Source organism: Lygodium microphyllum, chromosome 30 (genome assembly GCF_053477565.2).
Source record: "Lygodium microphyllum isolate KBCC chromosome 30, Lygodium_microphyllum_v1.1.10, whole genome shotgun sequence".
NCBI lineage: Eukaryota > Viridiplantae > Streptophyta > Polypodiopsida > Schizaeales > Lygodiaceae > Lygodium > Lygodium microphyllum.
In genome coordinates, this window is record NC_141164.1 from 29,115,244 (window position 1) to 29,187,332 (window position 72,089).

The 72,089-nt window shown below is 37.6% G+C and overlaps 1 long non-coding RNA gene and 1 pseudogene across 4 annotated transcripts; both read right to left on the reverse strand.

The window, feature by feature from the left end:
• Positions 1 to 25,771: 25,771 nt before the first annotated feature.
• Positions 25,772 to 28,160, reverse strand: LOC148009661 (ribonuclease TUDOR 1 pseudogene; annotated as a pseudogene).
• Positions 28,161 to 53,043: 24,883 nt separating this feature from the next.
• On the reverse strand, positions 53,044 to 70,318 carry LOC148009662 (uncharacterized). Of its 4 annotated transcripts, none has more exons than XR_015689698.1 (2): positions 69,816 to 70,318; positions 53,044 to 53,458 (listed from the first exon to the last, which is right to left on the reverse strand). It is a non-coding gene; the product is annotated as an uncharacterized LOC148009662 (long non-coding RNA). The 4 variants fall into 4 exon arrangements; XR_015689699.1 differs by lacking the exon at positions 53,044 to 53,458 and adding an exon at positions 62,846 to 62,860; XR_015689702.1 differs by lacking the exon at positions 53,044 to 53,458 and adding an exon at positions 63,555 to 63,569.
• Positions 70,319 to 72,089: the final 1,771 nt, after the last annotated feature.

Consider the following 72,089-nt stretch of genomic DNA (forward strand, 5'->3'; position numbering starts at 1 on the left):
CTATCTCAACAATATGCCTTTCACTCTCGTACTAGCACGGAGAGAGAACGAGAGATCTTCCTTTTAATAATACGAAAAATGTTTGTCATAAAATATGTCAACATTTGTTAATGTTCTCAAATGTTAATAAAGCCACAATGGTAGAGAGAATTTCAAGTATCTTCTAGGATCTACCATATTATAATATGTCAACATTTGCACTTATTGTTAATGTTCTCAAAGGTTAATAAAGGCACAATGGTAGAGGAAGTTTCCAGTATATTCTAGCATCTATTATGTTATAACAGCTTCAACCTTATGGAAACATTAGCTTTTGGGATTAGTGCATTGAGGAATCTATTACTTGTAGAAATTGCAATTACGTATACAAGGGCAAAGATTGAAATGGGTCTAAAGGGGTCCTAGAGGGCTGTCACATAGGGATGCCATTTTGCTGTGATTTTAGAAACCAAGATTCAAAGATCGAACCATACATCTTTTGGAGCAGTTTGATAAACTGTGGCGTTCTAGCTCATGAGAATGGAAGAATACACAGACTTGTCTTTTGGCGGCTTGCCTAGCTTTCGAGGGCAAGGTTCACGAAAGGCGGGGCTCACTTTAACCTAGAACTTGTTCACCTTGAGAGAAATCCTTCTCAAAATTTTCGGAGAAGGAAATAAGTCCTCTTCAAATTTGCCAAAATATGGTTATATTTTTTAAACTTAGATATAAAATACCGTGTTGTGAATAGAGGATATTTTCCTTTCGAGATGATGATGAAAAAGATGTACTTCCTCTACCTAAATATTTTTTTAAAGGAAGCGTGGTCGAGGGGGAAGGTAAGTACTTAGAACATTTACACGAATGCCTCATTGATTTGTCAAAATGCTTACTTTTCAAACCTTGAGTTGGGAGGAAAATGTCAAAGGCTTCCCAAGCGACAGACCTTAGGCCCTACACGCCACGTACCGGAACTTTTGGTAAAGTGTCCCGTGAGGGATTGACTTGGTTGGAAAGGGTGGCGTGCAAGGCAAGCAAAGGACTTGTGGAGGTATTTGTAAATTGTAAGTGTCGGGATCAGAAGAGAGAGACCATTGCTTCGATCTTCTTCTCGCCTACTCCTTCGCCTTGACAGAGAGAGAGAGAGATCGATCGATCTAGCTGCTTCTCAAGTACATACAGCTTCTTTTCCTTTTCCTGCTCCGTCTTCATCAGCTTCTTCTTCCTCCGCCATTTTAGTACCGACTTTTACCTTCTTCTTCTTTCTTGTGTGACATACGAGCTGCTAGCCTGGTCGCCATGTCTTATCCCACCGTCCTCATAGCCGAGGCTTACCTCAGAGGCAAAATGGCTGCCGCCTCTTCTTCCTCCTCCTCTAAACCGCAAGATAAGAAGAAGCCTTCATCGTCACCATCACCAGCTTCTCCTTCGTCTGAGAAAGCCTCCTCTTCCTCCTCCTCCTCCTCCTCCTCCTGGCGCTGGCTCAAGAAGAAGCTCACCGGCAGACCCGCCACCAACTCCACCAAAGCGCAAACCGCCGTCTGGCCTTCGTCGACATGATAACACCCGTGTTGGCTCCTGATCTTCTATCTTCCATGATCCCCTATACATCCTTTACCGTTCACACCACACAATCCTGTGGCTCAGAAATTGTAACACATGATCTCAAGAAATTATCGCAATTTGTCAAAAATTGTCAAGCTGGTGAGTTTCTCTACGCCTCAGGATAATTCCCCGTTGCTGTGCGCTCGGCTCGATGGTACCTGCCATCTCTGATCAAGATCGTTCCCTTCGGGCGACGTCTCAAGTAAAAAGTCGAAATAATAGCTCGCATTACATAAAAACGTTAGTGGCGCTCTTGTTCGTTTCAACTCTCTCTCTCTCCCTCCCTACCCCCCCGTTTTGCCTCTATAATTTGTTCCAACAAGCACTCTGATCTTCTAAAGACACATTAGAATTCTAAAACTACTTGGATAACCATACACACTACTATACATAGATTCAGAAGTGTACTTGGATGACCGTACACACTATGATACATAGATATAGAAGTGGACTTGTATAACCTTACACAATATTTCCTTTCAACTCATGCTTCGTGCTTACCTTCACCGATGTGCCTTCTTTTGGGAGTTTATCAAGGCAAATAAATTGACTTCCTTTCAAAACTAGTGTCAATTTGCCATTAGCACCCTTGGGAAGAATGCAACCTTGTATATATAGTTGCCACGTTTATGAATGATCATGGATTGATTTCCTTAGAAGGCTCACTGCACAATGTGCACACCATAGCCTCAACACACAAACAAGTCTTTAATGGTGCACATTCTTGATATGTGGATGGTGGATTCATGGTGACATACATGCACATTTGGATACAGTTTTGCTTAATGGAAGTATGAATAACTTAGCTTGGTTATGTTTACATTGACTTGTCAATGTCTAACATGCAAAGTTCCTTGAAGCTACCAACTTTACACTAATTAGATGGACAATGAAAAGTGGCTTGTGGGGTAAATAAAGCTATATTGCTTGTGCCAACCTTTTGTCTACCCTTCAAAAATGGCATGTGCACATATAATTTAAGGTATGTTGTATTAAACTTTAAGCATGGTGACTGATACTAGCCTCAAGAGGTGTGTGCTAGTGGTCAGTTGGGTTAGGCCTTTTTGAGGAGAGGGGACATAGGGGGCCATGAGGGTTCTTAGGTAGGGGGTTAGTCTCCATGTGTGTGTGGATAATTGGAAGGGTGGGGTCAGACTTTTAGGGGTGAGGTTAAAATTTTGGGGATTATGAACTTATGATTAAGGTGTTTTGGGATGAAATATTATTTTTTGACTCTCTCTCTCTCTCTCTCTCTCTCTCTCTCTCTCTCTCTTTAGACTTGAGGTTAGGGTTTTTGAGGGCCTATGTGTGTGTGCACACGTATGTGTCCGCCTAGCATTATAAAATGTTTGTGGAGGAGAGAACTAGGATTTATAGGGAGTTTTGGGAGGGGAGGGCTCTAGGTGGATAGGGTTTAGGTTTTAGGACAGAATATGAGGGTTTAGGACAGATTCAAGTTTTTGAATCGTCAAGTCAGTTAGTTTAATGAGAGTGGGTGAGGGTTTAAGAGGGATTCTAATTCTTCGGTTGTTAAAGGGACCATAGCTTTTCAAGGCTAGCTTAGGGTTTAGGTTTTAGGATAGAATATGAGGGTTTAGGACAGATTCAAGTTTTTTGAATTGTCAAATTAGTTAGTTTAATGAGAGTGGGTGAGGGTTTAAGAGGGATTCTAATTCTTGGGTTGTTAAGGGACCATAGTTTTTCAATGCTAGCTTAGAGTTTTGAGGTACCAAATGGGGATTTAGGGCCTTTGTGTGTGTGTGATTTGTTTCTTCTTCCTAGTGGGAAGGAGGGGAGAGTGTTACAACCTTGGAGGATTAGGGTTAGGTTTTTTGGGGTTGCAAGGGGGTATAGATCTCAAGGACAAGATTTTCAATTTTTGGGTTGGCAAGCTCTCTTTCTGTGTGTGTGTGTGGGCACTAGAGCATAAATCCCAACTAACAAAAAAACCATGGATTGACATAGGAGAGTAACTTATGATAGGTTTCTTTGTACTTGCACACTTTGAGCCACCAAATGTGAAACAAACTCATCAAAATGTCTATTCCATCAAATGTAGCTACATCATGATTGATTGATTGATTGATTAAGAGAGAGAGAGAGAGAGAGAGAGAGAGAGAGAGAGAGAGAGAGAGAGAGAGAGAGAGAGAGAGAGAGAGAGAGAGAGAGAGAGAGAGAGAGAGAGAGAGAGAGAGAGAGAGAGAGAGGGAGGGAGGGAGGGAGGGAGGGAGGGAGGGAGGGAGGGAGGGAGGGAGGGAACACAACCAAAAAGTGTTTTGGCTTCTTACTATTGGAGAAGTAATAGGAAGCCATAATTAGCTCAAACCTAACATGAACTATTATAACATACCAAAATAACTTGGACACAATTTATTATGGAGAAAATTATGATAACACAAAAATAATAGTTTGTAAAGAATATTCCAAATAGAATTTATAATTAGGTAAGACTAGTGAAGAAAGGCTAGGTGTTTGTTGAGATGGGGTCGCCAATGCATAGAGCAACAATAGTCAAAGGAAACTATGCAGTGGTTGGAGAGGAATGCTTTAAGGAGATAATCATTGTGAAGAAAGGGTAGGGGTCAAAGAGATATGCTTGCAAGAGGAGATACTTAATTGTAGTTTGAATAAGACAATGTTGACAAAGTACCCATCAATAAATTGTTTTAATGTTGGGAGCATTTATTGTAGAAAATTTAACATTCCTATTTTAAAAATACCAAAAAACCAAACTTTTTCTTGTTTTTTGCAACTCACCCATTTTTTGGATGCTAGACCCTTGCTAATGTTTAATGCTAAGAAGTTGCTCAACTTAATGCTAGTAGTTGTTGCAATAGTAAGCTCACATGGCTTACCCTACAACTAATAGCATGTGTAATCATCCACATTCTGACGTCACAACCTCTCGGTATACAACTATGCGTAACACCCCATGTTCTCCACACCACACCTCATGGCTGCCTCGTACAACTTCTTTGATTATCCATAGTCAACTTGCATATAAATGTCATTAAAAAAAAAAACAAAACCCTAGTCTCTTTTGTATGAAAAATAAGGATAGAAATTTCTCCTTTCCTATATTTACAAAGGGTCTTCTAGCCCACTAAGCAAACTCAAGTACAAGTCGAAAATAACACACGAATCTAGAAGGCTACAAAAATACAAGGCTATAATGATGGGAGAAGTGAATCAAGAAGTGGACACAAATAGGGTGGCATAGATTATTTCCATCCATGGAGCAACTACCACTTTGAAAAACAAACCAAAAGAAATCATGGAACTAACTTGCTAACTATTGATTCTCAAGTTGGATAAACAATGAATGCATTTTGTGTCTTCCAAATGTTTCAAAGACTAGTCCAATGCAAAAAATAAATGAGAATGTAGAAAATAAAAAGATAGATATAGTTTGGATGTAAAGTAGTCATAGACAACTTCGTGCCTAAAACCCAAGAATGGATAATGGAATGTTGATGTGTAACTAAAGTTCATCCTTGAGAAAGGAAGCCCCAAACTTGTCTAGAAATGAAGCAAGAACTAAATACATAAGCAAGAATTGCATCACATGTGACACAAAGGACATCTTTAAAATTGCATAGGCAATGTGTCCCTCCACTCTACACTTTCAAGCGCAATCTAAACTTGGGCCTTATTTGCCACTTCGTCTCACATGGCTACCAATATGTATGTGTGTGTGTGTGTGTGTGTGTGTGTGTGTGTGTGTGTGTGTGTGTGTGTGTGTGTGTGTGTGTGTGTGTGTGTGTGTGTGTGTGTGTGTGTGTGTGTGTGTGTGTGTGTGTGTGTGTGTGTGTGTGTGTGTGTGTGTGTGTGTGTGTGTGTGTGTGTGTGTGTGTGTGTGTGTGTGTGTGTGTGTGTGTGTGTGTGTGTGTGTGTGTGTGTGTGTGTGTGTGTGTGTGTGTGTGTGTGTGTGTGTGTGTGTGTGTGTGTGTGTGTGTGTGTGTGTGTGTGTGTGTGTGTGTGTGTGTGTGTGTGTGTGTGTGTGTGTGTGTGTGTGTGTGTGTGTGTGTGTGTGTGTGTGTGTGTGTGTGTGTGTGTGTGTGTGTGTGTGTGTGTGTGTGTGTGTGTGTGTGTGTGTGTGTGTCTCTCTCTCTCTCTCTCTCTTTCTCTTCACGAGCACAATTTGAAATGTTACTTATGATGGTCCAACCCACATAACATAGAGAATGTGAGAATGTCCATAGAAGCTTATAATTGGTAGTTGGGATAGATATTAGAATGGGCCCTCTCATCACATATATGGTCCACTAGTGTGAGCACATTACCTATTGACTAGCACATGCCATCATGTATGGATTCCACCATTGAGAAAGTTACTTTTTGACATGCGATAGATTACACACTCAAGGGGAAAACAAGGCATGAGTTGGCACATTTACATAATATTCTATGTTTTTTAAAATAAAATAATCCATGAATCAGTAGAAGTAGCCTCTTAAGAGATCATGAACATCACTAAGTTTAGTCTAACAAGGAACTTTGAGGCTTTTGATTTAGGAGAAAAAGATACGCAGCCATGGTTACAAAGCTAACATGTATGACATGTATGCATCCCATAACTGTTTTGATTATGAGTTACTGCATTTTCTCTTCATGATACTAGATGAATCAACATGTCATGTGCTAGCATATGAGTAGGTTATTAGTTGACCCATGAGCAAGTTATCTATTGATCTACAATCAGCAAATTCCTAAATGGGTATAGAGATACGTGTTTTAAAGGACTCAAACCTAGAACCCAAGTCCCACGTGTTAGCTCAACTTACATCCATTACACCAATGCATGCACGCTTGGAACTAATCATTTCCATGAACATATTATTTAAGAATTAATAGAAAAAGGGTGCTTTGATGAACTATTGGCTCTACCAATCAGAATGCCTATCATGCACATGCCCATGTTAATATCTATCCTCACTTTCTCGCCAACCCTAGCATTCATCCCCACCGTTCTATTTTGTCCAAAGCTATGGTCATTGTGAGGCATACAAGGTTGTTGACACACACCTTGTTGTTGATCACTAGTGAGCTAGGTTCACATTGTTTAAAGCATTGGTGTGTCATGGGAATATTCACTTGTGTTAGCTTGATTTGCAATGTGGAACTAAAGGAACACTAGTATATGCATTGATATAGTCAATGATATTAAAGCAATGTTGACAATATTTCCTATGTCAAGTTATACATTGCATAAAGGGAAATAACTAGCCATGTTGAAGTAGTTGTTAGTGGGATAGATACTATAGGAAGAAGTAAGATACAAAGTAGCCAAGGATTATTTCCTCATTGCAACACCCTTGACTAATCTCTTGAAGAAGAGCACTATGACCATATAGGTAATTGAACATCAAGAGAGCTTCGATAAGCTCAAGGAAGTAGTGACTATTACCCCAAGACTAAAACTCCTTGACTTCACCCAACCATTTGAAGTAATCAATGATGCAAGTGTGCTAGCAATCAGCAGAGTATTAGCACAAGAAGGGAGACTTATAGCCTATACTTCAAGGAAAATAAAGTCCTATTCGTCAAATAATGCTACTTATGACCTTGAGTTATAGTGATCCATGCCTCAAAACTATGTAGACACTATCTATTGGGAAGAGAGTTCACCTCAGTGGATAAATCATAAGAGTCTTAAGCAAAATCTCACCCAATCTTATCTAAACATGAGGCATGGAAGGTGGATAGAAACAATGTAAGAGTTCAAAATATGACTTTGCAAGATTTTGAAGTTAGAACTCAAATATTGCTAAAAGTAACATGGGAAAAAACTTCCATATATGTATATAGCAATGTGCACTTTGCACGTTTACCCAAGTAGCTTTATAATTATCCTCATAAGGTGCTAGATGAAAGCTTGACATGCCTCAAAAATCTTGAAATGGTGATGTGTTTGTGGAGGAAGAAAGAGGACTTGTGAATGGTTGTTAGAATATGCATACTATAGAGTCTAAACTTGGATTAAGATTTCTTTTTCGGAGCCAAGAATTACAAGCTAAAGTGGTAGGAAAATCTTCTACTCTTATTAATAAGAGGTTTTGGGTGTTTGCCACATGGCACACCCAAAGCAAGCAAGATATGCCACATGGCGCTCACCCACCCTCTCCCTTTCTTGCATGACAGTTAATTTAACCCCTCTTGATCTGCAGCTTGATTTTCTCCTCATTCTCAATATGTGGTTTTTTTGATCCTTCTCCTCATGATGAAATGATGGGGAGAGAAGGAAGATGAAGGTTACTCATTCTTTCTCTCAACTCTAATCTCTCTCACTTGTGGTGGCCAAGGTAGTGTGTGTAGTAGGTGAAAGGAAGGGGGCAAAGCTTCAATGGGATTACAATCAATCTCTCTCTCTCTCTCTCTCTCTCTCTCTCTCTCTCTCTCTCTCTCTCTCTCTCTCTCTCTCTCTCTCTCTCTCTCTCTCTCTATCTATCTATCTCTCTCTCTCTTTCTCTCATGAGTTGACGACTTGAAGGGGACAAAGAGACGTCACCTTAAGTTCTTCCTCCTCACCTTACTCCTTTAGTTCCAGCAAATCGGTTAGCGCTAGTAATGGCTAAATGCCATCACACAATTGGGCATGCATGGCATCTATGAGAGTGAGGGAAAATGAGGATTGAAGGTTCATAAATAGGTTAGTGGAGGAAGTAGAAATATCTACATGGGGTCGTATTATCAAGTGTAGGGTGAATATGCAAAAATGAATGAGGAAGGAGGAAACAATTGTGAGACCATTATATAGCCAACAACAGTTGAAGACTCGGTATGAGGAGAAGGGGATAGAGAAGGAAGGAGTTGGAGGCCGAGTTTAAGCAGTTGATACAAGAGGAGGAGAAGGAAGTAGGGACCTTGGGTTCAAGCCATACCTCATGATGGGGACTTTACTTCCTTCCTTCCTTCCTTCCTTCCTTCCTTCCTTCTTCCCTCCCTCCCTCCCTCCCTCCCTCCCTCCCTCCCTCCCTCCCTCCCTCCCTCCCCTCTCTCTCTCTCTCTCTCTCTCTCTCTCTCTCTCTCTCTCTCTAGATATAAGCCTTGGGAATCTCAATCGTCTCCTTCTTCTTTACTTTCTCCTTTTTATGGTTGCAAAGCACAAGGCCTAAGCCTTCTTTCTTCTTCTTCTTCTTCTTCTTCTTCTTCTTCTTCTTCTTCTTCTTCTCTCTCTCTCTCTCTCTCTCTCTCTCTCTCTCTCTCTCTCTCTCTCTCTTTAGATATAAGCCTTGGGAATCTCAATCGTCTCCTTCTTCTTTGCTTTCTCCTTTTTATGGTTGCAAAGCACAAGGCCTAAGCCTTCTTTCTTATTCTTCTTCTTCTTCTTCTTCTTCTCTCTCTCTCTCTCTCTCTCTCTCTCTCTCTCTCTCTCTCTCTCTCTCTCTCTCTCTCTCTCTCTCTCTCTCTCTCTCTCTCTCTCTTTGGCATCAAACCATGGCGAGTGATGAGCAAGCAACATTGGTGGTGCAAAATGTTAGTATTCTGGCGTCAAACCATGGTGAGCGATGAGCAAGCAATGTTGGTGGTGGCTAGCAATGTTGGCATCATTGCCACCCCGAGAGAGAGAGAGAGAGAGAGAGAGAGAGAGAGAGAGAGAGAGAGAGAGAGAGAGAGAGAGAGAGAGAGAGAATCAACAATATATACTAATAATATATTTTAATTAAAATAAAATATTTGAATTAATGTTCTATATATTCTATCTTCTTGTTTTTTCTTTCTTCTATATTTGTATCTTTATCTTCTACACACACACATTAAGCAAATGTCAGGGGCAAGTGCCATATGTCGAGCTTCCACCGTAGACCCCACACCCATTGAAAAAGGGCATGCTTGCCTAGCATGTTATATATATAATTATATATTATATGATAATTATACATTAATAATTACATACACAATACAATATACTAATATGTTATATGATATATATCATATAATAAATATAATATTTAATATAAATTCATATATGACTTTTCTGATAAATAATTACTATACATTATACATAGTTAATGTAATAAATATTAATGTTAATTGTGTATAGTGCGCACACGTATGCATGTATGCATGCATGCACTCGCGCTTGCGCGCACACACACACACACACACACACACACACACACACACACACACACACACACACACACACACACACACACACACACACACACACACACACACACACACACACACACACACACAAAACCTACCAATGAAAGGTTATGATTCTAATTGTAGTAAATGATGATGATGATGATGAGAAAGAAAGAAAGAAAGAAAGTTATATTAACGTCTTCTAAAGACCAAAACTGGCCTATGAGACAAACTGTGATACAACTGATGAGGTCCAGCTATCCAAAATAAAAGTGTTGAATGAAAAGCTAAAAAATGGAAACTGAAAATACGGTGCTGTGAGTGTGATAAGTGTCGTGTATGTGTATGTGCGTATGTAGCTCTAGTACTCCAGATAATGGCTACAAAAGGGAAACAAATGTCGGCTGTCATAGGGGAACAACTGTCGGCTGTGATAAAGTGGTGTGATGTGTATATGTAACAGATGTAGGGAGATATACTATCCTGGGATGTAGTAGCAGTCGTCGAAGTCGCTAATAGCAGGTGATCCCTCCTGGATGCAGGATGTGGTACATCGACGGTGGAGAAAGAGCAAACTGGAGATCTGAGATCCAATGTGTCGAGTGTCATCGGATCTCAGTCTGCTGTCAATGTAGATCAAGAATCCTCCGGATCTCCTGTCAGTGTGGCTGTGGGGTCCAAAACCCACGGATCCTCGTGCGGCGTCGGGTGTGCTGGTCCTCAGCCTGCTGTAGTGTGAGCCCGGAGGTCTGGCTGGAGGCTAGTACATTAGCTCTCACTCTGTCTGTCTGAAAGAACTGTGTAATAGTCGTCTGGGTGGGCCCCTCTCTGACTGGGACCCGCTGTGTGCTCTGCTCTCTGATGTGCCATGCCTCTCCCAGAAAATGGCCAAATGATCTCTGATCCATATCAGTCATACATCCCTGAAGTGAGCTGCTCAATGTGTATCTAGATCTCAACTCTGAGTATGCCGGGCATTTGAGAACAAAATGCTCCTCACTCTCCACCTCTGATCTGCAAAGGGGGCATATCCTCTCCTCTCGTGGGATGCCACTGGCTTTGCCACTCTCAATCATAAGCTGATGTGATGATACCCTGAGCTGTCCAATAAGAACTCTCAATCCATGTGGCATATAGATCTACATGTATCTTGGAATCTCTATGAATCCCTGCTCTGATATGCTCAAGAACTGTGTATAATAATGTGCCATCTTCGATGGCAGTGGCTGTGCAAGGCTGACCCATGTCCTCTGTATATAAATATGCCATATCTCCTGTCTGATGACTCTGTTCCTCTCAGAGAGAGAGAGGGTGTAAGAGGGAGCCTGAGTATCATATAGAAGAGGTGGGAGTCTATCAATGTCCAGCCCATGTCTGTCAAACCAAGCTCTAGTCTGTGCATACCATGATGTGGTATCCCCCGCTCGAGCCATCTCCTGAGATGCCATATATGCTCTGTATGCAATGCGATCTCTGTCCATATCTTGAAATCTGTGTAGGAAGCAGACTGTCTGAAATAATGCCTCGACTAGCATGGGCGATGTGGCAAGCTCTGCTCGCACAATGTCATGTGGGACTGAGGCCTTGCTGCGAATCAATCTAGATATCATGATCGCCTGAGGTCTCTCCATCAATGTCCATACATAATCGGCAAGGCCCGGCCCCCATATAGCTGCTCCATACATCAGTGCTGGAGTGACTAGAGTATCAAAGAGCCACCCCTTGGTGCGGGGCTCCTGGAAATGTGCCTGATGGCACTGTCGCTCCATAAGAGCCAATGCCGAGTATCCTCTTGTGAGGCGGTCACGAGCTACCTGTGTCATCGAGAAAATCCCTGAAGCTGCTGTAAAGGTGACTCCCAAATATACATATGATCCAGTGACCTCAATACTCCCTCCTGCTGAAAATACTCTGTCTGCGTATCTGAGCTGATGTATGGAATATAAGAACCTTGGTTTTACCAAGGTTCACTGTCATGCCTCTCTATATGCAAAAATCATCCAATGCTAATAAATGCTGCTGTAATCCCTGAGCTGAATCTAAGACCAACACAATGTCATCTGCATATAGTAAGATATGAACTGTGGCTCCACTGAGATCTATACCTCCACCGGCTCGTTGTTGAATAAACTCTGCTATCTCATCAATGTATATAGCCCAAATATAGTCAGAGAGAGAGAGAGAGAGAGAGAGAGAGAGAGAGAGAGAGAGAGAGAGAGAGAGAGAGAGAGAGAGAGAGAGAGAGAGAGAGAGAGAGAGAGAGAGAGAGAGAGAGAGAGAGAGAGAGAGAGAGAGAGAGAGAGAGAGAATATAAGATTGATTTTAGGTGAAATCTAATATATGTATGAGGAGATAGTAGAAATCTAATAATATATTGATAAGGCGAATTTTAGGTGAAGTTGTCTAATATATATATGAGGAGATAGTAGAAGTCTAATGTACATATAATACATATTGTAGGTGAAGTCTAATATGTTATAAGAGGTTATAAGAGAGTGAAAAGATCTAAAAAACTTTGGTTGTCACAAGTTTGATTGCTTAGGCATGGTTATAGTTGTGAGTCTTCTTAGCACTTAACTACACTTCAATAAATTCTCTTTTTATCTCTAAAAGATATGAGTTATCCAACCTTTTTTCAATCCTTAGAAAACCAAAAAATTGGGTGATTTTCATTCTTGAAATTCCTCCCCAAAGTATATCAAAGTTGGATATTTGTACGTGCACGTGCACGTGCACACACACACACACACACACACACACACTCACTCTCTCTCTCTCTCTCTCTCTCTCTCTTTGTGTGTGTCTCTCTTCGATTCAATATTTTCTTTCTTATATCTTGATATACTTTAGTATTTATAGTGATACAAAACATTGACTTAGTGCATAGGGAGAACCTATGTGCATTGTTGTAGCCTTCCAATGAATAAATTATTGGTCATTCATGGTTCAATGAGCCTCATACTAATCGTCCTTACACACTTCCTTAACCTTCAAAGAGTGTCACAAGTATTTGAGCACCCACATCCCAACTTTCCAATGACTCTCATCAGGTTTGAACCTGCTCAAAACACCAACAACAAAACTGATATCTGGTCTGGTGTAACAAAAGTAGATCAGACTGCTGACCAACCTCTTGTACCTCCAAATGTCTGCTAGTGGTGATGTATCCTCAACATATAACTTTGCATTCACCTCCATAGGTGTAGCTATCTCGTTGCACTCGATCATGTGAAATGCCTTCAAGATTTCCCACGCATACTTCTTCTGAGAGATGAAGATCTTTCCTGGCTCTTGCCAGACTTTAATTCCTAAACAATAGTGCAACAAGCTCAAGTCTGTCATTTCAAACTTAGAATTTAAAGCCTTTCGAGTTTGGTTGATCACATCTTCATAGTCACCTGTAATAAGAAGTTCGTCCACATATAGGACAATCACTATAGAATTTTCACTATCCCTATAAATATACAAGTTAGCATCTAAGGCACATCTTTTGAAGTTTAAGCTTTGGTACCATGCTCTTGGAGCTTGTTTCAACCCATACAATTCTTTCTTCAGCTTACACACTTTGTTCTTAGAATGGGGGGCCTCAAATCTTAGTGGCTGAGCCACATACACCTCCTCCTTGAGGTCACCATTTAAGAACACTGACTTAACATCCATTTGATAAGCTGGCCACTACTTGTTGGGCAGCCACTGCAAGTACTATGCGAATAGTGGTCATTCTGGCAGTTGGAGCAAATGACTCTTGAAAATCAAACCCTTCAACTTGTGAAAATCCCTGGGCAACTAGTCTAGCTTTGTACATTTCTATGGTATCATCAGCCTTGTACTTTACCTTCCAGATCCACTTGGTGCCAATAACCCTCCGCTTTGGTGGCTGATCCACTAGCTCCCAAGTGTCATTCTTCATTATGCTATCATACTTGACTTGCATAGGTACCTTCCATGCTAGATCTGCAAGTGCTTCTTTTAAGTCACTTGGCTCCTTTACTTCTCTCATAATCTCATCTATCAAGGCCATATTGACTTTGTGAGTAGAAGCCCTTCTTTGCTCCTCTATTCTTTAAGACCTCCTTGGTTCCGTCTGTCTTCTCCTCAACAAATGTAGGCATAGGGTTATTGTGATCATAAAGCAACTTCACCCAACACGGCAATGGCTTTTCCAATGGGGTGATGTCATGTTGGTGAAATTTTTCCTCATCATTTGAATTTCATGCTTCCTCCTTAAGGATAGGGACAACTCTCGAGATATGTTCATGGTGGACTACTTATTTGCTTGATGATAAAGTAGAAGAACTTGCCTTCTTCTCCTCCACTGTATGTGACTGCTCCTTGAACACCACATCACGGCTCGCGATGGTCTTGTTTGCCTCTTGGTCATATAATTTGTAAGCCTTCTAGTCATCACTATAACCCAAGAAGATACATTTTCTACTTTTTTGTTTTAACTTGCTTCTCTTCTCATCTGGAACATGTGCATAACATTCACATCCAAAAATTATGAAATGTGAGACGATAGATGGTTTCTTACTAGTGTAGGCCTCATAAGGTGTTTTTCCCTTGTTTGAGAGCCTTTGTGTAGTTCCGATTTAGAATGTAGACTGCAATGTTAATGGCATCAGCCCAAAAATGGTTAATTCCTTGCCCTTTAGCATACATCTTGCCATCTCCATAATGGTGTGATTCATGTGTTCCACAACACCGTTCTGCTGAGATGTGTGAGGTGTTGCCAATTGACACTTGATCCCTTTCCTCTTACAAAAGTCTTGAAAATCCTTTGAGTTCAACTCAACACCACCATTTGTTCTAAATTTCTTCACACTTTTCCATGTTTCATTCTCAATAAGTTTTAGCCACTATCCAACACCCATGAGTTAGTGGTGGATTCTTCTTGCGCGCTGAGGGGTACACTTCCTCAATGGTCACCATGAATCACTCCAACTCTACTTCGACCATATTGGCTGTCTCTTTTCCTTTACTTTTAAGGGTACCATTATTTTCACCTACCTTCTTGACACGATAATCTGTGATTGCATGTCATTTATTCTTGCAGTAGAAGCACTCTCCTTGAAACTTCATCTTACCACATTTCTTTTTTTTGTCACCATCATTTTTGGTGGAGAAACCACCTTTGCCTTTTGCATTGGCAGAGAATGCAACATCTCCATTGTTGCTTCCTTCCCGGGCTTTTAGCCTCAACTCCTCCTCCATCAATAATGCACAAAACTCCTCAAAAGTCAAAGCTTGAGGTCTCACACCTGAGTATTAAGGGAAGGTACTAGTCCATCAAGCTTTTGTAGACAAATCCGAAGACACCTCCTCAATAGCTCCTTGCTAGTCTTTTCTATCCCAACGCCAGCCATCTGGTCGCACAGATTCTTAATCCAAGTGATGAATGCTTCAAACGTCTCTCCTTCAGCAAACTTCTTCATTGCTAGTTGATTCTTCAACTTTTGAATTCTTGTTTGGTTTCACATTTCATACTGACTTCTCAATACATTCCAAGCCTCTAATGCTTTGGTTGTATGCTGAATCAAAGTCAAAACACTGTCAAAACAACTTGTAACTAAGGCACACAATGCATCTACATTCCTTTATTTCCCAGCTCGTAGAAGATCTACATTCGGAGGAATCATCACACTAGAATTTGATGGGTCAGGGGTAGGCTATGGTTCCAACACAGTCTCCAAAAGCTCGTAAGAATCAAGGATAGTTGTAATTTTGAACTTGCACAAGGCGTAGTTTGAACCATCTAACTTGCCTTCGCTAAAGGTTGGTGGACGAATCCTCAATGTTTGAATAGCCAGTATAGCAGCACCACCTCCTGCACCGCTTCTTGACGCGCAAGAACTGCTTTCGAAAGATGACATCGTTCCTCTTTGCTATTGAAGCCTTTGCCTCTTGCGCACTCTTCAATCCCTAGAGCCCCCTGGGCTCTGATACCATGTAAAAATTACACGGTGCAACAAACAACATCTAAGAAAGAGATAGAGAGTACACAACATATGAGAGGAGAATAACAAAAACAGTTCTTTAGCTCCAAACAACTTATAAAAAGATGGCTCTGTCTACCTGTGCACTTCCATTGTGAAGCTTAGATGGTGATCTAGACAGAAGATAGATGAAGAGCTTAAGGCTAGCTGAAACAACTTTGATTGGGTGAAAGATAGATGATAGATGGCTTGTGCAGCATATACTTGAAGCACGTGGTCCATACTTTGCATATTGATGAAGTTTGGCAGTATGGTCAACTCAAGGCATGGAACAATCTCACTGGCAAGCTTGCTGTGCTTTTTAAAAGGTAAGTGATCATGGAGGTGGCATCAATGATTCCAATTCTATGAGGCAATTATTACAATGGTGGTACAGGGAGATTAGAGATACGATACAAGGAAAAAGAAAATAAGTCCAAAATCTCTCAAGCAAAATTTATAAGTAGGGCAATATATGAAGTGAGAAAAACAAGATATGAAAACAACTTAGCTAGACAACACCACACAGAATGATTGGCAACCCAAGAGAGAGATGGTAAGAAATGAAGACCTAGATAAAGAAAATAATTTTGATGCATTTAGAGTCCATGAGAGAGCACATGTACTAAGGATGTAACACATCAATACTCCTATCTTTAACATGAGATATCTTGCAAATTTTGTTTAAAATTTTGAAGGTTTGTCACTATGTTTTTCAAAGTGGATTTCAAACTATTTTTTTTAATTATGGAAAGTCAATTTTAAAATCCTAAGACAAAGATATGAAAATTCCAAACCCTTGGAACATTCACTGGGCTAGAGAGAGAGGGGCATGAGGGGGGTGGTAGGAGACAGAGAGAGGCAGGGATGGGGTGGAGAAATAAAATGAAATGATAATTTTAAATTTCATTTACACCATAGTAAGTTTAAAAGTTTTGTATTTAAGTCAAGTCTCTCCTTTCATTTTTTCCCATTACTCTTCACTCTACCCTCCATCTTTCTATCCTTCATCCTCATAACCATGGCACGTTCCAAGCTTCCTATTAAGAAGGCGCCTGCAAGAGAAAGAGCTCAACACTCTTCCAAATCTAGTGAGAATATTGTGAGTGACAAAGGTCCCATGGTGGCCAACAATGGTGGCCCTACTGCAATTAATAATGGTGGCATTAATATGGCCAATAATGGTGGCCCTAGTGTGGTCAATAATGATGGTTCACCATTGTCCAGAAATGGTGGTCCACATGCTCCAGTTGCTCCACCTCCCACTACTGCTCCAATTGGTAATACACGTCCTCCAACACATAAGAAGCAAAGATGGAGACCACGCACAAATGCACTACATGAGATAAGGAAATTCTATAGAAGAGTGCCAACTTGATTATTCCTAAGGCACCATTCTCTAGGTTGGTGTGAGAAATACTGCAAGATCTGCAGTTAGGGTATCATCACAAGTTCTTTTCAAGGAACCAGGCAAGGAATGTGCGGTGATGGTCAAGCCAAGCCTTGCTTGCTCTCCAAGAAGTAGCTGAAAGTTACTTGATTGATCTAATGAGTGATTGTCAACTTTTAGCTATTCATGCCCAACATATCACTATTAAGCCCATAGATATGGTTCTTGTTCGTAGGATCCGCAACAACAACAAGAATGCATTTAATATTAATGACAACAATATGCTTTGAGAAGCTATCTTGTAATTGGATCTATGTTTTTAGCTCATGTTTGGTTGTAGATTGTAAGGAGCTTAGTTTTGGGTTATCTTTTTAGTAGACCTTCAAGTATTTGATAGCAGTGGCCTATAAAATGGAGCTAAATTTTGTTAGCTCTACTTGTACTTGGTGCAATGCATTATCTACCGTGTATTTTATGGTTTCCTAATGCCAAATCCGATATGTGATATTCTATTTTGACCATGACTTGCATTGTACATATTTTCAAATTTCCAATTTTGAAAGTAGTTTCGTTGAGGATAAATTCAATGCGCAAACACACGTAAGTGGATCAGTTGTACATGGGTCGGTGCACTATATCTTTACTGTATTTAGTGGTTTGGCAACACTATATCCTATATGCAATATTCCATTCGACCCATTGCTTATTTTTTGTGAATTTTAAAGTTTCTATTTAAAGTTTCACCTTATTTTACACATTTCACTTTTGAGTTTTGAGTTTTCTCTCCTAGAAGACATGGCATGCACCAAGCAAGTGTTGGGGGTAAAGGCGCCTTTGCCTAGCCGCCCGTGTATTACTACATTGATAGTACCTACCACTGCGCACTGCAGGTGGCAGGCGCTTGTCACCGTCACTTGATTCTTTATTCTTTCAGTGACAGTTTGAATAAAGAAAGGCCTAGTCACACATTGTGACTATTGGAGTTCCCATTTGTGTCTCTCTCTTCTTGCTCTTACTCTCCGCCATATCTCGCTTTCAAGCAAGCTTCAATCTTTCTCAACTTTCAACTGGTATCAGAGCTTTGGATTAGAGCGTAATCATGGAGCTTGGCCTGGCATTACTTCAACCCGGATTGAAGACCTAGAGCTTGAAGCTTCAATGCCAGCCATGGCTTCTTCCCCCAAGGTAAGATTTCATCTCTCACCTCTCCCTGGCCCTCATAGACTCTTTGCAGGTGTTCATTGGCTTCATTGGTCACCTTGTATGCTCCCATTTGCCCCCTTATCCTTAGCATAACAAGCAGGTTCCACAGTCAGCTCACGTTTTTTTTGTGCCTGTTTCAAAATCTGGCTCAATTTGGTATGCTCCGGACACAATGGTGATGTCAGATTTGCCAAAATTTGATCGCAGCATTTTCTGCAATAGATCTGAGTTGATTTACAGCAAGAAAATGTCATGCTCTTAGCTTATGTGATGCTCCTGAGGCTTTGTATTTGATGCCCATATACTTTGGGGATGTTTGCCCAATGTCTTGAGATGCTTTGGGACTTGGTTTGAGCTTCCATAGCTCGATTTATGCAGGGATTTACTACAGTACATTGTTTGGGCAGCAAGATTTTATCAGGGATGGCTTATGCATAATGCTCTTTGTTGACATTTGGATGTCCTGTTGGATGTATTGATGCTTGGTCACCATGGTTTATGCTCAGATATGCTATTTGAGAGCTATTGAACCTTGATTTGGATGCGGACACTTCGTTGTTGGTTGGGATTATGATACCTTGGTTGACAAGTTATTTTACCTCCAGTTTGGTTATGCCTATTGGTTTCGGGCTATATCTTTGGAAAATGCAATGAGATATTGACATTCGGGGTATGACATTGAGCTTGTCTTTGGTTCTGGATCTTCATTTGAGCTTGAGCTCGGCTTTGGAATGCATTTGATGCTCCGTCTTGGATGTACATATGGCAGGTCCTGACATGCTTGGCGTATGCCACTACTACATGCTAGTTACATTGTTTGGAGCCGATTGCTACTAGTGCCTTGTCTTGGCTTGCATCTGGCTTCCCGAAACTTACTTGGGATATTTCTTGGCTTGCTAGAGTTGTATTTGGGATATAGTTGATGTCTATGGATGCTTTACTTGGAGGCTACAGAGCCTATATGCTCATGATATCTGGTCTTGGATCTTTCGTCACCGGTGCTCTCATATGCCTTTCTTGAGCTTCTTGGCTTGATCCATACGGCTTTTGTGCCAATGGGAGAATTGTTGGATGTTTGACAGACATTGAACATGTGGTTTATCATATTGAGCTTTGAGTCTTCTGAGATTGGGATCTTCTTCACTTGGATGTTGCATGGTTGATATGCCGTGATCCGCATACATGTACTTGGGCTGATTTGGACTTCGCACTCCCTGAGCATACACCTCTTTGTGTCAGGTCTTGCCAGTGTTGTGTACACTTTGCCCTATTACATAGGGGATGTGTCGTATTACTGATGGATTCGTTTGACATGCTTGGGTGTTTGCTCGATGTTTGTATGACTATCATATACCGATTTATGCCTGCTTGATGCTGGTTATGCTTTGACTGTCAGTGGTTGACTTGGTGCACTGATTTTACCTACAGTTTGCTCTCATTGTATATGGCTATAATTTATTACAGCAAGCAATTATGTATGGAATGATGTGAATTTTCATGCTGAATCATCCTAATTTTATGTACTTCTGATGGTACTTGGAAACCAAAGGATTCATTGCTTTTCCTTTTTTGTCGACTCCTTTTCGGGGGGGGGGCTCGAGCCATCAGTGAGATGCCACTCTAGAAGAGCTAGAATTCTAACCTTGTGTCAGATACAGGTCAGGACAAAAACGAATAGAGAATCTTCATTTCATCGCCCAATGGACAGCATCATTAGCTATTAGTTCATGGTTATTTTGCCTTGGTTTTGGTGGTATTTTTGGCTGTTTACAGCAGAAAACAACAAGTAATTTTAAACTGTCTGCACTATTTTTGGACTGCATTATGGGTTCTTCTTCCACTAACAGTGCTATCTTCAACATCACTAAGCTTGATGGTACAAATTATGCCTATTGGAAGAGCCAATTTTGGCAGGTATTAGTGCAGAAGTTGCAGATTAAGCCACTAAGGATGCATGGCGAGCAGCCTAAAACTATGACTGATGATGAATGGGATAAGCTTGATGAGTTATGCAAGTCCACCATCATCTTGTATCTCACTGAACAGGTGCATTACAATGTGGTTGAGGTACCACAGAGTGCTTGGCAGCTTTGGGATAAAATTAAGAACCTCTATGACAAGAAAAGTCCAGCAAGTCAGATGTATTGACTGAAGCAGCTTATGGACCTACGCAATTCAGTTCGCTTGGGTGATGACATGTCACTTGATATCGTTGGCATTGGGGATGTACGACTGCAATTCTCTACTGGTAGTACTTTTTTGTTACAGGATGTACTTCATATACCTGTGCTTACACGCAGTCTTATGTCTGCAGGCAGCTTGATGATGCTGGGTTTCATGTTTCATTTGGGAATTCTACCTGGAAGATAACCCGTGGAAAACTTGTGCTTGCTAGAGGTGCCAAAGATGCAGTCTCTATCCTCTTGTAGTTGATGGGTCCTCTGTTGACCATGTTTTGTCGGTGGGTTCCATCCCACATGTATCTCTTTGGCATGCCCGTTTGGGCCATATATCCTTGAAGGGAATGAAAATGCTTTCTAGAATAAGAAGTCTGGTAGGACACGCATGAGTAATACCCTGGCATTGGTACATTCCGATGTCTGTGGGCCCATGCCCTATTAGTCTATGGGTGGTGCAAAGTATTTTGTGACGTTCATTGACGATTTTTCACGTAAATTCTGGGCTTACCCCATTAAGCTTAAGTTCAATGTCTTGGCTATATTTCAGAGATGGCTTGCATTTGTTGAAAACCAGACTGGGCATAGGCTGAAATGCCTTAGAACTGACAATGGGGGAGAATATGTGTCACATGCTTTTGAGCAACTATGTGATGAGAGGGGTATTAAGCGTCAATTGACCGCCCCTATACCCCACCCCAAAATGGTTTGGCTGAGCGGATGAATAGAACCATCCATGAGCATGTACGTAGTATGCTTAGCCATGCAGGCTTACCACAGAGCTTTTGGCCTGAGGCAGTCAGTACAGCTGTGCATGTCATAAATAGATCACCTTCTAGTGGTTTGGATTTCCAGGTTGCAGAGAAGGTATGGACTGGGAAACCTCCATCTTATGCGCATCTATGTGTCTTTGGATGTGAGGCATTCTGCCATGTGCCCAAAGACAAGCGTACCAAGTTGGATCTTAAGAGTGGGGATACATGCGAGATGGGTTACCATCTCTAGGATCTGCAAGCGTGGAAAGTCATTCGCATCCATGATGTAGTCTTCCATGAAGACAAGATGCATAGGAAGCCCGAGAAGGTGGTAGAGCTACGCATGGTTATATTCCAGGAGGAGCCACATGCTCCTGCATAGTCAGTTGGACAACCTACAGCAGTAGTTGGTACACATGGCCAGGGTGTTGGACCGGCCACAGAGCCTTCCGTGAGATGGTCTACTAGAGATAGATGTCCACATGATAGATTTGAGCCCTTGATACATTATGTCTTGGTTACATATGCAGGAGAGCCTCTCACCTATGATAAGGCTATGCGCAGGGGTGACAGTCACTCTTGGAAGAGGGCTATGCAGTCTGAGATAGAATCCTTGCACAAGAATATGACTTGGGATTTGGTTGCATTGTCTTAGGGCAAGAAGGCTTTGCCATGCAAATGGGTATACAAGCTGAAATGTACCCTTGGAAACCCCAAGTTGGCTTATAATACTAGACTTGTTGCTAAGGGTTTTAAACAGGAGCATGGAGTTGACTTTGATGAAGTCTTTTCTCATGTGGTCAAGATGACCACCCTACGCTTAGTTTTGTCCTTAATGCGCATCTTGACTTGGACATGTATCAGATGGATGTCAAGACTGCATTCTTGCATGGGGATTTGCATGATGAGATATACATGGAGCAGCCTAAGGGCTTTGCAGAACCTGGCAGGGAGCACCTAGTGTGCAAGTTGAAGAAAAGTCTTTATGTCTTGAAGCAGAAACCTAGGGAGTGGTATCATAAGTTTGATGCCTTTATGTAGTCACACGGCTACAACAAGAGTGCTACGGATCCGTGTTTTTACATGAAGAAGGCCCGTGATGGCTCTTTGCTTATTTTGGTACTTTATGTGGATGATATGTTGATAGCAGGGAAAGCTCATGATGAGGTGGATGCTCTTGAATCTTAGCTAAAGAAGAGCTTTGAGATGAAGGATTTGGGACAGGCCTCTCACATTCTTAGTATGCGCAGTAAGCCGACATGCATCAGGGAACTGCTCTACCTCTCATAGAGGGAGTACATTCATAAATTCCTTGAGTGTTTCCGCATGCAAGATGTAAAGCCTATTGGTTGTCCATTACCTTCTTATGTGAAGGTTTCACAGGCTGATTGTCCGCAGACAGATGAGCATAGGACTGAGATGGCCAATATCCCTTATGCATAAGCCGTGGGTAGTTTGATATATGCCATGATAGGCACTCGTCTAGATATTACCTTTGCAGTTGGTGTTGTGGGACGCTATATGGCTACACCTGGAAAAAAGTATCGGGATGCCATAAAGGGTATCATGAGATACCTGAAGGGCACAACAGATATGAGTATTTGCTATGGTAGCCAGGATACAGGAGTTGTGGGCTACATAAACTTCGATTATGTAGGGCATGCAGATAGTAGAAAGTCCACTTCCGGCTATGTCTTTACCTATGTTGGAGGTGCTGTTTCTTAGATGTCCAGGGTTTAGAAGTGTATGTCTCTCTCTACCACTGAGGTCGAGTATGTTGCGGCCATTGAGACTTGCAAGGATGCCATATGGTTGGGCCTTTTGGTTCATGACCTTGGGATTGATATTATCCCTACGTTGCATTCGGATTCTATGAGTGCTATTCAGCTAGAATTCAATTGGAATCCGGCCTTCCATGCGAAGATGAAACACATTGAGGTGAGGTATCACTTCATATATGGGGTCATGGAGGACAAGTATGTTGACCTTATCAAGATCTCCACTGACAAAAATCGTGCAGATCTGCTCACGAAAAGCCTCACTACTAAGCACTTTGCCTTTCTCAAGAGATTGATGGGCGTTGGATGAGATAATGTTTTTCCTCATCTTGTAGTACATGTGTACATTGTACTATCTTTTCTTTTCCTTTTCACTCCTCACTGGGGTAGATTCACCTTTAAGTGGGAGGTTGTTGGGGATAAAGGCACCTCTGCCTAGCCGCACGTGTATTATTACACTGACAGTGCGCCCGTCACCGTCACTTTTATTCTTTATTCTTTTAGTGACAGTTTGAATAAAGGAAGGCCCGGTCACACATTGTGACTGTTGGAGTTCCCATTTGTGTCTCTCTCTCTTCTTGCTCTTGCTCTTCACCATAGCTCACTTCCAAGCATGCTTCGATCCTTCTCACCTTTCAGCAACAAGCGGCCTAGAGACACCCCCCTAGAAATCCCATGCATAGGCCACCTCCCCCAGCTCCACCACCACACCAGCATCGCAAGCATCGATGGAGGCCAAGCACATTGGCTCTTCGCGAGATCCGCCATTACCAGAAGACCACACACCTTCTGATACCAAAGGCTCCATTCTAGAAGCTGGTGCATGAGATTATGGATGGTATACTGATTAAGAATAGTAGAGGCACTTTCTAGATGGATCTATAATAAAGGAGAGATATACGAGAGAATGAAAGAAGGGAGAGACTATAGAGAGAGGAGAGAGAAAAAGAGAAACAATATTAGAGAAGAAGAGAGAGAAATACTAGTAGAGGAGAGAGAAAGACAAGAAAAGAAAGAGAAAGAAAAGGGAAGCCATGAAAGCTAGAAGGAAGGGTAAAAGAGACTTGATTATTGACTGATGCCCTAATTGGATCTACCAACACCTTAAATTCCCCATCTACATAACTAGGTATTCCCATGCTAACCCATGTCCTATACCCATCTATCCCCACTCTTTTACATTCCATCCTGACCCCAAAGGTTTTTGCCCTCAAAAACAAAAAGAGGACTTATTGGTGTGACTCACAGTAGAAGGAGGGGTCACAAAGTACTACTCCGTTCAACATTACAAAGGAGAATATAGGTGTGGGAAAGTATAATCTCATGTGGAATTGGGGCATAAAAATTTGTATATGATGTATGCAACATGTGCAAGTTGATAGCATATGAGTTTGGCCACCGATTCTTGACAATTAGGGGTTGACAAACAGTGGACAACATGCTGTCCAAAATAGGTATGCTAGAGAAACTTGGTCATAGCTTCCTATGGGCAGCTCCGATTGAGGTGTATGACATGTCAAAATGAAGCTCATGAAGTGTACTTTCAGCCCATATAGGTGACACTTGACTTTCATTAATGTAGGGTAAAAATTGTTCTAAAATAGTGTGTTGTCTGCAAGTTGTTTGCAGTGCAGACTAGGGCAAATTTAGCTACTCCTCAATCCAAAATTGCAACCTTGAAGTAGGGGAAGAACTGCACAGGTCAAATGCTGATCGGGGTAGGTCTTTTCCAAGACCATTCCATTCCCTGGGATCAAATGGATAACCTACATAATAAGCATCAAGAGCACAAGGGTCATCCATACCAGCATGGGTCACTGTACTACCACTAGGGTCAAAAGGATAATTGTGATCCAATGCATCCATTGTATCATAGAAGTAATTCATGGTGTCATATTCAAGCACTGATGGTGGCACAAGATCCTCACTGACCCATACACTAGCATGCATTGACTTGTCCATAAACTCATTGGGAACTAGTGTGCCATGTAGAACTGGAGCATTCATTGCATCAACCCCTAGGCATTTCATGTCCATGAGTCTCACATGCGTGGCTACTACTAGCTGGCATTCAAAGCTAAGGGACTTGGCTAATGGGGCACTTGTTCGTGAAGCTGCAGTGAGATGCTCTCATCATGGCATCATTCCTCAGAAGCATCGCATTGCTCATAAGGATGCACATGCTGCCCATAGGAATGATCAAGGGGCTGATGATATCGAGCACTCTATTGCTGACAGTGATGTTTCTTCCCATGTGCATACTTGTATACATTTGCAGGATGCTGCCCATGTACATAAGGCTGTCTATAGTCATTAGATGCATGTTGCTCAAAATATTCTCAATCATCATATGCATGTTGACCACAAGTAGGTGCATGCAATTGCCTTTGAACATCAAACCCATGCCAGTGGTCATGGTACTCATAATGTTTGTGAGAATGCACATACTATTTTTCATAATCATGTTGAGTCACCCTTTTAATTGTAGCCATTTGAGCAATTTGAGTTGTAAGGGCTGCAAGTTTGTCATTGATTGCCTTGATTTGCATGTTGGTGAGACTGAGATTTTTGAGATCACTCAGCCCATCTTAGACATGATCTAACTGTGTTGCTCAATTAGTTGGTTGTGGCTCGTAGCTTAGAGAGCTTCTTGTCACTGTAGAGTAGCATTCAATGCATTCATTTGGGGATGCTAAGTTTGAGAAAAGGAATTGGAACTAGGAGCCACAACTGGTTTTTTTTGGCAGATACTATTGTCTCTTTGTTGGTGCATTTTATCCATCAATTCCTTATGTCTTTCTGCATCCCTTGCATCATGTCACCGTGAAGTGTGGAGCAAAGCTCTACATTCTTGGTCACTAATCTTTCTTTTATCATTGTCCCACTTGTTCCCTCTCTCTGTCTGAGCAAAGCCAGCCTCAAGCATAGTAGCATTCATAGATATGAACCTCTTATGTCGAGTAGTTGAATTGAGATATTCAACTACCTCTTGTCCATGGTCTTCTTCTAGTTTAGGTACTTTGATATAAGCAAGGCTACACAGTAACGCAATCCCTGGGGTGCCAGAGATAGATGGATCTAAAGGCCTTAATTTGGAAAATGAAACCAGTTCATGGTTCCCATAATCTATGTAAAAGACTTCATAGTCCTTTCATGATTGTTGGGGCAAATTTACAACCATCATCCGATCACACGAACCATCCACTGAAAACTGTGCCATAACAACATCACCCTATTTCGGTTGGAAATTCACTGGTGCAAGTGAGTTTTCATTCACTCTTAAGGCTTCCAACTACATGTGGATACTCGAGACACGTGCATCACTTGCTATCTGAGTATTAAACTTACCACCTCCAAGTACTTTTGTCACACGTACCTTGAGAACTTCTTGCTTAGATTTGTTAGCATTAGACAAGCTAGCAGTATTTGCTTCTTGTTGTCCTTCAACATAGTTTTCCAATACCTTTATCAGTCGTTGTTTAGCACTTTGCTTAGCCTAAACCAATAAGTGACCTTCTATAATTCTATAAGCTAAAAACTGAGGATGAAGCTTTGCTAGCCCAGCCTCCAGAAGCGAGATAGCCACATTTGTTTTGGACTCCCATAAGGTGCCTAGAAATGTGCCCGTTCTATCAACTGCCTCTACCTCAATCTCTAGATCCCTCTGTAGTATTTTGCACCTCATAAAAGCTATCACATCATCTGCATATGGTTCCCCACGGCCTGAGCATCTTACCCTAGACAAAGAGAATGCAATGGCTCAAGTTTCTTTTGGTGCAAATAGTTTGTAGCGGGTGCCCACTAAGCACATACTCCATTACAATAGAAAGCCTATTTGCTCTCTGAAGGAAGGGTAAAAGTTGCTTGGCTTTCTGTATCATAGCCTGAGCTTTGGGGTTTGCAATATGATCCCCTGGCCCAAAAGTTGGCAAAGTTAAATCATTCGTGTGCATTACTGGAGGTTCTTGAGCTGAGTGTACTCCTTTCTTTCCCTTCGTAGCCCTTGATTCAGCTACAAGTAAGGCATCATAGTAATTAGACCGGTCTTCAAAATCACGATGTGTGACAGCCATGGAAAGTCCTCTTCCTACCACCATTTCTGCAACATTGATGCCATCCAGTTATCCTTGAATGGGAATACTAGGAGCTATATCATCAGAGTCCCCCTTGACTAAGGATGCTAAAAATACAGTCCCAAAGGCCATCACTCGTGATTCAGCTGCAACCGGATTAGTGCTTGGTACAAGCCCATCTGCTGTAGTTACTTTGCGAGAATACTCCATGGCTACATTAACCTCCTGTCCTATGAGGCAATTTCGTAAAAATTCATTCGCCTCTCTGGCATAGGGAGCAGATTTCATCTGAAGCTTTGGATTTCCCATTTTGGAAGTACATATGCTTGACAAGTTCACTCTACGCTTAGCTACAGGACTACCAAAAGGAGCGGCATCATCCGCAACCACAATACAGTCTCCACTAAAAACCTCAATGACCTTTCCTTTGAAATTTTCATCACGAATAGCAGTAGAGTTATAATTTGTAGCAGCCAATCTTTGTGTTGGCGTCAGCTCCATAGAGTCTGACTCACTATTTGTAGGTTGCGCAGCAACATCATTAGAAGCTTGAGTTTCTATATTTAGACTACGCCTTCCCATAGATCGCGCTTGAATTCCTGCCACAAAAATCGGCACAAATTGGAAGTCTGGAACCAATTATACACAGACTGTGCTTCCATCTCTGACCTGCTCTACAATTGCAGGCAATGCTTTCCCCTTGCTTGAGTTGACCAGGCTCATGGCATCAAAGTTTGCTGAATCTTCAAGAGAAAAAGAACGGAAGCCTCTACTACACTAGGTGATTTATCCCATATTCCTCTACTACACTAGGTGATTTATCCCATATTCCAACCCCTTTCTGCTTTGCATGTTCCTCTTTGTGTGTTCCAAATCTGCCAAGTAAGGGCTAGCATCACTGTTCTGGCTTAATTGAGGGCAACAACCTTCACTGACAACTTCAACTGCCAAGTTCACTTGACCCATATACACACACCCAAATTATCTATTGATTGATGGCACAATGTAATCAAGCACATGCCTTCAAAAAAGAGCCTACGGTGGACAGAAGCAAGAACAAAGGACGAGGGTTTTGAGGGGAGGTCAATGTGCCCTTGCTACTCCTGACATCATGGCATCATCTTTCAAAGTCATTATGAAAAAATTCTTTAGTAGAGATTTTTGCTTTGAATGTCCTGAGCGTTCGATTATTGATAGCATCTCAAAGATCAAACATAAGCTCAGGTCGATCATCACACAACATAAAGATGCCCTTATCAGAACCCTTCAACCTTCAATGCTCCGATACCAACTGTAATGAAGGAGACCTAGGAGAGAGAATGAGAGAAGGGAGAGACTACCAAGAGGAGAGAGAAAGAGGAAGAAGACGAGAGAAGAAGAGAGAGAAAGACTGGCAGAGGAGAGAGAAAGACAGGAAAAGAGAGAGAAAGAGAAGGGAAACCATGAAAGCTAGAAGGAAGGGTAAAAGAGACTTGATTATTCATAATAACCGATGCCCTAATTAGATCTCCCAACACCTTAAATATCGTGTCAGTATAACTAGGTATTCCCATGCTAACCCATGTTCTACCCATCTATCCCCACTCTTTTACAATATCACACTTACAACAACCACATCGTTGGACTGTCCAGGCCCTCCTTGCACTACAAGAAGCTGCCAAAGCTTACCTCATCGACTTGTTTGGAGACTTGGTCTATGCAGCAGTGTATGCAAGGAGAGTCGTCGTCAACTAATAGGGATCTATGGATAGTGAGCTTCTTCAGGGGGCGATGGAAGGATAGTCCTCGTAGAGTTAAACAAAGATAGGCATTATGGGAGTTTTGAGGTCTCAAAAGTGCCTTGTAAGCAATCCTAGAGAGAGAAAATATTTTAGAAAATAAAAATACTTTTATATTTTAAAAAAATATATATTTGGTAAGTAAATATATAAAAAATATTAATAAGTCATTGTCGTGATATTCTTGTGATCACATTAAACCTAGAAATCTAGGCCACCACAAAGGTGACAAAGATTGTCATAATGAAGATCTTACTCATCCTCATTAAAGTGAAAACTAATATTCAATTTGAATTTGTTCAACATTTGATCACTTCCCTCTAGTCTCACTCCCTTCTTTCTTTCCCATCCTTACTAGTTTCTTTTTCATTTTCCTTCTTATTTCTAATTCACATAGTTTTTCAATCCAATCTTCTAAGCATATCCTTAGCTATGGATTAGTCATCCAATGCTCTATGTAGCTCTAGTAAAGACCTCTCTAATAGTGAGTATGAACCAATAAGGAAGAGAACAAAACCCATTTCTATTACAAAGTCTATGAAACATATAATCGCATTTGAAGGAAAGAAGAATCTTGATCTTTGGTTAGATGGCAGGCTATATCCCAAAGATCCTAGCAAAAATAGCACTCCACCTTTCTATAATATATCTTTATTGTTGAGGTTCATTGGTGATGGTTATAATGGGTTTCTGGGTTATACACTTGGTGCAGAAAAGAATGTCCTCAAATTGGAGAACCATCTTTTATCAAAAACATAACAATGAGTTGTTGCAGAAGTTAGAGGGCTGTCAATAGAGGATTCATTCATTAGAGAAATACATCAAATCTTATCAACGAAAGCAAACTATTTTAGGCCTTCGAAATTGACAAAATACTCTTAAAAATATTGAGAGTCTCAAATGAGGAGGAGGTGGTTATAGTAAAAGAATCCAAGCAGCAAGATATACTTTTTTTCACTTTGAAAATATTAAATATGACTTTGTTTTTAATTAATTGTATTGATTTGTGATGTTGATTTTGTTTAGGTTTTTTCTTCAATCTAATGCAAGTGAAAGAGATTCTTTAAAAACATCTCTGTTTTATTATCATATTCTTCCTTCAATAGTTTCAAAAGATATTTTGAAGAAGAAATTTAAAAAGGCAAAGAAACAATGTTTGGAGTCATTTATAAATAATCGTTCTTTGGATAGTGAGTTAATGCAGAAGACACTAGATAGTATTGGTATCAGTTGAGATGCTTATATACAACTTTTTCAACTTTTACAAAATCAAATGTGAAGCAAGGGAAAGTACGCAATTGCATACTTCCAAGGCCATCTGTGGTTAAAACTATCAGATAGAGAGTGAATAATAAAGTGATGGAGATTCTGGGTGAGCCTTACCATTTCAAGGCTAGCTTCAAGGGCAAGAAAAAGGAAGTTGTATTCAATAAATTTAATAATTTTTTCCTTTACTTTCCCACCCTACAATGTTTAATGATCAGATTCTATGGACTGATCATTGGAAGAGGCACAACAAGTGGCTAGATTTGTGGTTAAACTTGATGAAAGTGAGATTTTGAAATGCACAAAACTAGAGATGGTCTCTATTATCTTGATGAATAGAGCACTTTCATCAGATCACTGCAATCACTCAATGTCATTTAGTGTTCAATCAGAATACAACATCTGGTGGCTACTAGGAGCATTCGAAGTAGATACAAAGGATTTTTATATATTATATAGGGTTTTTCATCGAACACCAATACCTAATGCTATTAAGAGACAACAAGCAAGACAAGAGCTATTTGTTGAAGGATTTGGGAACTACAAGATTGAGTGGCACATAGCTAGTGACTTAAAGATACTCAAATGTATGTATAATGTATCAAAGGGAGCCAAATCCAAATCTCCTTGCCTATATTACATGTCCCTAGCCATAGAGTTGAACTCAAGCAATTGGAATAGAGCTCCCTCTAGGCACAATAAGGATCCACAGTTTAAGCTAAGTCCTAGATATTCCTTTAGTGAACACCATATCTATACACTTCATGTGCTTTGTAGGATAATTGAAAAGCTTGTTCATCTTTATATAGGACTTACATGGAAGCTGAAGCCATTATCATCTAAAATAGATGCTATAACAAAGATTGAAAAAGTCTTATCTACACTTGGTCTACATGGTGGTAATGTTGTTATTGAACCAGATCTTCAAAAGTCTAATAATGGCAATTGTGTCCTCAAAAATCCATCTATTGGTGGAGTGAATGCTAGAAGGTTTCTAGGCTTTCATGGGAGATTCGGTAAGATAAACTCTAGGAATGGTGGCTCAGCTATTAGATACAATCAATGGAAGTCCCTATATAATGCAGTTAAGGATCATGCTGATAATGGACAAGCTCAAAATAGAAAAGCCAATGTTTGGGAACAACTAGACAAAGTATTCTTTTATTGTGATAAAACTTAATGGAATGATGATGATCTCAAATACTTCAAAAACCACTTGAATCTTTTTAAAAAGGCAATGATAGAAACTTGGGGTAATCAAAACTTCCCTCACTATATGGTAAGAAGTTTGCATATGTATGTCTGTTTATTTTTTGACTCATATAAGATTTTTGAATTGACTTTCTTTATTTATTAACTATGCAGCATATTTTATACAACCATGAGGATCTTTATGTGTCTAGTCAATCCAAGGTATGGAAAAATCACATTATTAAGCAAGAACAAAATACTTTAGACACACAAGACATGGAGGTGAAAGATACAAATCAAACATTTTATTAGAGTTCTTCCAATGATTCTATAGAAAAATTTGGCACAAATTCAAGCTCAAAGATGCAACTGCATCATGTAATACATCATCTTTAGCAAGGACTATACAAACTGTCACCCAAAGAAGAAAAGAGGGATATTTAAACTCTTGTGCAAAGCAAAGATTTTCAGAACGGTTACAAACTAGACAAAGAGCTGGAAAAAGATGGGTAGAAATCTTTGACATCTTTTAGTCTGACTCTATTGTAGAAGAGTCTCTAGTTTCAAGCAATTCATTAGGTCCTTTAGAAGAATATTTTATTTCATCCCACTCAATGAGACCTCTATATTTCAAGAACTCTTGTTTCCTATAGCTTGAAAGGAGCTTTAAATTCTTGGCTTCTTCTACATGGGAGAGTAGATAAGAGCCAAGAACTCCAAAGTATCCTGGCCTATATCCACTATATCCAGGCATGAAGCCAAAAACTCTTATAGCTTCTTTTTTCTCCACCAAAATTATCTTATCTAAACCTCTATTGAAAACTTGGGATCCAATCACCTTGGAGATAGCTTTCAAAGCAATCATTGGCAAGCTTGGAGAGCTTGACAACTTGGTATGATAAATTACAACTATTTGATTATTTAAGCTTCGAATATAATGACAAAGGCCTTGACTTTTTCCAAGCTTCAATGTCCTTGAGCCCTTGGCTCTTCCAAGAAAGTTGTCTACATCTTCAATTTCTATCTGCACAATAAACTCCAATAGTGTAAGGTGTCAATATATAAATATCCAATAATATTTGTCTATAATGCATGACATACTCTAATATAAACCACAATGGATATCTTAGAATTATCTTCCATACCTTAGGGTTTTCATCTTCTTTAAGAAGACTATCATGATAAAGATTTGTAAGAACTCTTTCTCTGTAGGTATCCTCTCCTTTTCATATTCCATGATCTGATTAATACATGAATGCAAGTCTATAGAGCTGTCTTGAAAATTCTCTCACTCAATATCAAGACTTGCTAGCAATTCATATTCATAACCTATAAAATTCTTATCATTTTGACCCCATGCTGCAAGGATTGCCAAGCAGTAATATTCTTTGAGATAAAAAAGGTGTTGGATATCATTTAGCAATATATATCTATTTTTGTTAATGAGATAACTCGAAAACATTGGGACACATTCAAGAGGAGCTGCTTCAATCTCTGCACTCAACTCTATCTTCTTTTCTTCCACTTTTGTAATGTTCTCACTTTTAAAAAAAGTAACATCAAATCCATGCACTAATTGGTTCTCAACATCCTCCTAAAATATTTCCCCCTTCTCTTCAACCTCTTTATCTTTGCTTGAATTATCCTCTATCTTCTTCTCTTGTATTGTGTCTAAAGAACAACTATCCATATATTGAAGATATATAAGAAATCCAACATCCTTCTATACAAAAAGACATTGATGTTGATTCTAATGAAAAGGGCAATTTGCTTCCCACTTCTTGAATTCCTCATTAATAAGGCTAAACCTTGTTTGTAAAGTTGTTCTAGCATCATTGGTAGCTTCCACTACATCACTGTAATGGACAAATCCCTCAATCTCTAGGTCTTCAACATGTCTATCATAAAACTCCCTATAATCCTTCAGTTTGTTTTCAAGATCCTTAAAGAGCTCTTGCAAATCAAAAGAAACATTAAGCATATCTCTTATGTAAACAAATTTGGATGAATTTCCAATTGCATGGAGGAAATCAAAGAGCTTCTCATCACAGGTATCCTTTAGATCCTCTTCCTCCATTCCCTCTAGAGAAAACTTCCTTTTAGTCATCCTAATTACTCATAGAGCCAAATCTTGAAAACAACAACACAAGTTTAGAGAAACAATATACGAATTCACATTTTCTTACATCCAAAAAAGATTTCTAAGCTATATATGACATGATCACTAAGAAAACTTAAGCAAGACATCAGTGTGAAACTAGAACAATGAGCCACAATGACAATTTATTTCATTCATCTTGGATGTCTAAATCCATATATCATACTCCACATTTGCAAATACTTGGATACCATAGCATACATGTTAATTTGTACAAAACAAAACAATAATGCCTTACGAAAGGTGATTTGACCCTTTGGGCAGCAAAATTATTTAGCACCCTCCAGATAGGGTAAGATTTCATCACCCCTTGTACAAAACGTGCTAAAGTCTCAGAAATGTAATTTTCTTGAAAAAATCTTAGTAAGCTCAATAGTGATGTTTTTTAAACCAATTTTTTCTTTGAAATCTTCTCCAAACCTGTCTAAATTTTCTTTAAAAAATTTTGATGAGTGAAACACGATAAGGCATAGCTCTCCCCCACATGCAGAGTAGCCATCTCACGTTTCATACATTGGGAAGGGCTCTACAACTGATTAAAATAGCCCAATCTTATGTTGAGATTGATTTGAGTAACTAAATGTATTGCTTACTATGCTTCTGTTTTCAGGAAACAAGAAATTTAAAAGACCTTGACAAATCCAATAGCAAAATCATAATCTACTTGTTTACAGACTTATTTTTCAACTTTTTTTTGAATTTGACCAAAATTTTTACAAAAAAAGGGTGACATGTGAAATGCGAAAAGGCATACATTTCCCTTACCTAGAAGCCCCAAGTCGTGTTCCATACGTTAGAGGGTTGTATTGTTCAATAGAAATTCAAGCTGAAAGGTTAGCAGAACTTTGATGAATTATTAAAGTTTAATTTAATCATTTAATAATATAAGTTATTATCAAAGTGTGAATATATGATTGGCTTGGGATTGAAATTATTTGAGTAGTGTTTGTTTACCACTAAGTGATTGCACATGACATTATATTAGATTTTGGGGATCTTTCCTAATTTTGAATTGTTTTTTGTTTTATTTGGAGATTTCAAATGGCTAGAACGAAGGCTATTGCAAGAAAGCAGAAAGTTGATCCTAGAAGTCTTTCTTCAAACATCCATAAGTTCTACAAGCCTTCCAAACTTATAAGGAAATCAAAGCCAAGGAGAAAGTTTTCACAGCAGGTTAGATGCCTAAAGGATATTAGAAGTGCAATGAAGGCTCTCAATAATGCAATTCCAAAATTGTCTTTTTAGAGGCTTGTCACGGGGAAATTTGTGACAAGCATAGTCTTGATAGTTTTAGATGGACAAGGGCAGCTCTCAATTGCATTCAGGAGGCTGCCAAAAAAAAAAGATTGAGTTTTTTCAAGATTCCTATATATGTGTTGCTCATGCGCATAGGCTTACGTTTATAAACAAAGACATGATAATTGTTAGGAGGTTGAGATACAGGTTTTCAAAGATCCTTGAGCTAGTTTCCCTTTCTAATGTGAAGGATTTCAATATTTTAAATGTGCCTCCATATAGAAAAAAGAAAGGTGATCTAGATCCTAAGGTTGAAGATGTCACCCATGAAAAAGGCACAAGACTACATTAGAAAGAGGAAAAGACCACAAAAGAGCAAGCAAATAAATGGAGGGAGTATAAAAGAAAGAAGGAAGAAGAAAATGAAGTAGAGCATCTCCTATCTTTTGAAGAAGAGCTATCTACCCTTCTTGAAAGGGTTGACCCTACGTGCTTCAATGTATGTTGCTTTTTACTTGGTGATATTAACAAAAGATCTGATATTATATTTTTTAACTCTAATTGCATTCAAATCCTCAATAATAAAATGAGAGAAGAAAATGACACTAGTCTTCTTGTTGGGATGAGGTATAATATATCAAAATTTATTTTTACTCACTATATTTTTCTAGCAATAGGTTTTCATATTGATGCTCACTATGATATCCATTCCTTTCCTAGATGTGTAATGCATGAGCTCCCCTTTGATATACAACAAAAAGTTGAGGTTCTTGATCTATCTATCTCATACTATATGAGGAGTGAGCTTGATGCAAGTGCATTTGATCATTGGTTTAATCCAATTGACTTTGAAGCTTTGCAGGTTCTTCTAATTCCATACAATGAAAAGTAAGTAATTTGATATTTTGTTAGATTTTATGAGATTTTGTTTTACTAAATTATTGAAATATAATTATTTTCAGTTCTCATTGGAGCTTATTTGGAATAGACTGTGTGGAGAGACAATGTTTCCTCATCAATTCTATGAAAGGAAGCTATAGAAATGCCAAGTTGTAAGTTATATAATCCAGGGTCTCATTGATATTTTGATTTTATTTTTGTAATTACTCTATTTTATTGTCTTTCTGGCACATAGCTATAAAAAGATTGTTTGAAGTGCTAGAGAAAAAGCCTCCCATGCCTTCTAATTTACTTGCAACAATGTAATATAGATAAGTTGTAGTAATGTCTTGATTTGAATGGTTGGAACATAATAAGAAAATTTATTCTATAAACTACCATAAATAAGTTTCATAGTTTTACTTTATATTGTTGATTGTAGTGTCCTCATCAGGATGATAATCACTCTTGTAGGACTGGAGAGTAATTGCAAATGCCAGAAGATTAGTTAGGTTTATTTATCTCAATGAAGATAAACTTATAAGGTAATGTGAAATATACTAAACTTTAAGATTGAGGTTTTTTGCAAAATAGTCTATTGACGATAATAATATAGTCAATTGTCAAAAATAACAATGAGCTAAAAATCTTTTCTTACAAATGTATGCAATTTACAAGGGATTGCTATACAAGTGAGCATGCTTGGTATATAAGAGAAAAGGTTATGAAGTACGTAATGGTCAATTGTATGCAACTGACAAGAATGGGCAATAGTGGGGACTTGGACATTAAAGGAGAGGAGGTGCATGTAGCTACAGCAAGTGAAGCTATGCCTTCAACACCCAAGGCAACCAAAGCATCAAAGAAAGGCAAAATGACTCCTAAAAAGAATGTCCCTTCTCCTAAGAAAATTTCTCAAAAAAATAAATAGCTTTGCCTCATCGCTTGTAAGCCTTTGCGTGTATAAGTCATGAAGATGGTTGATAAAAATTTGGCACAAAATTTGTACATGTATTTTATATTGATAGTAAAGGGATCTTTTCTTCAATATCCTTGCATTGTATATTCTTCTCTCTCTTTATTGATATGTGTAAAAATTATGTTGTAAATGTTTAATAATCAGAAAGTGGAATAAAATGTATACCTAAGTGGATATAATATGATATAAAAACTTACTTTTTTATTATTAAGTTGGAACACAAATGAGCATGGTAGTTTAATATCTTCATTCTGTAAATTCATCCTCACTTGATGTAGCGTACATGATGATCTAACCTTTAGGATTGCAATAAAGTCCTCATTGAACCAAACATCAAGATCCAATGTAGAATCTTTGCTAAAATTATCAAGATTTTGGTCTAAAGCAACCAGACTACCACCAACATAATGACATCTACTATAATAAAAGCTAAGGATGAAATTTTGAGTAGCAATCATATATTTACAAGATATAGAGTCTTTATCTATCTTACATATAATTTTTCATTTTGCCCTAGCGTCCCATCCCTCATCAACAAATTGTATGACATGATCATATGTTAGTCTCTTCACTAAAAGCATGGCCATTGATCTTCTTATCTCAACATTAGAAAAAAAGTCAACAAATATATTAATAGGCATGAAAAAAGTAACTTTGCTTAGCCTACTTGAGATATTAGGTTTTAATGCTCTCTGTATCTTAGAAAGTATTTTTTATATATAGCCCTCACTAGTAGCTGGACTTGGCAAATGCCACTCAAAGCTTGAAAAATCAAGCAAAATAAGGGGGGATATTGATCTCCATTGGCTACACTGTGTATGGGGACAATATAAGAATGATCATAAAAGAATATTCCATTGTCTGCAAGCTCTATCTTCTTTCTACCTTTGTACATTTATTCTCCAATCGAACTATATATCACATCAATAATAGACTCGACCTGTCGCCATTCCTCAAGATCAGAGGGATAGACATCTACAAGACAAACAAACAAATGTTATAATGGAAAACCTTAAACCAAGTTCAAGAAAAGAAAGACTTTAAGAATCACATTCTTACAATTTGGTCTATACATTAGAAGATTTGAAGTTTCAGGTTTCAAATATAGCTCTTTATGCATAAACACATGTTGCCTTTTTCCACATTTTTCCTGTTGCATGGTGATCCAACTGCCTTTGCTAATGATTGTAGAAATCCATCTTCCATGTTTTTGGAATGAGTTAAACATTGAGATGGATGTAATTTGGGAGCTTGGATGCCTTGTTGAAGGTCGATTTTTTGTATCCATAGCACACACACACACACACACACATACACACACACACAATACTAGGCTACTACAAAGGAGAGAAAAACACAAGGGGGACAAAAGAAAGGAGGGAAAAATATATGTGCAAAGCTTTTACTAATTTAAATTTAGATTAAACCTATCATTATCATTAATCCAGGTATATTATTAAATAAAAGTGGTCGAGACTATATATCATTAATGTAAAGAATGTCATAATCATGAATATTAGAGACTAAAAATAGATATTGATAATACAAATTTGTTATATTATATATATATATATATATATAGTAAAATATTTTTTCTTTTTTAAAATAGAAGTTTCGTTACGGAGGCTTTGCTCTTATTGGTCTAGAGCACTCTCTTTCTATCTCCTAAAATGCATTTTTGGGACCTTAAAACTCCTCTAATGGGTGTACTACTTAAACATATACAAAATGTATCTTCCAAAGAGATTTTGTAAAACCTTGGTTGTAATGGATCCCATGTAAAATGTTATGAATATGAATATAATTTTTTTAGCGTGTCTTATTTTTGTTTATTTACATGTTATTTATTTTATTTATGCATTTGAGTTATTGTTACATGCGTTCGAATGAATACATGTTGCGTATGAACTCGATAAAAAACTGCTTATTAAATTCAAGGTACAAATCATGTTGCATATAAATCTGAAAAATAAACTTAACATTCAAGTTAAAAACAATAATAAAATATATGTATGACAAACTACATTGCACGAAAATCCAACAAACATCGGTTTTCATTACTTCAAGAGAAGATTACAAAGTGCATTACATTGGTGATTAGATATCATTTGGCAATAACTACATCTACTCTCTCCTAGGCTTCTTCGGGCTACACTCTCCATGGTCAAAGCTATTCTTGATCATAGGCAACAACACATTTTTCCCTAGTAGTTCCTGCCTAATGACATTGGAGTCTTGAACACCAGCAACCATGCCACGGGTCACCATGGAAAAAAGTAGCCGAGACCTAGTACTAGAGAATAAGTAGAGGGGCTTCGACATTGAAGCAACACTACTTTTTCCAAGCTAGAGTTTGTTGGGATGGTCTTGAAGGGCCTTCATTAGTACCCTCAACTTTAGGAAGTTCTCAGCAAAAGCAGAAGAGCATGTCTTATGAAATACAATAATGTCACTCACAACCTAGCCGATGTACTCCAATGTTGAGTCCTGCACCCTTCCTTGGCTACCAGATCGGCTACCTTACCTAGATGAAAAATCATCTATATAGACAATGTCATATATCACACAAGTTCAGTGTCAGACTCACTATACATGGAGTATGCTAAAGATATATACATCAGATTTGTGCACAAATTCACCAATAGGGCCTCTAGGGCATTGGAACCCTTGGGATAAACTTTTGTTAGGATCAGACCCCCAGAGAAGCCCTCGCCAGAGGCTCGCCCCTAGGGGCTTAAATCTACATATTTAGGGCAGCCTTGGCTGGAGCCGTGTTTGGGAGATCTGAATCTGTAGAGCCTAAATCTACATATTTAGGCCCCTAGACGCGAGCCTCCGGCCATGTTTACTCTAGGGGCTTGATCCCGAGACAAAAATTTACCCCAAGGGTCTCGATGCCCTAAAGACCCTACTAGTGAATTTGTGCATGAATTCGATAGCATTACCTTCTCTGCATCATCTATCTGCTACTGCAATAATGGAGCATCCAGGTGTGCTCTTGCAACTGTGCCACCCTTGTCTCTCTCAAGGGAAGGTACTTTGTAGTTGAGTCAAGGACCAAAACAACTTTGTTGCAACCATTCAAAATCCTCATTTGAGATCTCATATTGTGGCACTGCATCCTCAATCTTCTCTTGGATGCTCACAATGGCAGAGATGTCATCGACACTCATGCCATCATATCGAGCTACCTCATCAACATGTGTTGGGGCATCCTATATATCAAAATCTATAAAATCATCAGGTGCATTACACACCATGATATAGTATAGTTCTTCTTCTCTTAGCTCCAAAATTTCCAATACATCCTGCATGAGTAGATATTCCACCTCCTCGATGGTGACAGCATGGAGAGAAGAGAGGAGTTTCTCATCACTTGTTGATGTCTCATCAAGACAGGGAGGTGGGTGCACTATAGCTAGCCTTTATGCTACCTCTACACTCGAATCGAGTGCAATCTCCTCAGGCTCCCTCTCAAAATACTCTAGTTGTGGCCAAGAGGGTGCGTCAATGTCTTTGTCATCGTCCTCTTGCACCTCAAGGTACAAAACATATATGGCAAATGTTGCATCCCGCTCAATGAGATCCATTGTGGTGCGGTCCTAGGATGAGGTGGGTAGTGCTCTGGCGCAGAGATGCTACCCCACATGCACTAGGGCTCGATTTATCACCTTTATATGGCTCAATGCAACATGTAAACTATACAAGAAATCTATTGGGACAAACCTGAGAGTAGAGTCTGGAATAGAGCAACTGAGAGGGTTTGCCACATCACAAAACAATGCCACTATACTAGATCTAGGGTCTACAATGGAAAACGAGCTCTCTAGACTCAAGGCCACACAAAACCTAGGGTATATCTAGTCCCCTATGTGTGCATAGCCTGTGGAGCTAAGGTAAGAGTTGAAGCCATGGTACACAAAGAGAGAAGGAATGAGAGCACAAGTGTAGGGAAGTAGAGAATGAAAGTGAAAATAATTTTGGAGTTATAGCTTTTATGTATCTAAGGTTTTAAATAAAGAATCTTTTTTTACCCTAAGGTTTCAAATTAAAACTCTTACCTTAGTTTCTTTATTTCAATACTTTAAAGTCACCGTTAAAATTACTCATACAGATAAATGCTTCATTCTACATTATTATATCCTTGAATATACTTGGATCACTAAGTATATTCAAGTCCAACTAGAGAAAATATAGAATTTTTTTAAGAAAAAAATATAAAAGAACTTTAAAATCATTTTGGATCCAATTTAATATTTAAATTTAAGTAAGTAGAAGAGATGAGCTACAATATATCATTATGCAAAGACAATTTTGTATAGATTATAGAACTCCAACCTACAATTTAATTATGATTTTAACCAGTATGATTGACTAATTACAGTATGTATTATCGCACGCTTGGATTATAGTAAACTAAGATTATGAAAATTGAAAGTACTCAAAAAATTAAAACAAGTTTGTATTCGTTCTTTATTTAAAAAATTTACAAGGATTCCACTATCTCAAGGATATGTGGAGAAGCACATTGTTTACATGTCATGGATTGCTCACTACAAATCCCGACTTTTCTATTATCTAACTTAAAATAGAAGTTGGAGAGGGGCTCATTGGACATTAATTGGATTTCTTATCTCAGAAAATAAATGGGCCAATGGCTCTCTGCGCGCTGACCACAAAAGGATTATGACCATTCCACAAGATAACCACATCTATGAGACCTGTATATGTCTCATCTCAGGTATCTTGATCCACTCCCCTCGCAAAAGTCGCCATCTTCTATATTGAAAGGGAATGCACAAAGTTTTTCTAGCAATGAAATACTTGTAATAAAAATAAAAATATTGGTAAGTAAATGTGACTAACACAACAATTTATCTAAGCAAGACCTATGTTAATTAAATCAAGGCATGCAAAGTAATAAACAATAGTTACCTAAATGTAAGATCAGATTGGTTGACCCTGCATTCAATCATCTCATCAAAATGTGTTCTTTTGACTTGCCAAGACTCACCCAATAACTGACTCATCCATTCCTCGAATGGACACTTGCATTGATAAAAGTAATCTTTGTTTTCTTCAGAATATCACATGAACCAAACAAATATGCAAACAATGAGAATGAGATAAACCAACTAAGATGCACATCTTTGGAGCCAATGGTGGGTTTCATAATACTATTGATGTCCGATTTTATCTTGGACTTACATGCTCCTCACAACTCCAAGCTACCAATCAACCATTCACCACCACTAGATATAGTGGCGACATGGGATATGCTGCAATCTCTAGCTTTCAACTACATACAATGAATTATAAAAAAATATATATTGAGTTGCAAGTTGACTTGCACAGTTATTATCATAGATCAAAGAACCTATGTCTTCATGCCAAACATGTATCTTGCCACTCAAACATTCCACATTATGCCATTCATGCAAAGTTGATGGATATAGAGTTGTCAATAAAACAAGATTGAATTAGAACATTGTAAAGATGTTTAAAAACTACTTTGATGCAAAAGAATAAACAATGATAAAATTTAAAAACTTATTGTTTTGTTTATAATTTACAATGTCTTGTCATGTATAGAGATTTGTTTGTGCGTATAAACATGTTGGATCAACACTTTTATTACTGTACTTGTTCCATTAAACATTTTTATGAACTCTAAAATTCTACATTTCCAATGTTTGCTGGGGTTTGCAACATCTTTATGTCTTACCTTTAAACTCCCTCGAGTACTTGGGTGCATCAAAATCCAATCCAATTTATAGTACTTATCACAAATCCAATTACCATTACTATCTTTCATATTGAAGACCTCCACTCCAAGTATGTTACTAATGCTTTTCCTTCGTGAAGACATCTATAATAACCAAAAGAAAAGTTACCTATCAGCATGTGTATAATTTACAAATGTTCTCTCCAAATGAAATGAAATTTAAATGGAGTAATTTAAAAAAAAACATTGTACGTGTAATTCTTTTCACAAAGAAGCCCATAGATGTTGAACAAGAAGTTGACTTATAATAAGACCATTGTTCCTTCACTGACAAATTCTTAGAGTACAAAAATAAAAGAAATCTTGGGTCAAAGCATACATATAATTTACATAGGCTTTGTCCAAATGAGTTGAAACTTAACCATGGAGCAACAAAAAAAAATGACAATATACTTGTGGCTCTCTTTGCAAAGAAGCCCAAAGATGTTGAAGAAGTTGAGTTTTAAAAAAATCATTATTCTCCACCCTCAGAGACTCTTGGAGTTAAAAAACAAAGGAAAGCTAATCTAACTTTAACTATAATTATCACTAATTCTTTCTTTCTAAAAAGAATCATCATTCAATAAAGAAAAAGATCACCAAAATGCTAACATTAAAAATTAATCTACTGAGCTTTTCTAATTCATGCTTTTAAGAATAAAATAATTTTTATCATTTTTCTAAAATAAAAAAACATTTTCTTAATTTATTTTAGAACTTGGTTTTGGCTAGGATTATTCGACCTCGCATTAAGTGACAATGTTAGCGCTGCAGCCACATTTGGGGGTGATGCCATACCTCATCTTCTTGGTGGCATGATGAGGATATTTGTGGATTTTAGAGAAAGATGAAAATTAAGAGAAGATTTTGGCAACGTAAGGGTGTTGTCGTCGCTTCTTTGATCGCCCTTCTTCACAGCAGAGTCGGTTTAGCTCCACACTCATGCTCTTATAATGGAGGGGAGGGGTCTTATTTATAAGAGAGGAGGAGGGGGGGTATGGGATGCTACCTGCATAAGCAGCAATCTGAGGTGTCACATGGTGGCACCATGAAAATGATGGGTGATGGGCTGATTAATTGAATGTCAGCTTGTTAAAATTTTCTAAATTCTTTTAAACATGAAAATGTCATGTGTATGATATTTTCTAGTGAGGTGGCAGTTTGAGATTTTTTTTAAAATCATTTTTTATTTTAAGAGAAAATTAGAAAGAGGGTATGAGGTGTCCTGATGAGGTTGGAAATGGCTAAAAATATCCCAATATTTTTTAATAAAAATTGGTTAAATTAGAAGAGGAGTATTGATGTGAAAACTTAGGAATTTTCAATCAATAAAAAAGAATCTTGTTTTTGAATTTTTCATAAAAATTTAGGATATGAGAAATGAGGTGTCTTGTGGAGATCAAAAAGTACTAGGATATTTCTAAATAGTTGAAAAAATAGGAGAATTAGTACTTATGTGGCAAGAGATGGGAGGAAAAGTACTCACTCTTTCTAATCATTGCTTATCGCTCTCTCACCATGTGTCATTCTCTTATAAAGTCCTACTTACAATTGAACTCTTTCTCTCTTTTAGTTAACTACTCTTTGGCTTTTAGTTGGAATTAGACTAACTAGATGATTTTTCTTTTCTTTCAATTTTTTCTTTTCATGCATGCATAATTTCTTACATGTTTTGTCAACAACTAAGGTGGAGTTTTCATGATAAGAAATAATGCACATACTCTATTGAAAATAACTAGCCCGTGTTTGCAAAAACTATTCTTTTTGCACATGTTCACGCGCTTTTAAGTAAATGTACAAGCGTGCATCAAATGTGAGTTCACAAGTGTAAATTATATCTTTATTTATGAAATGTGCATACACATGTTCACGTGTATACGTGTGCACATATACCCAAGGGGGAGTTCACATGGATAACTTATCCCCACTGATTCGGTACTTTTAAGGCTTAAGTCTTTTGGCTAGTGGGAGGGGGGGGGGGTGGGTTCATGCAAGGATCAACAATTTTTCTCGTGTATACAATGAAAAAAATTGCCATGGGAGATTTCTTAATTTTTGTGTGTGTATATTTTTGTGTTGTCAAGGCGGTTTGTTATAGTTGGGCCTCTATTAAATTTGAAGGTCTAGGAAGAGGCATGATTCTATTTATCTTTTGCACATGACCACCAGCCTTTACATCCTTGAATATTTTTTAGTAAGTCCATTTGTTAATGCTAGCCTTGTCACAAATGGATTGTGTATCTACTATTCAAGACATCTTTCAATATAGACTTAGTCACCTTCTCCTTCATACCCTTGAACTTTGGATTTCTCAAAGTGTTTTCCAATTTACTTGCATTGAGCAATCTTCTAATAGATGATTCAAGCTCACCTTCACCTAAATTTTCATTTTGAGCTTCCTTGCATGCTTAATACATCATTTCCACTAGTCATTATTCACAATTAACTCATTGTTTGATTAGCTTCTTCTTTTGTTTATGCTCCTCTATTAGCTTGATGTTGATCTTTCTAACATTAGGGGAGTTTTGAGGTCTCAAAAATGCCCTGTAAGAGATCCTAGAGAGAGAAAAAATTTTAAGAAATAAAATCATTTTATAGAATTTTTAAAAGGTTTATATTTTGGTAAGTTAAAATATCAAAATTCGTTAATAAGTCATTGTCGTGATATTCTTGTGGTCACATCAAACCTAGAAATCTAGGTCGCCATAAAGTTGGCAAAGTTGTCATAATAAAGATCTTACCTCTCGTCATTAAAGTGAAAAGTAATATTCAATTTGAATTTTGGTGGATACTCGATTGCCTCCCTCCATCGTTTCTCTCTTCTTTTTTTCTCCTCCTTAGTAGTCTCTTCTTTGTTTTTGTTCTTGCTTCTAATCATATCCTTAGTTATGGATCAATCACCCAATGATCTTTGTAACTCAGCCTGCGGATCAATTATCCAATGATCTCTGTAGCTCTCATAAAAGACCTCTCTATCATCTTCATATTGAGTTGGATAGTAAGTATGAACCAATAAGAAAGAGACCAAAATCTATCACGACTACAGAGTCTATGAAACATATACTGAGGTTTGAAGGAAAGAAGAATATTGATCTTTGGTTAGATGGAAAGCTATATCACAAAGATCCTAGTAGAAATAGCACTCCTCCTTTCTATAATAGCTCATCATTAATGAGGTTTATTGGTGATGGCTACAATGGATTTTTAAGTTATTCACTTAACCTTGTTGCAGAAAAGGATATCCTTGGACTAGAGAAGCATCTTTTGATGAAACACAATATAGAGTTATTGCAGAAGCTAGAGGATTGTCAACAAAAAATTCATTCATTGGAAAAGCATATCAAAGCTTATCAACGAAAGCAAACTTTATTAGGCCTTTAAAATTGACAAAGAGCTCTTAAAAATATTGAGAATCTCAAACGAGGAGGAGGAGGCTGTGGTAAAAGAATCCAAGCAGCAAGGTATATTTTTTTTCACTTGAAAATTCTTAAATATGGCTTTATTTAAATTACTTGCATTAATTTGTGATGTTAATTTTGCTTAGATCTCTTCTACAACCAAATGCAAGTGAAAGATATTCTTTAAAAGCAGCTCAGTTTTATTATCATATTCTTCCTTCAGTAGTTTCAAAGGATATTTTGGAGAATAAGAAATTTAAAAAGGCAAAGAAACAATGCTTGGAGTCATTTGTAAAGGATCATTCTTTGGATTCTGAGTTAGTACAGAAGACACTAGATAGTATTGGTATCAGTCAAGATGGTTATATGCAACTTTTCCAACTTTTACAATCAAATATGAAGCAAGGACAGATACACAATTGCATACTTCCGAAGCCATTTGTGGTTAGGACTATCAGACAAAGAGTTAATAACAAAGTGATGGGGATTCTAGGTGAGCCTTTTCATATCAAGGCTAGCTTCAAGGGCAAGAAAAAAGAGGTTACATTCAATGAATTTAACAATATTTTCCTTGACTTGCCCACCCTACAATGCTTAATGATCAAATTTTATGACTTGTTAGTAGCAGAGGCACAGGGAGTGGCTAGATTTGTGATTAAACTTGATGAAAGTGAGATTCTAAAATGTAAAAAATTGGAGAGAATCTCTATCATCTTGATGAATAGAGCACTTTCGTCAGGTCATTGCAATCACTCAACATCATTTAGTGTTCAATCTGAATATAACATCTGGTGGCTAGGAGCATTTGAGGTAGATACTGAGAATTTTGATATACTATATTGGGTTTTTCATCAAACAACAATACCTAATGTTATTCAAAGGCAACAAGCAAGAGGAGAGCTATTTGTTGAAGGATTTGGGAACTACAGGATTGAGTGGCACATAGCTGGTGACCTAAAGATACTCAAATGTATGTATAATGTATCAAAGGGAGCCAACTCGAGATCTCCTTGCTTATATTGCATGTCACCAGCTGCAGAGTTAAACTCAAGCAATTGGAATAGAGCTCCCTCTAGGCACAATAAGGATCCACAGTTTAAACTAGACTTGGACATTCCTTTAGCGAATGCCCATATTTGTACACTTCATGCACTTTGCAGGATAATTGAAAAGCTTGTTCATCTCTATATAGGATTTGCATGGAAGCTGAAGCCATTATCAACTACTGCAATTGGTTTGCATGGTGGCAATGTTGTTATTGAACCAGATCTTTAGAAGTCTAAGGATGGTAACTATGTCCCAAAAAAACCATCTATTGGTGGAGTGAAGGCTAGAAGGTTTCTAGGCTTTCATGGGAGCCTTGGCAAGATAAAATCGAGAAATGGTGGCTCAACTATTAAATTTAATTAGTGGAAATCCCTACATAATGCAGTTAAGGATCACACTGATAATGGACAAGCTCGGAATAGAAAAGCTAAAGTTTGGGAAACACTAGACAAAGTTTTTTTTGTTGTGATAAGACTGAAAGGAATGATGATGATCTCAAAGACTTTAAAAATCAATTGAACCTTTTCAAAAAGGCGATGATAGAAGCTTGGGGTGATCAACACTTTACTCACTATATGGTAAGAAGTTTGTATATGTTTGTTTCTTCATTGTCGAACTCTTATAATGTTTTTTAATGACTTTCTTTATTTGTTGACTATGCAGCATATTCTATACAACCATGCTCCATACTTTATTAAACAATATGGATCTCTATCTATCTGGTCAACCCAATGTATAGAAAAATCATGTTATCAAGCAAGAACAAAATATTTCAAACACACAAGACATGGAGGTGGAAGACACAAAGCCAACAGTTTATTAGAGGTCTTTCAATGGTTCTATCGACAAATTTGGCGTAAATTCAAGCTTAAAGATACAACCACATCAAGCAATACATCATCTTTAGTAAGGACTATATAAATTGTTACCCAAAGAAGAAAATATAGATTTTTAAATTCTTGCGCAAAGCAAAGATTTACAGAATGGTTACAAACCAAACAAAGAGTTGGGAAAATATGGGTTTCAAGAAACCCTTAATCTTTGGCATCTTCTAGTCCGATTGTGTTGCAGAAGAGTCCTTAGTTTCAGGCACCTCGATAGGGCCTCCAAAGGAGTCCTTAGTTTCAGGCACCTCAACAGGGCCTTCAGAGGAGTCCTTAGTTTCAGGTAGCTTGACAGGGCCTCTAGTGGAATCTTTTGTTTCATCCCACTCAATAAGACCTCTGTATTTCAAAAACTCTTGTTTTCGATAGCCTGGAAGAAGCTTCAAATTCTTACTATCTCCTACATAAGAGAGCAAATAGGAGCCAAGAACTCCAAAATATCTAGCTCTAGATCCACTGTATCTAGGCATGGAGCCAAAAACTCTTATGGCTTCTTCCTTCTTCACTAAAATAATCTTGTCCAAACCTCTGCTGAAAACTTGAGATCCAATTACCTTTGAGATAGCTCTCAAAGCCATCATTGGTAGACTTGGAGAGCTTGACAATCTACTATGATATATTACAATTGTTTGATTGTTTAAGTTTCCAATATAATGGCCAAGGCTTTGATTTTTTCCAAGCTTCATTGGCCTAGAGCCCTTGGCCCTTCCAAGAAAGTTGTCCAGATCTTCAATCTCAATCTACACAACAAACCACAATAGTATAAGATATAATATATTTATCTATAATGCATACTAAAGTCTAACATAAACTCAATGGGTAACTTCGAATTATATTTCATACCTTAGGGTGTTTGTCTTCTTCAAGAAGACTATCATCATAAAGATTTATTGAACTTTGGGCTTCTCATCTAATGGAGACTTCAATCTCTCTTCATACCCTACATCATCAATATGAAGTTTCTTCTGGACCTGCAAGAACTCTTCTTCTGTAGGTAGCCCCCCCTTTTCGTATTCTACGATTTGATTAATACATGTATGTAAGGCTATAGAGCTGTCTTGGAAATTCTCTCCCTCAACATCAAGACTTGCTAGTGGTTCTTGTTCATAACCTATAAAATTCATGTCATTTTTGCCCCAACCTACAAGGATTGCTAAGCAATAATCTTCTCTAAGATCAAGTTGAATATCATTTAGCAACACATATCTCTTCTTGTTGATAAGATAAGTGGGAAATGTTGGAACACATGCAAGAGGACCTTCTTCATCAACCTGTGCACTTGGCTCGATCTCCTTTTCTTCAACCATTGTGATACTCTTGAACAAACCTACTTCAAAACCTTGGACAAGTTGATTCTCAACATCTTCTTGGAACATCTCCTCCTTCTCTTCAACCTCCTTATCCATACTTGCAATATCCTCTAGCTTTCCCTATTGGTCTATATCTGGGGAAGAATTTTCCATGTTCTGAAGATGCACAATAAATCCAACGTCCTTGTGGATTAGAAGGCATTGGTGTTGATACCTATGGAAAGGGCAACATGTTTCTCTCTTTTTGAATTCCTCATCAATGAGGTTGAATCTGTCTAGCAAAGTTGACCTGGATGTACTGGTGGCTCCCATGACATCACTATAATGAACAAATCCATTGATTTCCAAACCTTGCACATGTCTATCATAAAAACATCTGTACTCCTTAAGTTTATCTTCAAGATCCTCCAATAACTCCTTCAAATCAAAAGGAACATTGAAAATTTCCCTGATATAGCTAAACTTGGAAGAATTTCCAGTAGTGTGTAAGAAATCAAAGAGCCTATCATCAGAAGTCTCCATTAGCTCCTCCTCATCCATTCCTTCCAGAGATAGCTTTCTCTTTGTCATCTTGACCAACAAAAGATTTATCCCTGAAAACAAAGCAGAATGGCAACAATGTCCAATAAAACAAGATGGAACCATGGAAAGAGGCCACAAAATTGCATTTTTCAAGACAAAAAATAAAAAAAGGAGAAATTTTTTAAATTGACTGGTGAAATGCGAAAACAAGGTGTTCAAGGCAAATTCCGGTGAAGAAATCGCGTTTCACCGGATATTACTTGAAGACAAAAGCTATTTGAATATCTCACTGGTGAAACGCAATACTTAGCAAAATACCACTAGCAAAGACATTATTTCGCATTTCACCGGTCAAAAGATGCAAAACAAGAAGAGAATCATGAACTATGAATTAATTCTATTGAAACACATAAATTTATGATAAAATCATTTCTAGAAAAGCTATGCTCCTTTTAAAAGATACAAAGCACATAACATCTATAAATTTTCAAGTGTTATTAAAAATTATTTCTATATTAATCAAATTGATTTTGTTCAAATAGTAATAACAAAATTTTGTTACCTATCAAAAATTGTTGAATTGCTCTTCAAACAGGAAGCAAGGACCTTGAAGGGAAGTCGAAACAAAATTTTGGGAGAAAGGAAGACAATATCGAAGAGAATGGCTTCGAAAAGCTTTTATATTGACTATCAAGCATGTGGTGATAGTTCCAATGAAAAAGTTTGCGTAATGATGGAAAAATAAATGCGACTGCAAATTTGGATGAAATTTCTAATATTTTTGCATGCACGAAATACCTCAAAATACGTGCACACGTGTCTCACTTAACACACCGTATCAAATTCCTCAGAAGATGTGCGTACTCCCTTTTTTTGAGAATATGTCGCACGTGTTTTACTTAACACTTCGCCAAGTAATGCTTGTACCATCGATGAAAAAATTACTCGTTTAGTTGAATATGCTACGAATAGATCCCTACCCCTCGTGGTTGTCTGTGCCTTTGGAGGGCACGCATGCAAGAAGGAACATAGAGTCCAATGCAAATGCTAAGATAACTTCCTGGAAAAGAAAAAGAAAGGTGCTCCTTCCAGCAAGCAGAGAACATTCCTTGCTCCTCCTTCGCCTTTGGTGTTCCTTCTAATCTCTAGGCATTTCACTGCTCCCCCAATAAAGGAAACCAACGGCTAAATTCGTTTCATATTTTTATGGTCATGGAGCACATTTTCGTGGTCATGCAGTAGGGCCTTCGAGCACATTCTCGTGGTTGTGAAGAACGTATTCGTGTTTCACCAGACCTATTACAAATTTGGTTCTAAAGGGATTTTTTCCAGCAAAGCTCCAAAGAAGATATGGTTTTCTGCATCCTCCTTCTCAATGAACATGCGTCCATTTAATGCATTTTTTGATACTTTTTCTTAATTTTTAATATTATTATGATCTTATGAGCACTATAAACAAATTTTTTCCATAGTGTGAGCATTCCTTAATGTTGTGGAGATTTAAGGCAATCCTTCAAACTTTTTCCTAAATGCTATGGATATTTTAGGTAATTTTAAAAGCATTCCTAAGAGTTGTCCGATGAAATGTGAAAACAACATGCTGCAAGGAGGCCTCCTGTCTGAAATTCGCGTTTCACTGGACACACTGGACAAGAAGTCTTGTGAAACACGAAAACAACATGCTGCAAGGAGGCACTTTGCCTGAAACTCGCGTTTCACAAGACATGTTGGACAAAAAGTCAGCTAAAACACAAAAACCACATGCAGTACCGATGCCTCTTGTCTGAAACTCGTGTTTCGCTAGACATACTAGACAAGAAGTAATATGTCTTTTTTTGGCAGATGGCTAGGACTAAAGCAACAGCAAGGAAGGAGAAGATTGATCCTAGGGGCTTAACATCAAAGATTCATCAATCTTCAAAGCCTCAGAAGCTCTCTAGAAAGTCAAAGCCAAAGAGAAAGTTTTCTCAAAATGTTAGGTGCCTAAGGGAGATTAGGAAGGCAATAAAGGCTCTTGACAATGCAATTCCAAAGTTGTCTTTTCAGAGGCTTGTCAGGGAGATTTGTGACAAATATAGTTTGGATAGTTTCAGATGGACAAGAATAGCCCTTAATTGTATACAAGAAGCCACAGAGGATTTTTTAGTTGAGTTTTTTCAAGATGTCTATATTTGAGCTGCTCATGCTCATAGGCTCACACTCATGGACAAGGACATGGTAATTCTTAGGAGGCTAAGATATAGATTTTCAAAGGTCCTTGAGCCAATTCCCCTCACTGAGATGAGAAGACATTTAATATCCTTAATGTGTCCCCCAGCTAGGAGAAAGAAAGATGATTCTGGTCTCAAGGTTGAGGATGTCACCCGTGAGAGGGATACAAGGCAACATGAAAAAGAGAAGAAAGCTAAAGAGGAACATACAGATAAATGGAGAGAGTATAAGAGGCAAAGGGCTGAAGAAAGGGAAGCAGAGCAACTAGAGTCCTTTGAAAATGAGTTGTCGACCCTTCTTGAAGCAGCTAATCCAAAAGGATTCAATGTGTTTTGTTTCTTACTTGGTGACTTAGGCAAAAGAACTGAGATTATCTCCTTTGATGCTGAATGTGTTCACATTCTTAAGGATAAAAGAAGAGAAGTAAATGACAGTATTATTCTTGTTGGCCTAAGGTATATCCACCCATAATTACTTTTACTTTTTGATATTTTTTTAACAATAAGATTTTTCTTGTTTATACTCACTATTTCTATGCCTTTTCTAGGTGCGTAATGCATGAGTTTTCTTTGATATGCAACAAAAAATTGAGGTTCTTGATCCATCTATCTCATTCTTTATGAGGAACGAGTTTGATACAAGTTTTGTTGAGTAGTGGTTCAATCTGATTGACTTCGATACTTTGGAGCTCCTTATAATTCCATATAATGAAAAGGAAGTGATTCAATATTCTATTAGAGTTTTTGAGATTTTATCCTACTAATTTGTTGAGATATGATTGCTTTTAGTTCTCATTGGAGCTTGATTGCAATAGACCTTGTGGATAAGCAATGTTTTTTAAACAACTCTATGAAAGGAAGCCATGGAAATGCTAAATTATAAGTTATATTATCCAAGGGCTCCTTGATATTTCAATTCTTTTTTTTGTAAGTACTCTAAATTTCAATATATTTTATATATAGAGGTGCAAAAAGATTAATTGAAGAGCTAGAGAAAAGACCCCCTATGCCGTCTGATTTGCTTACAACAATGCAATATAGACAAGTTGCGGTAAGTTATTGATTAAAATAATTGAAACATAAGTTTATTCTATGAACTATCATTCGTTCTTTTTATAGTTTTACTTTGTGTTGGTGGTTACAGTGTCCCCATCAGGATAATAGCCATTCTTGTGGCTGGAGGGTGATTGTTGCAAATGCTAGAAGAATGGTTAACTTTGTTTATCTTAATGATGATAAACATGTAAAGGTGATATGAAAGATGCTAAACTTTAAGATAGATATTAATTGCAAATAGTCCATTGATGTGATAAAAATATAGTCTATTGTAAGAACAATAATGAACTAAAACTCTTTTTTCTATAAATATGTGACAGTTTTCAAAGGATTGCTATGCATCTGAGCATGTTTGGTACGTCAGAGCAAAGCTCTTGAAGTATATAATGGTCAATTGTATACAACCAACAATAGAGATTGGTGGGGATTTGCACCATGAAGGAGATGCGGTGCCTATAACCACGGAATGTGAAGCCACAACTTCAACACCTTTACCCACACCTTCTATACCCAAGACATCAAAGAAAGGCAAAAGGACTCCTAGAAAGGGTAGTTCTCCAAAAAAGAAATAGCTTTGCCATAGCGTCTTGCAAGCCTTCATATATAGAAATTTTCCCTTCAGCCCTTGTATATCTCATAGAGATGGCAGATAGACATCTGCTACAAAATTTGTACATATATTTTATATTGATAGTAAAGATATATTTTCTTGAATGTCCTTGCAGTGTATATTATTTTCTCTCCTTTTCGATATCTGTAAAAAATAAATTACAAATGTTTGTTAGTTAGGAAGTGAGATCTTGATATACATCTAAGTAGATATAATATGATGTGAAAACTTACTCGTTTCTTATCAAGTTGGAATACAAAGGAGCATGGTAGTTCAATGTCTTTATTTTGTAAATCCATCCTCACTTAATGTAGCGTACATGATTTTCTGATCTTTAAGATTGCAATAATATCCTCGTTGAACCAAATATCAAGATCCACTATAGGATCTTTGCTGAAATCATTAAGATTCTGGTCTAAAGCAACTAGAATGCTACCAACAAAATGCCATCGACTATAGTAAAAGCTAAGGATAAAATTTTGAGTAGCAATCATATATTTACAAGCTATAGAGTCTTGATCTATCTTACATATAATTTTTCCTTCTGTCCTTGTATCCCATCCTTCATCAACAAATTGTATGATATGATCATATGTTAGTCTCTTCACTGAAAGCATGGTTTTTGTTATTCTTATCTCCATATTAGAGAAGAAATCAATAAATATATTAATAGGCATAAACAAAGTAACTTTGCTTAGCCTACTTGAGATATTAGATTTTAGTGCTTTTTGGATCTCAGAAAATATCTTACATCTATAGCCCTCACTAGTAGCTGGACTTGGCAAAGGACACTCAAAGCTTGAAAAATCTGGCAAAGGAAGGAGGTTTATTGATCCCCATTGGCAACGCCGCATAGGAATAACATAAGAATGGTCATAAAAGAATATTCCATTCTCTGCAAGCTCTGTCTTCTTTCTGCCTCTATGCATTTCTTCTCCAATTGAACCATGTATAACATCAATAACATCAATAATAGACTCCACTGGTTGCTATTTCTCAAGATTAGAGGGACAGACATCTACAAGACAAACAAATATTATAATGGAAAAACTTTAAGAATCAAATTCTTACAATTTGGTCTATGCATTGGAAGCTTTGAAGATCGTGGTTTCAAACACAACTCTCTATGCATGAACACATGTTGCACTAGTACCTCTTTGATGCTATTCTTATTTGCTCCAAGCTTAAAATCTCGGATTCTGCCCTTCCAAGCAGAGATAAATGAGCTCTCATGTCTTTGCCTTTTTCCACGTTTTGCTTGTTGCATGGTGATCCAACTACCTTTGCTAATGATAGTAGGAATCCATCTTCCATCAATTTGGAATGAGTTAAACACTGATATGGATGTGATTTGGGAGCTTGGACGCCTTGTTGAAGGTCGAATTTCTGTATCCATGGTAGAAGAGAGAGAGACATGCACACAGAGAGAGAGAGAGAGAGATATGCATAGAGAGAGAGAGAGAGAGAGAGAGAGGACTAGGCTACCATAACGGAGGGAAAAACAATAGAGGAATAAAAGAAAGGAGGGAAAAAACTGAGCGCCATGCTTTTCACTAATTTGAATTTTGATTACATCAGTCATTATCATTAATCTAGAAACATCATTAAATAAAAGTAGCCGAGATTCTATGCCTTTAATGCAAAAGATATCATAATCACGAATATAAGAGACTAAAAATAGATAATAAAAATACAAATTCGTAATATTATTATATTTATATGTTTTTGTAAAATTATTTTTTAATATTTTTTAAATAGAAGTTCCGTTACGGAGGCTTTGCTCTTATTGGTCTAGAGCACTCTCTCTCCACATCCTAAAAGGCATTTTCGAGACCTCAAAACTCCCCTAATGGGTCATCCAATTGTGCCTTGTATGAGATACCAATGCCATGGATAGTGTCCTACATTGTAATACTTTGATTATTTTATTGAATTATAGTCTCATTTAGTTATGCCACTTGTCCTAGGAGTTGTTGTACATGAAGTTGATATACAACGATCACATCATGACACATTTTTATGGTTACTTGGGTTGGTAGGTTGTAAATACTTTGAATGCTTGATCATTGAGCCACTTAATTGTAATCGAGCAATTCATTATTACCCTTACACACATACTTCAAAAAATTTATAGCTTCTAAGAAAGTTGGAGGTTTTTAGTTAGGAGATCAATTGGATAGATTTTCCCATCAACCCACAAGTCCACGTGCTTCAATCCCATTTGTTTGTTACTCTATAGAATCTAAGGTTTCTCACTAGTATATTGGGTCCTTTTGAACAATGGGACACATTTGACCTCCACCTCAATATTCAACTCATTCTTTCGTGTATTAATTTTACTTATTACTTGTGCCCGAGTTGCATATATATAAATTAATTACACAAAGATGCTTTATGCGAATAATATGAGGTTTAGTGTCTAAGGAGTTAGATTGCAAAGAGGCCAAATGACACACTTATTGTTAATATGAATAGGGCTATTGAGTTTACAGTAATAAACTAGAGAGACATAAGTAGAGACACTGAGATAGACACGTAGAGAGGTTAATGGAAATAGTTGGTTTGGTGTCTATATGGAGATAGGTTGGGGGGATGCACAGAGATAGTTATAGAAATGGGGAGCCTACTTGGTTGTCTCAGAAGATAGAGTGGAGATACATAGAGCAGCCCACAAAGGTATTAAGAAAAAGGAAGTAGCTTAGTGTAGTAAGGGAGAAAAGATAGATAGACATAGATAGATTGCATACTGTGGTTATGGATGAGTGATTGTGAGCAAGAGGATACAAGTAGTTCTCTACGTTAATAAAGGTTGCAAAACCACAGAGAAGAGGTCACAATAAAGCTATGAGATAGTAAAGAAATTGGAAAATTTTGGCTTAGAGAGTAGGGGTATTCTACAAGAGCTTTCATATTTTAGATATTAAAATTATATCTCCAAAAAATATTTTTAAAAATGGAAAATTTGACTAATATGTTTGTTTTTTACCAAAAGATAGAATATTAAAAATTTTCAAAATATCTTTACTTTTTTTTCTTATTTTTGATTAAAATTTCAATTACTTTGTATCTACTAATCATTTTGCATTGAAAACCAAGCACTACATCTTGTAAATAACTCTTTTTTAAATATAAAATTTGGTTTGAAAAGGGTTTTTAAATTAGGAGAGAGAAAAATTCAAAGCAAATCCTTTGTGGTTGGATAATATAAAAAAGGCAAAAAAAGATTGCAAAAGTGAAGATAGAATATGATTATTTTACTATTTTACTCTCCACTTTTTCTTATTTTAAGGAGGAGAGGGGAGGCTAAAAGGCCAATTTCTAAGTTCATTTTTTTCCTAATGTAAGAAAACATTTGAGGTGATATAGCTCTTCTTTGCATACATAAGCATTTTAAACATCATTGATGGCCAACAACATAGTGAGATGCTCTCGATCAAAGGGTATGGTAAATACATAGCTAAATAATAGCTTGTAGGTTTGACTTGAAAACTTTGAAATGCATGTGTGGCATCTCCAATGGTAAAAATGTAAAAATTCCATCCATATACTAATTGACAAATAGAGTGGAAGGAAAGAAGGGGAAGAAGAACTAGCAAAGAGACTTGACAAGTGCTCCATCAACACTATAATGGGAATACTATCTTCATCATTACTCATCTCCACTATAAATAGCCTTAAGGACATTGTAGGAACAATGGCCTTGCTACTACTTTCCTTGCATTATGGAAAATCAAAATACATGTGTCTAATTTGGCATTCCAAGAGCACTGGTCCACCTCATTTCACTTAGCTTTCTCTAACTTTTGTGGGCATCTTGAGGTGATGTGTCATGGCTATCCACAAGTCCAATAACCAATAGGAACCTTAGTGAAAGGCAGTCCTGGCTTGTGGTCTTGTCTTAACATCACGATCAAAATAGGTCTATAATCCATAAGGATTGGGTGCCCTTCTTCATCATAGCAAACAAAAGGGTTCATGTATTTATCATCCTTAGCTAGTCCCTCAATAAAATAAATGAGGGTATCACTAGGTAAATGTGTGATCATGGGAGATCTAGGTCTTCATAAAGGATTGATTCTCACTCTTTGCATAGCCACTTGGTGTTCTGGAGGGGCTAGCAATGCTAATTGCTAGCCTAATGGGGTTTGTTAGGATGATTGGCACCTTAATTATAGTGCTCATAGGCAAAAGTGGGGCTCTGTAATATGTGGCTTTGTGACTAAAACATTAGCGATTTGTGCATATCCTTGGAGGTTTGGAGAACCCCAAAGGGAGGTGGTCTCACCATAATATGCACACATTTCATGTTGTGGTTATATGGCCTTCAAATTTTTAGAGATTCTACCATCGTGAGAAACTCTTGATATTGCTCCTTGAGATTATCATTAATTCTAGTGTTTTTTTACTCTTTGTCTAAGTTTGTTCTATACGATTTTCTTGGTGGGATCCCATTGTTCATTAATCCATGATGTGCTCTTTGTGTGAAGGTAATCCATACAAAGACCTGCATTGAGGACTTTGTTGATGATGGAGAGATTCAACTTAGAGTTTCTAGCTAAGGTCTCATAAATCCTTTCATCATAGATGCCCTTGATGAAGGCTTTTGTGACCACCTTGGGTGTAGACCTCTTTGCAAGAGGTATGCATTTAAATAGGCTCTTAACCTTAGAGATATAGTCTCTCATGCTCTCCCCTTCCTATTGTTCAACATTCATCTGCCAGACAATGAGATTTTCCCCATGTCCAACTTTAGCAAAACACTTGATGATTGAACATGTCCTTTAGTAGTATAAAGGAGGCCTTCTCTATGGTATCTAGACTTGTGAACTAGGTGCACCCTTTTTCACTTAGGAAAAACCCAAATTCTTCTGCATACTTGGTATCACCCACAATGTTATTTGCCTCATAGATTTGTTCAAATTGTTGTATGAAACTGTAAGGGTCATCACTGACTCAGTATTTGTCTAGTTATTTATCCACTAAAGGGATCTTTGCTTGGTCTCTATTGATCGACCATCTCGATTAGAATGGTTTGTGGCCAATATGTGTTCTGAATTTTGGAGAATATCTAATTGACCAAAGAGTCTTCTTTGCACAAGATCAGAGAGGGAGTCTTGTGACAAGTTAATTGCTCCTGCATTGAACAACATCTTATGGGTGATATCCACTTCTACTTGCATTGTGGCAAGTTGCATCTTGGTGTCATTGTTGAGATCAACCAAGCAATTGAGAGCAAGCATTCTTTTTCCTTTCAACCCTATTAGCTTCTATTGCAATGCTTTGGGAGTTATCCTTGAAGCATCAAAGCTTGTAGATTTTTGGAATATATCAGTTGTGGCTTGGAAATCATCAAAACTACCTCTCAAGTTACCAAATCTATCCATAGGCTACGTGTGATTCCCATGGTCTCTAAGTTGACTATATTGATTATGTGATTTATGAGGTCATGCATAGGTGTGTTTTCTAGGTCGAGTGTGACTAGGACTTGGTTCCCTGACTGTGGTAGTCCTCAAGTCCCAATGGTTCACACTTTGATCATGTGTGTTGAAATGTGTGAGTTCTATTTTTGTGTATTAGTTGGTTTTGTTGTTCTTTTTGTTTTATTTGTTAGTTTTTTGTTTCTTTTTTTTTTGGTTTTTTTTAACGTGAAAGAAATTAAAGGAAAAAAACCTTATGGGATACACCCCTAATTGTGATGTGCAATGTATAAGTGTGTGTGACATTCAATAAGTGGTTGTGGGTTAGTGCTATGATGTGCATGTACCTAGGTATGCAAGGCTAGGAGGAAATGCAATGTGTCCCAAGATGCAATAGGTTTACAATGAATAATTGTGGATATATGAGTGCACACTCATAACTACACATGTACACTAGTGCTAATTCGTGTTCGCTTGTGTCTATGAATGCACCTAAGTGCTCGTAGTGTATAGGGTGCTAGGTGAATTGCACTAAGTGTGATTATGTGTGCTAAGCCTTTAGCATTGTAAAGTGAGTGCACAATGTTCATTCTTACCTAATGAATATGCAAGTGTACTTATGTTTGCATTGCGATGTCTTTATGTGTAGAGTAAGAAACTCTATGTGTTGTGAGTCCTAGAGTGGGTGTTGGCTATATGCAACACTATTCACAAGCATGCACAAGTATCCACAAGCATGCCTAGATGCACATGGTCACACACATGGTTACTAGTGTTTTTTTATGTTCAAAGGTGTACCTTAGGTGTATGTCAATGTGTGCAATGTGTCTATATGCACTTATGTTGCTAATGGGTATCCTAATACATGCTTGAAGGCTAAAGGGTGCATCTATATGTAGTAAAGGATGGTCCATATTGTGATGCAATGTGGATTGTTTATGTGTGTGTAGGTGTATATTGTCATATGCACTAGGTGTATACACTCAGTGAATGCATTATGTATGTACTTGGATGCGCATTGTGTATAGTTGGAAATAAAGTGCAAGAGTGGTGTCTAGGTGAATGCACAATGTGTGGTATGCCGTGATGAATGCACCATGTGCTATATGGATGTGCTAAGTATTGATGTGTGCTCTCAATGTCTTATAGGTTGAGGCACAATATAGGCAAATGCACATAATGTAAGCAAGTGTATACACTAGCTCTATGGGTATCTAGTGGGTCTATGGATGCATGATAGGTTTATGGATTGTAGATGGTTTCATAACATAGATGTATAGATGGATGCACAGTACACTATGGATGCATTGTGTAAGAGTATGTTAGCGCACTAAGGTCTTTTGGTTGAATGCATAGTGTACTGAGGTTGAGCTAAGTGATATGTGTGTAGATCTGTCTCACTACATGGGCTAATGTAGGTATGGATGCATTGTGTGTTACTATGGGTACACTAAGCAATGAGGGTGTATGTAAGGATGCACACAAATATACACATGTCACACTAGTGTGTCACCGAGGTACCCAGTGGAACGTTTTTCCTTCCTTAGGAAGATGATGGGTGTAGAATGAGATAGATTCTATTCCTCATCTTGTTGGACTTCATGTATATTTGTATTTTGTCACTTTTTTCTTATTCTCTCCTCACTAGAGACACATTCATCTTTAAATGAGAGGTTGTTGGGGGTAAAGGCACATGTGTCTATGCTACCTTATATTTATTACACATACCATGACTATATACATGTACACTACATATAGTGGGCACCCATCACTATCACTTTATTCTTTATTCTTTCAATGGCTATTGAATAAGGGATGGTCAGTCACACATTGTGACTACTGGAGTTCCCACATCTGGTATCTCTCTCTTGTTCTCTTACTTCATTCTCCATAGCTCACATCTCTCTTGCTTCCACTTGTTCTTGCTTCCACTTGGGCTTCTCCCTTCATTCTCTCTCCAAAACTTGGGGTTTTGATTTCAAAAAGTAGTGGGAGATTTAAAAAGAAAAAATGAATAGTGTACAAATTTTGAGCTCCTTTGACCTCATACTTTCCCCTCTTTTTTAGTAAGTTTTCAATTTTACTTTTTTTCTCTCTCACAAAATTAAATTGAACTAAAAATTGAGGAGTAAATCACTTTCTCTCTCTTCTCCATTTTGGTATGTTTCTGTCTCCATTGAAGCTCTCTAGTGAGGGTAATTAGGATTTTGATCATTCCAGTTAACTTTGTGATTTCTTTTCCTTACAACTCTAGAATTTGGACAAAACACAGTATCCATTTCTCTTTATATTTTCTCTTATGTGTTGTTTTTTTTAGTAGGGATTGATGTAATTTCTAATTGTTGTTGTTGTTTTGTTGCAAATATTATTTTGGGCAAGAGGTAGAGGTGCTCATTTTGTGTGTGTGTGTGTGTGTGTGTGTGTGTGTGTGTGTGTGTGTGTGTGTGTGTGTGTGTGTGTTTCCTCTTTTCTATTGTGTTTTCATTAAACCTTAGTGTTGGTTCTTATTGAATTTGTCTTCTCATAGAGTTCATTTGGAACAAGAAGTATAGGTGTTAATCTCTCTTTATGTGTAAATTTGTTATATTCTATGGTACCTAAATTTATGCATTCGATTAGTTATTTTTTTGCTTGTTGGAATTGATGTTTTCTTTTATCTATTATGTGCAATGGGTCTTAATGAGCAATGATTTAGTCTTGTCTCATCAAGTTAGCTTATGGGTACATTTGCCCTATTTTGTGTTGCTTCAATACATATAGGTGACTAGTTATCTTTAGTTAAGAGGGATTCGTCATTTGAATAGTTTAGTCTAAAATTGATTCTATTATGTCATTTTCAATGGGTTTTTATTATCATAATTTTAGAATCAATTATTATTATAGCAATCAATATAGTGTAAATAATCTATCTTATAAGTATTGACGTTTTCTCAAATATCTTCAACCTTGAATGCATACTCTCCCAAATAGATCCCCCGTTTAGGTCCTAGAAGACTTTGTGATGAGCACCGTCATGCCATTTGCACATACTCCAGCAGTATCCTGACCTTATGCCAAAAAAAGCACCTCCTACTCTCCATTCGATAGAGATCTTGTAGAGTCTTGTGAATAAGTCTCAAGAAACTAGCATTTGGAATTATGAGATCAAAAGAGCATTGATACTTCTTGATTTCTCTTAGGGCCACTATACATGGCCACCACTCGTATTTCTTGTGGGGATGTTGAGGAGGACCCCTCTCAAGGTGGCTTAAGGAAGTTGGTTTAGGTTGAGACAGGGGTAGTCTATTGACAAGCTATGAAGTGTCATTGTCCAAGATTGCATTTGAGCTTATAAATGCTTCATTTAACTAAACACAATATGGCACTTTGAGAGGAACCTTCTTTTCAGCCATCTTAGGCCTAGCTATCTTTTCTACATAGCAAGAGATTTGAAAACTCAATGAATAAGATAGAGTGAAATCCTAATATATAGTGCTTAAACTTTAAGACTCATTTACATAAACATACTCTCTCTCTTTATCTCTTAAATAATGAAATGCATTCATACTGAACATATTATTCATCTTACTATCTTAGCTCTTTTTGAACCCATTTGCTACCTTAAAGCCTTGTTTCTAGCCACTTGGCATGGTTTTCTTTGGCACTTGAGGCATTACAACATGTTCTTTTAGTGACATGATGTAATTCAATCATGTCAATAGCCAATTCATCAACTCTTTCATTTACTTTCTTTTACAAGAATATAACTTCATTTGTTGCTATGATTATGTATCACTAAGATAGCAATTACATCAATGGATTACAACTATTCACCCCTCAACCATGATCAATTTTTCTTTAGTATATGCCATGTGCTATCTAATGTGAATTTTCCAAACCTTGTGTGAATCAGATGCATTCACACTGCATATGTTCTTCATCTTACTATCTTAGCTCTTTTCAAATTCATTTGTTGCCTTCTCGAAGCCTTGTTTTAGCCACTTTGCATGGTTCCCTTTGTTGGCATTTGAGGTATCATAATGTACTTTTTTAGTGACACGACATGATTCAAATCATATATGTATCCGACTCATCAACACTTTCATTTGCTTTTTTTTGCGAGAGTTGATATTCATTTGCTACTGTGATCCTATACCACCAAGATAGCAATTGGATCATTAGATTGCTGCCATTCACCCTCCACTATGATCGATTTCTACAATTGGAGATTCCACACGTGTATTATAAAGTTTTAAAGTCTCTTGCAAGACGTTATTCAACTAGATATTTTCCATATCCTTCAACTGAGAGCATCTTGCCACAATGGATGATGTTAGAAATGATTGTGTGTGTAAAGACTCATTTATAGCCCCTCAAATGTTTTCTTGGGAACTTTAAATGCAGCAAACCATCACACATGGCACATTGATTGAACACTAAATTTTCTTAGGTTGTTCTTATTGATTTGTAAAGCTATATTCATCAAAGTTACACTAACTCTTTCAAGCTTTACTCCCTTTTGATAGCCTCACTTTCATCCAACTTGATGAAAAACTACAATTTACCACTATATTCCTAAATAGACATATCATAATACATTACCATTATTGATTATACCTTGCATAGATCCAGACAGTATTTGTTAAGTTCAATAAACTTAACCTCATATGTATTTTTTGTCCCAACCTTTAGTGTTTCCATGCCAAGAACACGAATGGAATCTCATGTCAACTCCAAAACCTCTATTAAATTTCAAGGTCTAGGAAGAGACATGATTCTATTTATTTTCAACACACGACCAAAACCCCAACCTTCACACCCTTGAATATTTCGAGTAAGTCCATGTGCTAATGTGAGCCCTGTCACAAATAGATTGTGGATCCAATGTTGAGGAGTCGTTTGAGATATCTTTTAGTGTGCACTCGATCATATTCTCCTTCACAACCTTGAACTTTGGATTGCTCTAAGCATGTTTCAATATACTTGCCTTCGGCAATTTTCAAATGGATGATCCAAGCTCATCCTCACTTAGGTTTTCATTTTGAGATACCTTGCATGCTTTGATACATTGCTTCCATTAGCCAATGATCACAATTAACTCATTAATTGTCTTTGTCTTCTGTTTGTACTCTTATATCAACTGGCTATTGATTTTTCTAATGTCATCCAATGGTAGATTTGCCTCCTCATACAAAATACCAATGTCTTGAATAGTATTCTACATTGTGATAATCTGTTTTTTTAAAAGCTATAATTTTATTCAATTGTTTCACTTATCCTATGAGCTACTATATTTGAAGTTGATGTGCAACAATCACATTATGACAGTTTTTTATAATTTCTTAGCAAGCTATGAGCACTTTGAATACATAACCATTAAGCCACCTAATGTAACCAAGCAACCCATTTTCACCCTCATACATATATTTTAGCAAATTTGTGATTCCTAAGAAAATTGAAGGTTTATTGGTTGTAGAGCTTAAGGGTTAACACCAGTACTACACTCTATCCTTTTGAATAATGGAGTATATTCCAACTCTATCTCAATATGTAGCTCCTTTTTGCTTGTATTCATTCTACTTATTGCTTATATTCTAGTTAAAAATATATGAAATTATTACATAATTTATCTAGATGTATGTTGAGTGTGTGAAGATACTTTACATCAACACATAGAGATTCTTATGAGAACAAGAGGTTTGATATTTATGGAGTTAGACTAGAGAGAAATTGATCAATACATATATAGGTTAATAAAAATAAGGTTGTTGAGTCTATGAGGATAAACTAGAGAGGTATAGATAAAAACATTGAGATAAACACAAAGAGGTTAATGAAAATAGTTGGTTTGGTGTCCATGGAGATAGGCTGGAGGAGATGCATAGAGATCTTAATGGAAACATGAATTTAGAAATATCAGGAGGTAGATTGGGCATGCATAGATAGACACACATAGATGTCAAAGGAAAGCAAGTAGCTTAGTGTGTGAGGGAGGATGGATAGACATTGTAGAGTACACAGACACAAATAGATTGCATACACTATTTATTGATAACTCATTTTGTGAGCAAGAGATTTTACCATTCTTCTCTCCAATTTTCCTTGTTTTAAGGAGAAAAGAGAGGAGACTAAAATGGCCATTACTGAGTTTTTTTCCTAATGCATATCATCATTTTAGAAAGCTCAAATAAGTAAGCTTAACACATCTATTACTATCTATAATCGTCTAATGGGTTACACTTGGGCTCATAATCACAAGGTTGGGGGTTTATACTTATGTTTACATTGATTATATATGCATTGTTTTTTTGCAGTCATCTATTGGCATTTATTATTATCATTGTGAGCTCTAAGGCATTATAGATAATAAACATTAGCTTCCATGTATAAAGAAAAATCATTATCAACTACAGTGACATGTTAATAAAACAAACAACTTAAGTAGGTTTCTTGTTAGACAACTGGATTCTCCAAGTTTACTCATTTTAGACGTTATTAAATTATTAACTTGAAGATGAAAGAAACATATTACAAAAGCAACAAAGGAGAAACATGCTTGAACAAAAATATTTTGGTGTTTACTATAGCATGTGTATTTCCAAGTTAAAAACTACAATCAAACCTTTGTGTTATACATGGCAAATTAGACCATTAAAACGTTGGAAGTCTACAAGTGGAAGTCCAACAACAAGCCTCAGACAAGCACTAAATGGGCATGCCCGTCACTATTTGCTTCTTCCTCCCCTCCCCTCTTTCTCACGCGTTATCTCTCCTTTTCTCTTTCCCCTCCCTTTTTTCATTAAAGCCCCCCCTCCTCTCACCTCCCTAATAAAATTAAAACCCCCTCCCCTCTCTCTCACTTATAATCTCTCTTTCTTTACCCCCTCCCCTTTCTAATTAGATTCCTCCCCCCCTCTCTCTCATTTGTAGAGCCTAGGTTCTCTCTCTCTCTCTCTCTCTCTCTCTCTCTCTCTCTCTCTCTCTCTCTCATTAAATTTTTTACTTTAATTTTTTTAATTAAATATTTTTAAAAGTTCTTTTAAGTTTAAATTTTTTTGAACATAGTTTTTCACACACTTTGAGAGGGAGATAGAAGAAGAGAGATAGAGAGAGAAAAGAATAAGAATGATAAAAAGAAGAAGACGAACAGAGGATGAAGGAAAAGAGGAAAGAGAATAATCTTTTTTATATTAAAAATTTTTCTTCTCCCCTTTCCCCCCTCTCTCTCATGTGTAGGGCCTCTCTCTCTCTCTCTCTCAAATTAAACTTTTTTAATCAAAATTTTTAAAAACTTTTTTATTTAACATTTTTTAGACATAGTTTTTCACATACTTTGAGAGGGAGATAGAAAAAGAAGAAGAAGAAAGAGAAGAAATAAAAAAAGACGGAGAGAGGGGGAAAAGAGAAAAGATAATAGTCTCTTTTAAAATAAAACATTTTTTATATAATTTTTGACTTAGAGAGAGAGATAGATAGGAAATATATAATTTCAAAGAGAGAGAAAATAGGAGGAGAGAAAGGGAAAGAGAGAAAATAGAAAAATAGAAAGAGAAGAAAAAATATATAGAGAGAAAAGAGAGTGAGAGAAAAAAACTTGAAAGAGAAAGAGAAAGGAAAAGAAAAATAGAGAGAGAGAGAGAGAGAGAGAGAGAGAGAGAGAGAGAGAAATTGAGAGAAGTATACAATGAGTAAAAAAGAAAGAAAAGGAGAGGGAGGGAGAGAGAGGGGGAACAAAGAGAAAGAGACTTATAGAGAGAGGAAATATAAACTTTTAAAGAGAGTGAGGAAAAGAAAAAAGGAAAAGAGAGAAGAGAGGGGGCAAGGGGGAGAAGAAAAGGGGAGAGAGATAGATAGAGAGAGAGAGAGAGAGAGAGAGAGAAAAGAAGAAAAGGAAGAGAGAGAATTTAAACACAGAAAATTATAGAGAGATGAAATATAAAATTTAAAAGAAAAAGAAAATTAAAAAATTTAAAGAGAGAAGAATTTAAAAAAGAAAAAAGAAGAAAGAGAAGGAAAAGAGAGAAGAGAGGGGAGAGAGAAGAATTTTCGTTGTAAGTTTGGAAGCCTTCGAACCTCTAGAGGGCTTCCCAAACCTATCCCCTTTTTCAAACCTCCCTTTTTCAATCAAAACCCCATTCCCTCCCCTCTTTCTCACGTATAATCTCTCATTTTCTCTTCGCTCTTTCTTTTTTCATTAAAGTCCCCTCCCCCCCCCCCCCCCCCCACCCTCATCTCCCTTTTTAAAATTAAAACCCCCTCCCCTCTCTCTCACTTATAATCTCTCTCTTTCTTTCCCCCCCTCCCCTTTTTCATTAAAGCCCCAAACCTCCAGAGGGCTTCCCAAACCTACCCCATTTTTTCAAACCTCCATTTTTCAATCAAAATCCCCTCCCCTCCCCTCTTTCTCGCGTGTTATCTCTCATTTTCTCTTCCCCCTCCCTTTTTTCATTAAATCCCTCTCTCCTCTCACCTCCCTAATAAAATTAAAACCCCCTCCCCTCTCTCTCACTTATAATCTCTCTCTTTCTTTACCTCCTCCCCTTTTTAATTAAATTCCTCCCCCCTCCCCCCCTCTCATTTGTAGGGCCTAGGTTCTCTCTCTCTCTCTCTCTCTCTCTCTGTGTTAGATTAAATTTTTTAATTTAAACTTTTATTTTAATTAAATATTTTTAAAAAAAATAGTTTAAAATTTTTCAAACATAGTTTTTCACACACTTTGAGAGGGAGATAGAAGAAGGAAGATAGAGAGAGAAAAGAAGAAGAATGATATAAAGAATACGAATATAGGATGAAGGGAAAGAGGAAAGAGAATAATCTTTTTTAATTAAACATTTTTCTTTTCCCCATTCCCTCCTCTCTCTCATGTGTAGGGCCTCTCTCTCTCTCTCATTAAAATTTTTTACTAAATATTTTTTAAAACTTTTTTATTTAACATTTTTTAAACATAGTTTTTCATACACTTTGAGAGGGAGATAGAAGAAGAAGAAGAAGAAGAAAGAGAATAAATTAAAAAAGATGGAGAGAGAGGAAAAAGAGAAAAGATAATAGTCTCTTTTGAAATAAAACATTTTTAATATAATTTTTGCCTTAGAGAGAGAGACAGATAAGAAATATATAATTTCAAAGAGAGAGAAAATAGGGGGAGATAAAGGGAAAGAGAGAAAAGAGAAAAATAGAGAGAGAAGAAAAAATATATAGAGAGAAAAGAGAGCGAGATAAAAAAACTTGAAAGAGAAAGAGAAAGGAAAAGAAAAATAGAGAGAGAGAGAGAGAGAGAGAGAGAGAGAGAGAGAGAGAGAGAGAGAGAGAGAGAATCGAGAGAAATTTACAATGACTGAAAAAGAAAGAAAATGAGAGGGAGGGAGAGAGAGGGGGAACAGAGAGAAAGAGACTTATAAAGAGGAAAATATCAACTTTTAAAGAGAGTGAGGAAAAGAAAAAAGAAAAAGAGAGGAGAGAGAGGGCAAGGGGGAGAAGAAAAGGGGAGAGAGAGAGAAAAGAAGAAAAGGAAGTGAGAGAATTTAAACACGGAGAGAAAATTATAGAGAGATGAAATATAAAATTTAAAAGAAAAAGAAAATTAAAAAATTTAAAGAGAGAAGAATTTAAAAAAGAAAAAAAGAAAAAAGAGAAGGAAAAGAGAGAAGAATTTTCGCTGTAAGTTTGGAAACCTTTGAACCTCTAGAGGACTTCCTGAACCTATCTCCTTTTCCAAACCTCCCTGAAGAGGTAAAGAAAGTGAAAGAAGAAGAAGAAGAATAAGAAGAAGAAGAGAGAGAAAGAGGGAGAGAACATGCAGAGAGAATTATAGAGAGAGAAAATATAAAATTTAAAAAGAGAATAAAAAAATAGAGGAGAAAGAGAGAAGGAAAAGAGAGGAGAGAGAGAGAGGGAGAAAAGAAAAAACTTAAAAAGAGAATGAAGAGAGAGCGAGAGAGAGAGAGAGAGAGAGAGAGAGAGAGAAGAAGAAGAAGAAGAAAAAAGAGAAAAGAGAAAAGGTAGAGAGAAGGAAAAGAGAGAAGAGAGGGGGGAAAATAAAAGGAGGGAGAGAGAGAGAAAGAGAGAGAAGAAAAACAGGGGGAGAAAAAAGAAAAGAGAGAGAGAGAGAAAGAGAGAGAGAGAGAGAACTAGGAGAGGATAAAAAATAAACTAAAATAGAAGGCAAAGAAAGAGAGAGAGAAAGAGAAAATTAGATATAAGAAATTTGGGGGGAGGAGAGAGAGAGAGAGTAAATAAAAAATTAAAAACTGAGACGAAAAAGAGGAGAAAGAAAGATGAGAAATAGATTGTTGAACGAAGTTGTCATGTGATAGTACAGTAACTTCACTTGCCACAGGGCAACGAAGCTACCGCGAAGTGGCCTAGCTTTTCTTTGTGCACACGAAATGCTAGTATAGTATTTAAGTATAGCTTTCTTGGGGTGTTAAGGCCATTTGTAAAGCAAATAGTCCACCATAACATCTGATAAACGGATACATGGTTGAAAGGAAGAAGGAATGTGAAAGCATATCAATGATAAGTTATAAATGGAATAGTCTTGAAAGAAAGACAAGTTACTTTGTCCCCAAAAATTTATTAGTCAAGGAAATGCCAAGTATGACTTTGAACAGTTTCCTACTCAAAATTAAAGAATGTAATGTAAAATTGTGCAGGGTAGGGGATTGTTGGATCTAGGTGGGGGCTAGCAGTCTCTTGTGGCCCAAATACGATTGGCTAGGTATGCAATTACTTGCAATAGCTTATGGTGTTGATCAATTTACAGGGCAAAAAAAAGAAAGGGGGTGCTTATCCCACATGGAAAAATGTCAAAAACTTATTGTGGATTTGTGGAAGGCTTTGGAAGGTCTAGAAGTGTGCTTGTGGGTGATTGTTGGAACAAATTAGAAAGGTCAAACTCCAAAACTTGTGTATGCGAGAGAGAGAGAGAGAGAGAGAGAGAGAGAATAAGAGCCATAATGTTGTAGACTTATTAAGACGTGAACGCGTGTCATACGACACAGTCTATATGCGACATGTTTTATAAGCCATATACAATACAAGGTGTAGTGGGAGATGTAGAGGAAGGGGCTTCGTAAGAAGCAAGGTGATTTGTTATCAGTACTTACTTGCAGCTACGACGTCGGGCTAGAAGGCCAGACGGCGGTTTGCGCTTTGGTGGGGTTGGTGGGGGGTCTGCCGGTGAGCTTCTTCTTGAGCCAGCGCCAGGAGGAGGAGGAGGAGGAGGCGGCGGCGGCGGCGGCGGCGTTCTCAGACGAAGGAGAAGCTGGTGATGGTGACGATGAAGCTGGCTTCTTCTTATCTTGCGGTTTAGAGGAGGAGGAAGAAGAGGCGGCAGCCATTTTGCCTCGGAGGTAAGCCTCGGCTATAAGGACGGTGGGATAAGACATGGCGACCACCCAGCACCCTTAATACAGCAGCTCTGCTCGCTCGTATACTGTAATGTTTCTGGGTATACAAGCGATCAGCACTCCAATCGACGCAGAGGCAGAGATCAAAGAAAGGAAGCTGCGTGAACTTGTTTAAAAAGCGCGCACACACACTCTCTCTCGAGGGAGGAGGAGGAGGAAGGTCTCTCTCTCTCTCGCTCTCTCTTTGGGCCCCCGGCTCTCGACAAGAGCGATTCCACGAGTCCTTTTGCTTGCCTTGCACGCCAGCCTTCGTACCCAATCAGTCCACTCATCCCACACCTCACCACACAAAATCAAACCGTCTTAGTCTTTGCTCATGAAAATCCGAGATTTAATGTAAAATGAATTACAATTTTATAAAAATCACTTTTAAAAATACGGATAAAAAGTTTAACGAATCTCCTTAAAAAAGAGATCAAAATGATAATATCTAGACCAATAAATAAATACAAATATCGATTGGACATGAATTTTTTGAATTGATATTATATTCATAGAATATATTTAAATGCCGTGTATCATAGATATAATTATTAATTATTAAATATATAAATTTAAATGATTAAAAACTCAAGAGTTATGAGACATAACTCATGGCTTAGCACTTGATAGGTATAATTATTAATTATGACAATGTGGATAACTTTTGGCATTAAAATATGCAAATTGGATTATATGTGTTATTTGATATATTGGGTCAAGCACAACACAACAAATATTTGCAAAACCTACAAGTGGATTCCTCTCAAACAAAAACAAGCTAACAATGCATGATTGAAAAATACAATTGAGTTATGCTATAAACAAGCAACATTTGATCTACCTTATGATATCAAAGATCCCCTCTCACTTGTATGAATTGACATGTAAATTGGAACTTTCACATACCTTTCAAACCTCATCCCATCCAAAGTGGCAACTCATGTCCTCCAAAGATAACACCAAGTGACCATGCCACAAAGTTATGAAAAATCTCAAATAAAGAAATATCAACTTAGGTTATTATGATCATAGACTATATTAACATTTTCATGTTTTATTTAGGGCATTTACATAAATCAAATTTAGATCCTAATATTTCTAAGTTCTTTCTCCTCCCTTTCTCTAAAGAAACTTTTACATCTTTCATTTTTACATGCCTCCTTTGACCCCTTTTCTTCCTTCAACTTGCTTGTACATTTATTCGCCTTACCTCTACTTTACCCCCCAACCCTAAAAACGCACATGCACAAGTGTTTATCTCATGTCTAACACTATAATAGAAATGTGATGAGCACACAATTGGTCACATTTGAGAGGGAGCATTATCACTCAAATAATGGAGATGATAATGACGAATCTGTATATCCACTTCTCCTCTTTCTCTCTCCTCTTTTCCCTCTCTATTTCTACTTTTTTTCTCTTCTCTCTCTCTCTCTCCTTTTCTTCTCCCCCTCTCGCCTCTCTTTTCCTTCTCTCTCCCTTTCCTCTTTTTTCCTTCTCTTATTCTTATTCTTATTCTTATTCTTATTCTTCTCTCTCTCTCTCTCTCTCTCTCTCTCTCTTCATGTTCTCATGTCATCGTCGTCTTCTTCTCTCTCTCTCTCTCTTCATGTTCTCATGTCATCGTCGTCTTCTTCTTCTCTCTCTCTCTCTCTCTCTCATTTTCTTCTCTCCTCACTTTTGTTCTCTCTCCCCCCTCTCCTCTCTTTTCATTCTCTCTCTCGTCTTTTTTTCTTCTCTCTTTCTCTTTTAAATTGTATCTTTTGTCTCTCTATAATTCTCTCTCCATGTTACCTCTCTTTCTCTCTCTCCCCCCCTCTCTCTCTCTTCTTCTTTCTCTTCCTTCCCCCCTTAGTCCCTCTTAAAGTATGTAAATTCTATATTTCCCCTATCTATAATTCTCTCTCTTTATGTTCATATTTTCTCTTCTTCTTCTTCTTCTTTTTCTTTTTCTTCTCTTTCTCTCTTTCCTTTTATTTCCTCTCTCTC